This window comes from Haliotis rufescens, unplaced genomic scaffold, assembly GCF_023055435.1.
Source record: "Haliotis rufescens isolate VD_foot unplaced genomic scaffold, xgHalRufe1.0.p SCAF_5, whole genome shotgun sequence".
NCBI classification, from domain to species: domain Eukaryota; kingdom Metazoa; phylum Mollusca; class Gastropoda; order Lepetellida; family Haliotidae; genus Haliotis; species Haliotis rufescens.
The window spans coordinates 23,582,695-23,654,783 of NW_025964223.1; the positions used below are offsets into that span (position 1 = coordinate 23,582,695).

Consider the following 72,089-nt stretch of genomic DNA (forward strand, 5'->3'; position numbering starts at 1 on the left):
AACAACAACAAACAGATGCCGTTATCCCAATCCTTCTCAGTCTCAAAACAGTAAGTCCTTATCATATTCTTAAGCGTCTGATGGAACCTCTCTAAAGCTCCTTGATAATCAGGATGATATGCACCAGACTTTATCTGAGTTATGCCAAACTGACCCATAGCCTGTTGGAAAACACCTGCCAAGAAGTTAGAGCCCTGATCTGACAGAATAGTCCTAGGCAAACCAACCATGGTGAAGAACTTTACCAAAGCCTTGATAAAACCTGAGCTAAACTTTTCAGAATAGCAATGTTGAAGCACATATGTTAGTAAGCATGAACTGATTTCCTGACTTAGCTTTATGCAAAGGACCAACACAATGATTGATGACCCTGCTGAATCTTTCAAAAGCTGGAATGGGTTTCAAAAGTACGGCTGGGATTTTCTTATTAGGTTTACCAACCATTTGACACACATGCCATACAGTTACAGTTGCAATCATTGTCTAACAATAAATTACACTACCATATAACAATAGTCAAGTACAACCAACAAATACGCAAACTAATTAGAAAATGTCTTCGTAAAAGGTGACCGATTGGTATATATTGCAGGAGAACATACACAGACTAAGCAGACGGCAATAAAACCGATCGCTCAAACGCATCCCAGTAACGGCCATGGTAACTCGATGCACGTCAGTTCCGTGTAAATTGAAATGCACATGCGTTCCCCCATTGCTTGCCCTATAAAAATACACCCAGATCGGATAACATTCATTCGTTATTGAATTGCTGCCACATGCCAAGATTGACAAGAAATCAGCGACACCAAGCCCTTGGACGATTGCAAGCTGGACAAACGCCCGGCAAGTAGCCAATGCATTTCAAGTCCACGTAAGCACCATATACAAGCTCCAGCAACGGTACCAGACCACCAACACTACAGATGACCAAGGGCCATCATCCGACGTCAGGATCGTCAGATTGTGCGACAGCATCTTCAAGATCGCTTTGTTACTGCTGTGGAAACAGGCGATGATAACGCCCTCGTCCACACTGCGAGAGCAACAAGAGACTTCCTCCAGCAGAATTGCATCAGAACTGGGCCTACAGTGGCCTGCCCTCAGTCCCGATTTAAATTCCATTGAGCACGTATGGGACGAGATTCAATTGACTCGGGATTCCCCTTTTGCATTTGCATGCACTTTTACCTAAAACCTTATATGGCCATCTGCGTAATATTATACTGTAGTCGACTATCTTCAGTTATTGTTAAACGATTGTTTGTCTCATTCTGAAATGAGAGAGTCTATTCTATGGATATCTGGGCTGCCACCCAAACCGATCAAAGCAGTGATGCCAACGTTAATTGTATGCTATATGTATAGAGGTTATCACGCGAGTGTGTTTGGGGATGGTAAATATCCTGCATTAAGAATAAACATTGTATTTAGCGAGCCTTGGCGAGCTAAATACATAGTGTTTATTCCTAATACAGGATATTTACCATCCCCAAACACACAAGCGTGATAACCTCTTTATCATATAATGTCATGTTATAATTCTGTGCTTTAAAATCGCTATCCCTCGCGCATTAATATTTATTACGTCACAGGGTAAGTGATGTGTCAGTCGGACAGTGACAGTAGCCAATATAGTTCCAACTGAAATCTGTTTCTTATATAGTGGCGAAGCAACATATACGCAAAACAACAGTTGTTTTTAATTGCCTTTCGCGGCAATCCATCGGTCTGTCCGCTAGAGTAACTGCCCTTTGTCAAAGGGAAGCTGCTCTAACCCTAGTCTATGAGACGTCACGGGCACGGTCAGGCGTTGTTGACAGTCGGTCTGTCCTGTCATAACGTTAAGAAGTGTAGTCAGATGTACACACAGCGACAAAACCAAACGAGGTAACAATTCAAACATATTTCGGCCAAATCCAACTATTTTAATTTGTGGAGAAGGTTTCAAGTCGCAGAGGTCTACAAGCACAGATATGGCTACTGATCCCGCTTGGCTAGGCCTCGCGCCCTCGCAAAATTGTTTCGAAATTTATGCCTCCAAAGTAGCCAAAACTTATCAAATGCCTTAGCTACGTCACAGTTAGACACTGATTTTCAGTATATTAGACTGTTCTTTTGATAATGATAGCAATTATCCCTGTTGTTTATCCAGATTCCCGATGGTTAATTTTGACTCGATCGCCGAATGACGAGGACGACGCCATGTTTGTTTATAAACAGTGAAAGTAGTCCTACTTGACCTTTGATATTTGCATCTCTATCCGCATATGACCCCAACGGATATCGTTTTTATCCGTTGGCTTTAACCTGCCGAGAAACCTGCCCATTATATGATAAATGCTATTATATGGTAGTGGCATAGATTGAGTCATCTTCATTTTTAGTGGCTGAGATTATTTCTTCTTCATAAAAGAGAGTTGTGTGGTTTTGTTTTACATCACATTGCAAATTCAACATAAGGACTGAAAGTTACATTTTCTCATTGTTCACCACAGATGTAGGTGATTTTAAACAGGAACAATGAAAACAGCAGTCTAATGAATGATGTATATATACCATTTTTTACAACACCAAGTGTAGCAAAAGTCAAGTGTGCAAGTTTCTTCAGATTGACAGAAAACTGGTCAACTTGATCTGCTTGTCTTCACAACTGCTGGAGGGATGTACTTTTCATTATTAAGGAATTACCGGAATTACTCAGATTGTGGATGATGGACATAAATGACATAACTTTTTAAGTAAACTAACGAAGAAACGTTACCAAACTGATATTTGGACACACTAGTTTTATCAAATGGTTGATTAATCGCCCAAACACAACTATAACAATTTGCTGAGTAATGAACGTACCCAGATGATAGAACTTCAGTTTGAAGTGAAACTTTGGCGGCAGTAACATCATGCCGACCTACAAAGATATCGATATAAAAGGAACGATGTACTGTTCATTTTTACCCAAAACGTTGGACACTAGCATGCAAAGATTAACGCTAAAACCGAGAGACCAACCTGTAAGTATGATGCATCAAATAGCAATGCATGTTTCTGCTGTAGCTGAATGACAGTCACCTGTTTCAGGCAGACTGGGCGAAAGAGAGACAGGCCTAGGAGTGGCAGACCTCCTGTCACCACCACCCAGGTTGGTTGTTGATTGGTTGGTTTGGTGTTTAACGCCACACTCAGCAATATTACAGCTATATGACGGCGGTTTGTAAATAATCGAGTCTGGACCAGACAATCCAGTGATTGACATCATGAGCATCGATCCACGCAATTAGGGATACGATCACAAACATCAACCAAGTCAGCGAGCCTGATCACCCGATCCCGTTAGTCGCCTTTTACGACAAGCATAGTCACCTTTTACGGCAAGCATGGGTTGCTGAAGACCTATTCTATCCCAGGAATCTTCACCACCAAGGAAAACGCTGAATACGTATCATTCATCAGAGGAATGACATTATCACTGCGACGTCAACAGCTGAGAGAGTCATCCTGTCAGTCGCTGGACAGGCTCCAGAAGACTGCATGGTTGTTAGACTCCGAGATGTTATGCTGACACTGCAACGCTGGTAAAAAAAGAATCTGGCAAAGAGTGATGCTCACAGGAGATACCAGATCCAAGCTTTTCAGAGAAGATGGAAGACTTTGTGTCAATTGCCGACGAGGAGAACGTTGTTGCATTCACGATGTCGAACCGTTTGGAGGTGGCAGCATCAATAGTCCTGCAATGTGGCATCATTTGTTCTACAATGCGGCATCATCGAGTTTGGGCGTACTTGGATTCCCGTAGTTGGTACACACAATACTGACTGACAAATGTGACATTCTGAAGGATTAAAGGGCATTCATGTGCTGATTTCAGTCTTGATGGTTGATCGAATACAGAACAACTGACCCCATCCTCCAAACAGTGGACACAATACCTTCATATTTGTTCTCATTCATGGCATAACTTGTAATGATGTTGAAATATAATTCTTTTCACAACACAATTATCTTCCTTGACATTGGTACTGTTTATAGGAAGAAACATTATTGGTTGTTAACATTTCCTCTTTCGTCAGTTTACGTTATTGCATTAAACTACTTTGGTTGACGTTATTGCATTGACACTTCTTTTCCAAGTAAGGGTATATTATCCTTAATGGGTATTTTACATCACAGTCAACAACTGTTTTACACAGCTGGAGTCACTAACATTGTCCAAGGATACGACACAGTGACTTGCATGACATAGCATTTGAAATGATAGTTAACAAGTAAGTGTTACAGGCGTACTGTCTATCTTGCTCATGAACTGATGTAAAAAATCATGACCTTGATCACGAAATACTCTGTATTGATGAGGATGGACACATTGCAGTCGAGAGTTTTTTATGAACACAAACTTATGACCTGTTTTTTTTAATAACAACACCATTAAGACTGTTACTGTTTCGAAGTTATAAGTAAAATTTATGGTAAGGGGACGTGCTTTGGAACCAGGATGAAAATACTCAATATTTATTTAAAAAAAATTTTAAAATATAAAGCCAGGAAAATATATCCGTTTTTATTTTTTTTTTGAATGACTTTATCATAATCACCACATATCCTGTGGTCTTGGACAGACGGGGGTTACAACATATATATTTTTTAATTAGGGTCGTATCAGACGTCGCCAGATGAATCTCTTGCAATAGGTCAAATTACTATTTTCCAGTATGCAGTCGCTGAGGTAATGGCCAAAGAACCCCTAAGATGCATTTGGAATTTGGGGAAACCTTCAACCAGCTTTAGTTTACAGGCTAGGATTCTTTGTCCATTTTTTCCCCTTTGCCTTTTTTGTCTGTATTGAGATTACTATTCACGGTGTGCACTTTCAGCAGATCACATACTGTTAGGGGTTTTCGACATTGGTGTTGAATTATACTCTGCTGAGAAAGAAACGCAAAAGCAGTAAACTCGTAAATAGAGTCTTTCCGATATCCATACAAAATACCAAAAATGAATTGGCCATATCTGTATGGCTAGAGATTGATTTGCACAGTGGACCAGCTAACAAACAAGTGAGTATTCAACAGTAGACTAGACACGTGAAGATCCAGGGTAGAATACGTCTTCAGCAACCCATGCTTGCCGTAAAAGGCGACTATGCATGTCGGTATCAGGTGGTCAGGCTCGCTGACGTCGTTGATGCATGTCATCGTATCTCAATTGCGTGGATCGATGCGCATGATGTTAATCACTGGATTGTCTGGTCCAGACTCGATTATTTACAGACCGCCGTCATATAGCTGTAATTATTAAACAGCGTTAAGTAATAAACAACAATAGACTGCTTCTCCCAAGTGATTTTTAATTTGTGAAATGGCTGCATTGACCCAAGAAGTTTTGTGGGTTCATGCTACCGATGTCCATTTCTTCTAGGTTTATTAATGTATTGTCAAGGCTGGTATGGGATAGATCGCCTTATATGCGGGGATATGAAAATATTGAAATTGTATATATACTCTCGTTTTTTGTTTAAATATACATACTCCATATCCGCCCCTCACCACGATTCATTCTGTATTATCGACCGTGATTCCAAATGGAGTAGGATCCTGTCGTTGATCTAGATACACAGTCAACCACGCACGCTAGAGAGGAAATCGCCCGTGAAGTCATAAAACGTGTCATCCTCCCAGCTGTGTTGAGGATGACAGAAGTCCTATGTAAAGTCTACGTCAATGGGTGAGCTAGAACATACATTTATAGCAGACATTGATTATTATTATGGACATGGAATAATATTTTGTCGCTTGTATTTCATTGCAGTCATTTGAAAACATAATTTGCAAGTCGGATAGTGTACGCTTATAGCTCAACAAATTGTTCTGAAACCTATTTACCGCGTCATTAAAATGCTTCCCACTTGGCTGTATTTGTTGTGACAATACATTCAGCCGTATAACATATGAGCCAATTGCAAGGACACAGCTCGTTTAAGTCACCCACACATGTACATACAGGCTCGCTTGGTATCCAAGCGGGTCAGTGTTTTTACAATCCTCGTGAAGCTTACCTTATCCAGAGAGAAGTTCACCGTTAGGCAGTAAGTAATTAGATACTATTAATCGCCCAAATGGTCCCCACTTTGAAGAGATTTCAACAGAAAATGAGTACTTGTTATGAAAAACCAGCCGGAGAGAAAGGTTGTCCCTTACACGTAAGCAACATGTCTTTACTTCAGACATAATTCACAATTATCATATCGTTTTAGTTTCAACAGTTAGTAAATACGCAGTCGTGTCACTGAATATTCTGTTCCATCGATCCTACGATTGTCTGGTTCGTTGACTTTGACGTCACATGTAGTGTAGCAGCCTGGGATGTGCATGCACTAGTAACTAAGTGATTGTTTAACGTCGCAGTCAACATTACTCCCCATCCCTGTGGCCTGTACATAACACACATACGTGATCACTAATAAAATGAAGGCGAACCGTTTCAGACAATAAGCTCGGCTTAAATAGGTCGCTCTTCTTTTTAAAAAAACTTTACTTTAAGTAAGACAGAGCTATTGTGACAGTGTTGTCCTGCTTCGAGCGAATATTGACACTATGCTGAGGCTTAATTAATACCCACATTGCGGAAATATGCAGAAATGCAGCAAAAGAGCTGGCAGTATAAAACATTTTGGTCGTTATCTCACCAGGCAGGGGAAGATTGTTATCTACAAAAGATTCATGTCACCAACTTATAATTACTGCCCCCTTATTTGTCACTTCTGATACAAAACCAGCACAACAGAATTGGAGACAATTTAGGCGAGAGCCCTTAGATTTGTTTATTTATTAATGTAAATCGCTTAAAAGACATAGCTCGAGAGAAGTATTCAAAATTATCACAAATTACATTGTTCTCCAAGTTACATTCAAAACGACCTGTTCCCTTAGACGACGTGTTGAGGCAACTGGGGGAGTTTGGCCCGTACCAGAAATGGCTGTACCTACTTCTGTGCCTACCAGCAATACCACAGTCTCTCCAGGTCATACAGACAGCAGTGTTTCTGTTTGCAGTTCCTGAACATAGGTATGGATATTCAGCGAAACATCTTAGATCTTGTCGGATTCTTATGGATGTTTCTAGCTTGTCTGTATCCCCTACATATGTCAGTCAGAGAGTAAGTTTATTTATTGAATGACGAAGAACACCTAAATTGTTATATAAGTGCTTCTATGTGTATGATCTGAGGGTACCAACACACATATTTTGCACGATGCTGCTTATACCGCAACCATTTTTAATTAAATTACAAGTGTATATTTTGTCCTGTGTACGTCTGTGAAAAATTCGTTTATGGCTTCACAGTATCATTGAAATCAGTGCTAAGTGTTGCACAATTCTTGATAAAAATATACACAACAGCTAATCATTTTCAATTGGGGACAAAATTACCATATTTTCTTCAAAGGGGCACAGACATAAGACCTGCATTAGTTGGATAAATTGGATATATCGATTGTTATAAACTACACTATAGAGGTATTACAGAACACACATAAAACGTTCTGTTAGCAATAGCACTATAAAACTATACTGATATCTATTCTCACATATTTGTGTACAGTAATGCAATATATACTGAACCGCAAACGAAACGTCTCCATGGATAGATATATGAGAAACCTTATTTGTCCAAACACTATAAACATTCTTTGAGACATATTAAAAAGATGAAACTTGGCAAAACTGATCATCAAGGTTGAAATTAAAGTGTCAAATGTTCTTTAAGTGAAACACAACTCTAGTCTCTGAGAAAATGGCATCACAAGTCAGTATCTCGTGTGTCCGCCTTGTGCATTGATGACTGCCGTGCAACGTCGATACATGGAATGGATGAGGCAGTTGATGAAGGCCATAGGCACTTGAGCCCGCACTCTCAGGAACGCCTGACGCAGTTCAGCTGCAGTTGTCGGCCTTGATCGGACGTCATCCAACGGTCTTTGAATCTCATCCCACAGGTGATCAATGGGATTTAAATCGGGACTGAGGGCAGGCCACTGCATGATTTTGATGCCATTCTGCTGGGGGAAGTCTCTTGTTGCTCTCGCAGTGTGGGCACGGGCGTTATCATGCTGAAACTCGTGGTTGCGGCGACGTGCCAAATGCGATATAACGTGTGGTCTCAAGACTTGATAAATGTACAGAGCTGCTGTGACACCATTGCCTCTCCCTGGACCGATGTTCTGGAAGACCACAGGGCCGACCCTCTGTCTAAGACCAATTCCACCCCACACCATGATGTTCGGACCACCCCACAGTCTCTCTGAACAACACAAGCATCCGAATAGCGTTCCCCACGGCGACGCCAGACACTCTCTCTGCCATCTGCAGTTGAGATACAGTAACGGATCTCTTCTGAGAAGAGGACTCTTCTCCAATGCTGGTGCTGTGTTGCCCGCTGAAGACGGTCCCAGCGATGACGTGGTGTCCTCGGTGTGGCCTGTGACAGCGGATGTGTCTGCTCGTCAATCGTCGACGCACGGTGTCCGCACTAATGTGTCGCTGGTGTGTCTCCATGGTCTGTCGAGCAGTTTCCGCAGCAGTAACAAAGCGATCTTGAAGATGCTGTCGCACAATCTTACGATCCTGACATCGGGTGGTGACCCGTGGTCTTCCACTACGTGGTCGGTCATCTGTTGTGTTTGGGCGATCGGTTTTATTGTCATCTGCTTTGTTTTTTTATCATCCAATTTCATTTTTCCGGAAAATGTAATGTTAAATTTTAGAAAATTTGACAAAAATTACCAGGATATTTAAATGACAACTCTTCGTGCAATGTTACTTGAGGTGACGTTTCTTTTACAGTTCAGTATATATACATGTATATATGCTGGAACGTCTCGTAATCACACTACGAGGTATTATTTTCCGTAACTATATGTTCTTTTGTGTATGCCTTTGCATGTTTAAATGGACACTGACTTCGGCGATTCCATGAAGCGCTGAGCAGTGATGTGAATCAATATGTGTCTGCATCATACTGATCCTAATTGTTACGCGCAATTACATATAGAATTGATGGCTCGACAAGCTGACACATGGTCATATTGCTGCAATATATAGAACAGCTGTTCTCTTTCCTCATCCATGCCCCTGTAAAATTTGCATTTAAAAAAACTTCAAACTTACTCCGTTTATGCTGTCAACTATGTATATGTATGCGCCCAAATTGATTATTACCTTGCCAACTTAATAAAAGTTAGGTAACATGTTGACGGTTACATAACACTCACTATGATGTTTCTAATGACAGGTGTGCTATTCCAGGATTTGCCAATGACACCTACAAAGTTCAGAATGACCTTCACGAACAACTCGTAAACCGCTCCATTCCCATGACATATGGATACTATGGTGACGAAAAGTATTCCCAGTGCCAACTGTATCGACAAACCAATACCTCCAATGTGTGGTCGTCCACAAGAAATATCACAGAACCCTGTAATGCCTGGGTGTACGATCAATCACAGTTTATATCCACAGTTTCAGAGACGGTGAGTTGTAACCAAGCATAGTCGCCTTTTACGGTAAAGCATGGGTTGCTGAATATCTCCTCTACCCCGGATCTTCACGGGTCAATGAGTCAAGTATGTAATTCGTGTATCCGCCATATGGTGAAGTGAAGAGAGATGAAATGGGTTTTAACATTGCATGCAAGATTATTTCACTCATACAGCGACGTCACTGCAAAAAAAATCCATCTATACAAGCTTGTATATGCTTTGGAATGATGATATATACAAAAATATACAAGTTTGTATATATGACATATCCCAAATATACAATTTTGTATATATAATGTATCCAAATTTGTTTTCTTTGTATACATGTATATTGGTAAAGGGAGATAATTGTTATGTTTTCGTGTATAGTTATTATATATGTGCAAAATGAAGTGTTTTAAGTTGAGCATTGTGTTTCTTTGTATATGTTGGTAAAGGGGGATAATTGCTATGTATTGTTCTATAATTGTTTTGTATGTGCAAAATAGTATTAGCAAGTTACAAAAAAACTGATATAGTGGCGTGTAACATTACTGGAATGTTTAATTAGCACTCCACACTGTTAGCGGAAGTACATACTCCCCTTGCAATGATATTGACGGGTAAGCGATTGAGGCATCTGGTACTTTTCCTTGCGCGGTGCTTGGTATGTGAGTAGACTTTATGGTCAAATGCACAGAGAGGATTAGCTGTCGGGGGTGATTGCATTGGCCGTGACTTCTGTATTGAAAGTGTTGAAATCGATTTGTGCTGAGCTTGAATTCGTTTGTACGGGGAGGCCGCGATGTGATTTGTAACATGCTCTCGTGCACATAGCAGATTAGCCAACAGAGTGGATTGCACAGAGGATGAAAACTATTTTATCATTACTTAAAAGTGTTGAATTTGGTTTGTTCTGAGCTGTCGATTTAATTGTAGGGTATACATTGTTATAATGTCAAATCTCGGCGGGGCGCGGAAAATCGCGTTTTTTAAAACGGCAGTCCTTGGAAAAATCCTCTTCAAAATATCATCAACGATTCTTATTAAAATACTCCGAAAATATCGTGTTGCCGGACAACCGTGGCGGATTGTCCTGTTATCGATCAGAGCTTTCAGCATCATAACACAATCATGGGATCTTAGGTACACATTATACGTTTTCTATCATGAATACTTGCACTATAACGGGGGGGGGTGGCGTCACACAGAAATTGTTAATACTCCAATGAAGACCTTTTTTTATGATAAAGTTGTCTTTTATAAGTGAATGAGATGTTTTACAGTTGTTCATGTGAAAAAACTATGAATGTTTATTCAGCGTCCGAAAACCCATAACACGGGGATATATGTTGTATTAATGTCTTATGTTTTACAAAGGTAAGTAAGTACAAAGGTAAACTGCACGTTTGTGGCAGTATTGCTCCCAGGTGGCCGGGTGCGTGGAAGCTATTCCCGATTTTTTTAAAGTACTGATTTAACCTCGAAATTTTACTGCATCTTTGTTTATTTGACTTTTGCCACTGTTACATTTGTTGGTATGAATATTGTCCAAACGGCATGAAATTGTTTAACATGCATATCAAATGTTTAAAACATTTCTGGGGGCTCAGCCTAATATCGTTAGCAAAGTCAACAAACTACAACCGTAAATGTAATGTACAACAGACGCAAGAATATTTTTTAAAAATACAAATGATAAGAAGTCGAATATAAATACTTATACCTCTCCTTTTTAGAACAAGAAATTGACACATTGACGTATTCAGATTAAATTGGTATTTTCTTTAGTTATGTAAATGCAAATGATAAAAAGAATATTCATCAGTGAGATACTCTGTCTATTGCGCAAAGAATCCAGTCCCAATGAAAGTGAACAGCATGCCGATGTTATACAAAGCAATCATATGATATATCGCAACTGATAGTGACGGTCAACATAATGACGTATCAGTGGGCACATCGTGGTACATTGTATTTGAAGATAAAAAAAGGATAACACATGTCAGCAGTCTAGGAAGTTATACACGGCATCTTGACAATGAACAAAAAGAAGAAGAAGAAGAGTTTATTAAAGTGTCACTATTTAAACAACCAACCATTTTGGCTTACGAGACAAAATACACATCACACCCCCATAGAAGTACCACAAACACACACATCCGCAAATTCAGTCACTAACCCACCCACATATATTACGTTCCACACCACACCACACCTTCTTCATGTCAGGGAATGGGTTTTTGGATGGTGGTCAACTGACACGTCTTGCCTTAGGGGAAGCTGCTGTATGTACTGTCCAGCTTCTTCATGTATGTCTCATCTGCGAGCCTCTTCGCCATCTGCAATTTCGTCGACTCGCAGTTCTTTGGAGGACATCAACTGAGCTATCTCTAATGCGTACCTCTGTTTCTTCTGGACGGGAAGGTCGCGATGGCGTATCCCGAGGACTCGGTTACGACTCTTCTGAAGAAAAACAACAACTTTATTAATAATTGCATTTCAAATTTATAATGCATATGCATGCATATCCGTGTACATGCTCATGAGCAAAGGAGGAAAATATGTGAAAATCAAATTTATTCCGATAAGCCTTAAGCAACGTGTCAGTATTATAGCATGATTAGTGTATTAGAACAACACTATTTGTGAATGGTAGGTGCTACCGGTGGTGTTGGGTATGCTTACCCTTTTTGAAGATCCACTCTTTGTAATTCGACATCAAACGGATTACATCACACTCTAAGTAAAGAATCTCATTTAACCCTTAATTAGTTAATGAGTCTGATTAACCTGCAGTATACTGTATCACTTAGTACTGCCTTAACGAGGATTAATCCCCTGTCAGTTGTTGGTGAGTGATCTATCAATGTCTGGAGAAAGGGATTAGCCTTAGTCACAATAAAAATTCCACACTGAGATTATCGATCATTATACCTTTATAAGAAAGTGAGAAAGATACAGATTGAATGATACATAACGGGCCGTGCCTGCATTATATAGCCTTCAAGAATCTACACTTAAATAGCTTGTGAACAAATAGAGAATTAATTTCAATTATACACTATTCAACTGCTAAGTATATGAGAAAGTGTTGAAGTAGCATTAGATATGTTTGAGATTACAGTTTTCAATTAACTGTATAATGTACCTTGCTGTCCTTGTGAGAGTCAGTGTCTGTAGAGCTGGATTGGTCTAACTGGTATTCACTGGGACACAAATATTGGTTACTAGCATTGTATTGTGAGCTGGTATTCACTGGGACACAAATATTGGTTACTAGCATTGTATTGTGAGCTGGTATTCACTGGGACACAAATATTGGTTACTAGCATTGTATTGTGAGCAGCCGGATGCGTAAATAATATGTAATATATTTCCGTATTATATTTTATAGTACTTGTTGTTTTAATATTGTTTATAACAGAGAGAACGAAGATTTTTTTTTAAAAAAACCACAATAGCAGGCATATGTTCTAGCAAAAGGAAACTTGATAAATATTCATTTTGCTTAATTTCTACTTTGGAAAACTTAGTTGGCGCTCTGAAAGCTTGACGCTGTATAATTTGGCACGCGCATGGTTGGATGCAAACCGTATGTTTAATTCTCGCAAATTAAGACACCAGCGGCGGTATTGGAGCATATATCTCATGTCATTCAATATACTATTAGAGTAATACATCAAGATGGCAGTTTCAATGTAAAGATTAGGTATTTCTAAAGATATGGAAAATAAATCTTGATAACTGTTTTTAATCTTTGATCTTTTGGGAAAATAATAGTGGAACTGGTTGAGTGACTGACGTATTCTACATTAAAAGTGACAGGGACGTGATTTACATAATTTAAATATAAAATAATCTACACAGTGATACAATTATAAGTGAGAGTTGTGATTTATTTAGGAACGAAGTCAGTATTTGGGGATTTAACTTGCGCTTTCCGACATTATGCGTATTTCGCACACGATTAAGAAATAAATGTAATTCATTTATTTATACGAAGTACGAATGCATCAATCCTACTTCACAGGACTCAGTGGCCTGTCCTTATTTCGCCTACACCTCATTTCGCCTACACCCTTATCAAAACAAATTTACAGCTGACTGCACATAAGTCAAGTGCTGTGTTACCTCTAAAATAATGAACTGACCCAAAAGAAGGTTAAACAGACAAGACAATCTTGAAGCTTCATACATTGTTTAATAGCTGATATTTGCATTATGCAGTAATAATAATAATGACTCATGATTACTGTAGCTTTAGGGCATATCCAACGGCATCAAGAAATTGCATTACAGTTAAACAGACAAGACAATCTTGAAGCTTCATACATTGTTTAAAAAGCTGATATTTGCATTATGCAGTAATAATAATAATGACTCATGATTACTGTAGCTTTAGTACATATCCAACGGCATCAAGAAATTGCATTTCAGTTTTTCCTCCACTAAGAAGCTGTGTCTTTAGTCTCCCAATTCTTTCGTCCCTTTGTCTGTCAACACGAGCTCGGGGTCTGCATGATCCTCCAAGATCAATTTGTTTCCTGGAGCGTCTGTCTGCCTTTTCAATCTTCTTGATCTCCTTCAAGAACTGATAGATGTTAGGGTGAGATCGGGGCATTCTCTTTTTCAGTCCATAGTGGAACCCTTCCAGATGGTTGTTGGATCGGGGACCGGTGTTGTCGTGCTGGTTCCAAATATGGCAGGGGAATCTAGCGTCGTCATCTACCCATGTGCTGGTGACATAATCGTTGAAATCACCGATCTGTTGATCATCAGGTCCTTGCTCCATCACCTCAACCCATGCATTCTGTACCTGGTCAAGTGGGAGAAGTTGCAGGGCTGCGGCACGTCGAACATGGGACTGAATTGATGGATTGTTCGTGTATTCTCGTACAAGACCTCTCTCAACTACCTGACGCCACAAAGCTTGTGAATAGTGAAACAGACAACCCCTCACATAACTATCAGGAAAAACCTCTGCAATGGCACTTATGACTGCTGACTCGTTATCAGTCTGAAACACCTCTGGAAAAAAATCAGTACCAGTTCTGGTTTCTTCTGTGTCCTTCAACAACCTAAATAGTCTAACATATGTCTGTTTGGTCTTGTTAGGAAGCAACGAAAAAGCAACAGGATACATTTTACCATTTACAAGACAATGAATAATATACACTTGGAGCCACAAGCTAGGACAAACAAAAAAAGTACCATCCATAAACAAACTGTCAGAGTCACTCATGATTTCTAACATCTCAGTGGTAGCAAACACCAGTAGTCTGTCGTCTTTCCCGTCATTGATGCACAGAAAGTCTCTTCCATGTTCTGTCTGTGTCCACGTTCCTTCCAAGTTGACTGCTGCTCTGGTTTCTGGAACTTGTGGAATAGTCTTGGCTCTGCTTCTGTACAGGGAAGCTTGAACACTTGCAAAAGAAGGGGCAGTCGCAGCTACTTCTTCATCAAGTTGATCCAGTTCTGCGTTGTATATCTGCTGTACAGGAGAAATGTCGGTCTGGACACGCTGCTTGAGTCGACCAATGAGACTGATGTGTTCTTCATTCTCTTGGATGTGGCTGTGAGGAGTTGCAGACACGACGTGTTCTGCAATAGTGCTGCATCTACCATAGCCTGCATAAAGTACTTGCTGGCCACGTCTTTGTGATGTTACAAACTCCGCTCTCTGAAGATTTGCCATTTTGATGCTGACTAGTAAGCTGATAGGTCAGGCACATATATACCAATGCAATAATAACAACAATAACAGTTCAACAATTGAGCAGACATCTAATTTCCTTTAATTAAACCAATACTAAGAACTAACCAATTTGTAACAATTACAAACAATGTGAGAAGCGATGATAGGCTTCTTTACACCTTCATTATTAAATAAGATTTATTTACTTAACAAGATTTACTTGCACATTCAAAACAACTAAGGATTAACAGAATGACCAAGTCCCCGATCCAACAACCATCTGGAAGGGTTCCACTATGGACTGAAAAAGAGAATGCCCCGATCTCACCCTAACATCTATCAGTTCTTGAAGGAGATCAAGAAGATTGAAAAGGCAGACAGACGCTCCAGGAAACAGAAAAGCTCCAACGACCTAACTAAGTCAGGCAAACAAATAACCTTCTTGTGGATACCCGCCCACGTAGGAATATACGGTAATGAAAACGCCGATAAAGCAGCTAAACTATCCCTCAAAATCCCAGAAATAAGCTTAAACTTACCCATCTCAAAATCAGAAATTTAAAGTGTAAACAAGCAAAAAATCACAAAAAATGGCGTAACCTATATCTAAACTCAAATAGCCAAATCAAAAAAGTGCTCAGCAAACCACTAACCAAACCAAAAATTCTCCATCCATCCAAAAAAATCGACAGAGTAATCACTAAACTCCAAACAGCACAACAACCTAAATAACCACCTAAAACATTTTTAAAAACACACTACAGGTAACTGCCCACACTGCAAACAACCAGAAACCCCAGAACACGCACTCATCCACTGCACACACTACCTAACACATCGAACCGCATTACAAACCACCCTCAATCTAAACAAGGCTCTAACTCTACAAGCAATACTAAACCCACAAAATAAACTAGAAAACTTCAAGGCCTTAGGCGTATTCTTAATAAAAACGGAACTAATAAAACGCATCTAAAAACACAATAACCTACCAAATCAAAATCACATAAACAAACAAACATCCACCATACCCAGCTCCCTTAGTTCTCCTCCCCAATCCCATCGGCATCTATTCCAAATCTCAAAATTCCCAAATTCTATATAAGCAACCCCTAAAACCCCCCTCTTGGGTTGCACAGACCACCTTCGCCCCTTTCGGAAACACATTAAATGGCCTGGCCGGGCCCGTGTGCGAAATACGCATCAGTCGGAAAGCGCACGTTAAATCTCCAAAGTAAGTAAAAAAGTCCAGGGAAACAAATTGATCTTGGAGGATCATGCAGACCCCGAGCTCGTGTTGACAGACAAAGGGACGAAAGAATTGAAAGACTAAAGACACAGCTTCTTAGTGGAAGAAAAACTGTAATGCAATTTCTTGATGCCGTTGGATATGTACTAAAGCTACAGTAATCATGAGTCATTATTATTATTACTGCATAATGCAAATATCAGCTATTAAACAATGTATGAAGCTTCAAGATTGTCTTGTCTGTTTAACTGTAATGCAATTTCTTGATGCCGTTGGATATGCCCTGAAGCTACAGTAATCATGGGTCATTATTATTATTACTGCATAATGCAAATATCAGCTATTAAACAATGTATGAAGCTTCAAGATTGTCTTGTCTGTTTAACCTTCTTTTGGGTCAGTTCATTATTTTAGAGGTAACACAGCACTTGACTTATGTGCAGTCAGCTGTAAATTTGTTTTGATAAGGGTGTAGACGAAATGAGGTGTAGGCGAAATGAGGACAGGCCAGTCAAACAAGAGTTGTGAGAAGTTGTCACAGGTTGTAGAAACTTCACTTTGAACCTCTATGCCGCTTGGATTAGATTAGAGCTTGGATTAGTTAACAGCCTGAGATGGACAATGCCCATTCATATAATAGGGGTGAGGCAATTAAGCATTTGAATTATTGTAGGCGAAATGAGGTGTAGTCGAAATGAGGGCAAGCCGTCTCAGTACATAGTTTGTTAAATGTTATTTCTCGAATACACAAATTGCGTAACACATTCCCCGAGCACAAACCCAAATGGCCCGTCTCTTTGTGACAGGTGTTAATTAGAGAATGTATTGCCACCACATTATGTCCTTTTATGACATGTAATGAACCTAGTCAGTCCCTGGGTCTGTAACAAAAATATTGGTCTTATAAAATCAAAGTAACATAAATCTTACGAAATTCGTATTCAAAAATTGACAAAAATATAACATGAATATAATTGCCCTTTTGGGGATAATATAATATTGGGAAAATATACTTAAAAGTACATGATTAAAGGATTTCAGAATCAACTGTTTCTTGTATTTATGGCCGACTTCACACAAACTGAAAAATTAAACATATGTTTATATAGCTATAATAACATGCATGCAACCTAAATTAACATGAAATAATAATGTTGGTCATGTTTGTTAATTTGTACATTTCGTTGTTATTGGTATCCTGAGGATGTTGTAATTATACACGTGTTCTTATTTGACGTAGAATACATGAACTGGTTGAGTGACTTTCTTCCATCAGTGTGAAAGGATTGCCCACACATAAACCCTAAATCCTTTTAGTCAAACAGAAAGAAGTCATATAGATATCATATCTAACTGGTACTAAAAGTTCACTATCAATCTCCTCTGATAACAAACTGTTACATTTAATATCCCCAAGCACCAATACCCAATATGCTCATGGAGTAATTATCAGAAACCCGAATAATATCCTGTCTACATGGTCACACCCGGTGATTGTTAAGACATTCAGACAATGTGGCAGTCTGTATTCATTTCTTATACCCCAAAAGTCCCCACCAAGCTTCCTATATACATATTGTATTAAATAATACATATATACATTAAAACAGAACAAAAACGATTGGTCAACAGTTTGGTGCGGTCGATGGAAAGGTGTTCAATTACTAAGAAAAGCTATTTAACTGTTTAATACTTAATACGTGTCTTAAAATATGAATTAATTCTTAAGTTATTACATTAATGCAAATCAACCCCAACGTAGGATGTACATGACTGATTTCAAAATAGCCAAATTGACAAATTGTTTCCCATAAATCATTTAATATAGACTCACCTAACCTTTAGAATAGAGAGGCGAATCGTTTCTTAATATATTGTCTTTTGAGCCGATGGAAGTTTAAATCACTACAACCGAGTCCGAGGTGATAAAGGATTATGTGACAAAATCTGGTATCATGGCTTAACTGTATATAAGTAACACTGTCCAAGTTTAATAATCCTCTATATCAGATGACTATTCCAATTATTAATGGTATCAGGTAGGAATGACTCGGCAAAGCATTCTGTTCAACAACATATAGCCTGTATATTGGTTCGATTTCTTTAAATGTAATCACTAACAGCAAAGATGTTTTCCATCTTGTAAAAAGGTGTAATGGCTGTGTTAGTTTCTCTGTAAATTTTCTCGTGGCCTGTACCCCTTATCGCCCCACAACCCCAATTTAGTTAAGACAGCGGAACCCTTTCGTTATACAAACAGTGCTTTTTCTAACCGCGATCTAGTTAAGACAGCGGTATTATTTATATTATTGATCTGTTTCTAAAATCTGCACAAATGTTCTATTTCTTATGTAAAATGCTGTCAACATAAAGAAATACAAATTATTTCATAACACTCCAAATATAGTTGCCATAATGAAAATAGTATTAACGTATTATTGTCACGTGCAATAATACTGTTCGGTAACATTAGTAATATTTTCAAACCCCAAGAATATCTATTTACGGGTTGAAGTGGTAAAATCTATCCATATATACAAAATTGTATATTTTTGGATATACCAACTATACAAAATTGTATATTTTGGAAATACCAAATATACAAAATTGTATATTTTGTATATATTGGAATTTTCCCTTGTGTGTTCATGCACTTTGTGTGAGGCTGATTTAACTAGTCAGAACTTTTCGATTTGGTTATAGCTAGCTATAGTCCAACGAGATACCTCGTCGCAGTTTAATATTGATAACAGACATATTGTGATGACACAAGATAGCCAGTCCTTGTTTTGTTCCCCCCCTTAATACTGGGCACCAGATGCAGGCAGCGAAACAACAAGTACCATCTTTTAACGTGTTTGTGTATGCGTATGACGTAGGACACCACCTTCATAGTCTCCACAAAAGGATCTTGGTAATACATATATAAAAGGTCTGCACACTGTAATTCCACAAGACCGATTTACATAATGTGTATAGTACTGTTTTTTACATATACTGAACTGCAAAAGAAACGTCACCCAAAGTAACTTTGCATGAAAAGTTGTCATTGAAATATCTGGGTAATTTTTATCAAAGTTTCTAAAATTTAACATTACCTTGTCCGGAAAAATGAAAATTGATGAAACAAAAACAAAGCAGATGACAATAAAACCGTGAACATTATTCGGATGCTTGTGTTGTTGAGAGAGACTCGTGGGGTGGTCCGAGCATCATGGTGTGGGGTGGAATTGGTCTTGCACAGAGGGTCGGCCCTGTGGTCTTCCAGAACATCGGTCCAGGGAGAGGCAATGGTGACAAAGCAGCTCTGTACATTTATCAAGTCTTGAGACCACACGCCATACCTCATTTGGCACGTCGCCGCAACCACGAGTTTTAGCATGATAACGCCCGTGCCCACACTGCGAGAGCAACAAGAGACTTCCCCCAGCAGAATGGCAGCAGAACCATGCAGTGGCCTGCCCTCAGTCCCGATTTATCCCATTGATCACCTGTGGGATGAGATTCAAAGACGGTTGGATGACGTCCGATCAAGGCCGACAACTGAAGCTGAACTGCGTCAGGCGTTCCTGAGATTGCGGGCTCAAGTGCCTATGGCCTTCACCAACCGCCTCATCCATTCCATGTATCGACGTTGCACGGCAATCATCAATACACATGGCGGACACACGAGATACTGACTTGTGATGCCATTTTTCTTAGAGACTAGAGTTGTGTTTCACTTAAAGAACATTTGACACTTTAATTTCAACCTTGATGATCAGTTTTGCTTAGTTGCATCTTTTTAATATGTCTCAAAGTATGTTTATAGTGTTTGGACAAATAAGGTTTCTCATATATCTATCCATGATGACGTTGTTTCTTTTGCCGTTCAGAATATAATAAACTAAAAACATATTGAAGTAATTCTTATAAATATATACGTAGAAAATAATATGTTGAATTCGCCATACCGCAAACAGTTTGTTTGATAGTGGCTTCAAATACTCTCGTTGAATACAAGATTTATTGACAGGGGTGTACACATGTCTGACATGCATTAATGTCAACAGATAAATATCTTCAAACATCAGGGGCAGTTAATTCTGATCATTATTTCCGGCTAACATACATGTATAAGATCAGCTAAAGCATGTAATAGTGCAAATAAAACGTCCATAAAGTATCAATACACAGTAACTTAAGTTTACATTGTGACAATCCCACATAAACTTAAGTAAATATTATCTTGTTTTTGTTTTGTTTAACATGTTATAGGCAATGAACACATATATATACACATATGGTGTTTATTTACAAACACTGCATTTCTCTCCATATTTACAAACACTTTATTTTCATACACGACTCCTACTGATGAGTTTCCTCATCCTGCAACATGACACTGGTTTTGTGAACACATCCGCCACATTGCACCCTGACTCAATGTATTTCAGTTCAATCACATTGTTCTGCACTTCATTTCTGATGAAATGATATTTAATGTCAATGTGTTTTGATCTATGCTGAGTCACTGGATTCTTTGAGAGTGCTATCGCTCCTTCACAGTGACCAGTCATATCGCTCCACAGCTGTCGCAGGAGCTTCCCCTCTTCCCCTCGCACGTTGACAATGCCACAGTCGTCTGCTTCTTGCTTTTCCAGGAAACTAAGGGTCCGTTATCTTTCAGCTGGAATCCGTAGCCTGTGATGCTTCTGTCTGCAGATACCAGTCAGCATCACAGAATCCCACAAGTTGAAGAGGATCACATGATTTTAAAAACGTCAGTCCATGTTCAGCGGTACCTTTGATATACCTCGGAATGTGTTTTGCCATGCCCAAATGGGTCGTTGTTGTCTTAGCCGTATACTGTGACAACTTGGTCACAATATAACACAGGTCTGGTCTCGTAGCAGTCATTATATTGATCAGACTTCCAACAATCACTCTGTCGAGTCTGGGATCGCCCAGTTCAGTTGCAATTGTCTCCCTTTCTATGTCAGCGCCCAGGTCACATGGAGTTGCGTTGGGTTTACAGTCCATCATGTTGAGTGAGTGAGTGAGTTGGGTTTAACGCCGCTTTTAACAGTATTCCAGTTATATCACGGCGTGTCAGCTTAATGTGGGAGGAAAGCCCGAAGTGATGCAGGTCTCGGACGTTCACCACTTCGGTGAAACCCACGAGCACGGGTGCTGTCAAACCTAGAAACAAAATCGGGGCGAACCGGGATTCGAACCCACAATCATAGGTTTCTGGCGTGCCAAAGGAACGCAACTCTGCACAGCGAATCGCGGCGCCTTAGACGACCGGGCCACCCCAGAAGATGCTGTTGAACTTCAGCATCTTCACAATATGTCATTTCAACATTGTCGTTCTTCCACTTGAACTCTATTCCCAGAAACCATGAAAGCTTCCCCAAGTCCTTCATCTTGAACCGCTGACACAAAGAATATTTTATCCCATGAAGTATGGTCGTCTTCTCTGCACAAATGATGATGTCATCAACCCACACTACCATAATTACGAATGAATCTTCAGTCGTCTTGCAGTAGACACAAGGATCAGCAAGTGATTGGTTCAAGTTCAGATCTTCAACCAAGAACGTGTTTGAGGCCGTGCAGGGATGTCTTGAACCACCAAACAAGTTTCTCACAAGTCTGTGGCTTTACTGCAAAACCTTCCAGTTGCTGCACATATATCTCACAGTTTTTGGGTGCGTTCAAATAAGCTGTCTCAACATCCATTTGATGAACCACCATATCTTTCTGAACTGCAATGTTGTAGCAGAGTCCGAATTGACGTCATTTTAGCAGTTTGGGCAAAAGTATCTTTACAGTCGATACCATGGACCTGTGGGAATCCCTTTACAACATACCTTGCCTTGTATTTCTCAGAATCGGGGCAAGATTTCACAGCAAACACCCATCTTCCCCCCAACTGTCGATCTACCTCCTGGTAATGTGGTGATTTCAAATGTATCATTTTCTTTCAGAGCGTCCATCTCTTCACGCATTGCCTTCTTCCACTTGGGTGCATCACATGAAGACAATGCTGCAGGAATACCAGCCACTTTGTTAGTATTCCATAGCATACATTAAACTATCTTCCGTCTCAGATTCTGACATGTCAGACCCTGTGACGTATTCCTGCAGGTACTTGGGTCTGGTTGTCTCTCTCCTGGGATATCTTCTCGTTTCCTGTTCTCTGTTACCATGTTGTTGGACTTTATTCTGCACACATTCTTGCTGTCGTTTATTTTGTTTTTCAGTTTCTTCTCCACTTTCATTCTTCCTGTACACTAAATGTTCTTCATATTCTGGCTGAGATACACTTTCTTCATACTTTATTGTGAACATTACACATCTCACTTTTCTTACTTCATTTCTCTCAGGAAAGTACACAAGATATGCAGGACTTTCTCTGTCGTATCCCACAAAGAAGCCCTTCTCACTCCGTTCGTCCAGTTTCTTTTTGCTTTGGACTAATGCAAAACACGTTGTACCAAACACATGCATATTTGACAGGTTGGGCTTCTCGCCTGTCATTGCTTCAAATGGAGTTATGTTCAGTCTTTGGTTGTTACATCGATTCCTGATGTATGCTGCTGTCATAACAGCATAGGACCACAGCGAATTGGGTAATTTGGCTTCTATCAGCAGACATCTCGCCTTATCAAACAGTGAACGCCAGGCACGCTCAACAGTCCCATTTTGACGTGGTGAATATGGTGAAGACTTTAGATGTCTGATACTGTTCCTTGTAAGGATACTTCTAAACTTCTCACATGTGAACTCTGTACCATTGTCTGACCTTATTGTTCCAACTTTTCCAAAAGGTGATATATCATGATCACCGTTGCTGCGGCAGTATCACGCTTCAAGATCAGGAGATACAAGGTGATTATTCCAGACATCCTCATCAACAAATGACAATACATATCGAAAGTCACCTCCAGCTGGAGTTGTCGCTCTTCTGTCTGGATCTCTATTTCTCCACTGCAACATCTTCCCTTCGATACAGGTGTCACATAGATCAGTATCTTTACCAGCTCTCCATTCCCTTCACAATATTCTCCAGCTTCATCATATCTTTCATGTTACAATGTCCACGGATTTTGTCTTCACACTTGGATGGAGCAGTATTGTGCAAGAAGTACAGTTTCCCATGCTTGTGGATGTCAAACGTTGTACCATCTTGAGCCTTGAATTTTGCACTCTCTGGACTGGAATGAACTGATGCGCCTTTACTTGTAGCTGCTTGCACTGAAAAATGTCATGGTTGAAGGGTGTCACGTACAAAGCATTCTCCAACACAATACGTTGTTGCCGATTGCTTACATCACACAACATGACGTCAGTACTCCCTCTTCCTTGTACAATACCATTCGTTCTGCTTCCATCAGCGAATTCGATGCAGTGATCTTGTGTTTTGTCATCAAATTTCAAGAACTAGGTCTTGTCAGTAATGATATGGGCGGTTGCCCCACAATCCACGAGTAGAGTATTCACACTGTCCGCACTTACACTGGCAACATGTTATTGATCAACACTGACCTTGAATACGTATTACGAATGTTCTTGATCTTACCACAGGCAGAGTCTCGTCTACGACATACCCTGGTGTCATGGGTGGAATTCTTGCAAACATCACATCACCTACCCGATCTCTTCTGTCCACTGTAACTTGATGCAGGTTTCTTCCGTATACTATGATAATCCGTCTTGTTTCTGATGTCCACGGTAACCTTTTTATTCACCACAAGTATAACCCTGATTTGTACTCCTTCACTCCGATGCCCTGTGTCCTGGCTTCCCACATGAGAAACATTTAAGGTTCATGGCACTGTCTTCATATTTGGGTGTAGGTTGATTTTTTCCGTTTATTCATATCTTCTAAGAGCCGTTTGAACTCGACAAACGTCAGTTGCTTCTCCTTCAGCGCGATCACAGTTGAAAACTTCTTGAAAGAGGGAGGCAGTCCTTTAAGAACCATGGCTATCAATACACTGTCACTGATTGTCTCTCCTGCAAGTTTCAACGAAGTCGATGCAGTGTCTGCTCTAATTACGTAGTCCGTAACACATTCATGGTCGTCCATCTTCAACGACGTAAGCTCCATGTATAATGATATTATTCGTGGTTTACCCCATCTAATGTAGTGCTCCCGTAAAATCTCCAACGCCCGTCTCCCATCGTCTTTTGCGTCCCTCATAGTGCAAATAAAACGTCGATAAAATATCAATACACAGTAACCTAAGTTTACATTCTAACATAATAACTGCACAGACTGCTTATTTTCTCATTTGCACAAATACACTCCAGCTGTAGACAGTAGTGGGAAATAAAGGCTCCACCCATTCTATTTTCAGCCAGTCAGGAAAAGTAGTCCGTTTATGGTCGTGGTCTAATTATTTTACGGTGTATGGTATCATCAACGCCAAAATATTGGTTGTTTATGAAATCAAATGCCGCAGCCTTACTTGCAATATATTTGTGAAGCTATAAAGAAAACTGCTGATATGGATTTCTCAGAGACACGTTCATGTTGTTGGTGGGAACGTTACTGGTCAAGATATGACGGCTAATCAGGATTCCCATGTCCAGAGTAGTGGTTGAAAGGACAGGCGGAGTGAAAGAAAAATATTTAAAACTTTTAAACTGCTTCATGACAACTCAGTTTTCCAACTTAATGACAGGAGCGTCGAAAGACCATTGTCACTTTAGTATTCAGATTCTTGCAGGTTATCTGGTACATTAGTTTGTCCGACTAAAAACGATTTACATTTCTAATCCACATGTATGTACAGTGCATTATGTATGACCGATTGTACTGTTTTCTTTCCAGATGGGTTTTGTTTGCGAGAAGAAGTCCTACGTGAGTCATGCCAGAATGCTGGGTATGTTTGGGCATTTGGTTGGAGGTCTCATCAACGGACCATTGGCAGACATGTGAGTTGCCAGGACGGGGAATCTTCGATGTTAGTGAGAGAGAGAATGTTGCTGTACTAATTAAATGATTAGGGTATTCAGCAACCCATGCTTGCCATAAAAGGCGACTATGCTTGTCGTAAGAGGCGGCTAACGGGATTGGGTGGTCAGGCTCTCTGATTTGGCTGATGCATGTCATCGATCCCGATTGTGTGGATCGATGCTCATGGTGTCACTCACTGGATTGTGTGGTCCAGACTCTATTATTTACAGACCGCCGTATAGCTGGAATATTGCTGAGTGTGGCACATTCCAGTTAAATGACGTCGCCCTGTAAATAATCGCGTCTGGACCTCCCAATCCACGATTCACGCCGTCAGGGTAGGATGACAAACAATCAACCGAACCTGACCTCAATAAATCCTTACTAAGGTGTCACTGATTGACTATATTTTTGTTCCCTTATTTATGACATAATGTATTCTGAAAACAGCAATTAATACAAATATACCATTTTATGCATCCGACCGTAAACCTGTGTGCCTTACTTTGAATATTGATAGATTCGTGATTGATGACAAACAGGTATCTATCCACGCAATAAAGTGGCGCATGATTAATGACTTAGTGCTGAAATTGTATGCAACTGAGGTTGACAACATGCTGTGTGGAACCTATCCGGACACTAATTAGTTTGGCAACACCGTCTCGGCAGAAACAACCGACCGTCCACTATGTGCTATCGGGGTTAAATGGTTAATACCTGGCTCTTAATTTGTTAAAAGAGTGTCCTCGCGAAATCATTTATCACTGCTCTTCCTGAAACTACTCTCTGCAGATGTGTATATAACCTGTTGTGATCTAAATGATTGTATCTAACACAACTCTTCGACATGACTGCAGGAAATAAATAAATAAGATTCATTAATTCACTAACTGTGTACATGGTACTGTTTGTGTGCCACAATGGCCCTCTGTTATGTCGTGAAGTGCCTGTATCTCATTATACACTAAGATATGCCTGGTGGAAAAACGACACATTCATTCATAAATTCTGTATACTATTATGCAGAATGTTGCAGATTATCTTGTCTTTTCTGCAGGTTTGGAAGACGACCAAATATAATCTGCAACATGTTCATGCTGGTGCTGCTCAGTATCTGTCTGGTGTGGTCGAACTCAGCCCCTGTGGTCCTCTTCCTTGATTTCGCGATCCACATCTGTTGCATTGGCCAGTATCTCGTGTGCTTCGTATTTGGTATGTCTATGAACTACATATGTATTTGTGGACGTCTCCAGCTTTAATTCACTTTCACAGCCTGGCTGTATTATCAGGACGCAATGTTTCGCGTAATAATACGCAAATAACGTATGAGACAATGACATGCCAAGCGATGCTTTTTGCAGACAATTGCAAAGATTGTTTGTGTTTGTGGACAAATTGAAGCGTATGGAAGAGAATGGGATTCAGCCTCTCAACCCTGACCATGATTTGTTTTAAACTTTTCTGAGCAGTCATATCGACGACATTGAACAGATGCAATAGGTATCGAAATGACACCCGCATCTATTACATGAAGACACTGAAATCTGAAATGTTTTAATATGATCCTAAGAATGGTCTTTATTGAATTTTCTCGAAGAATAAGAGCAATTTAATCTGGGCCTCTAACCTCTTTCAAATACCAGAGAACACATGCATTGTGAAGCCGACCTTTTTCCTTATGCAGTGCAGTCATGTCAACAATATCCTACAGTTAGCAGCGTAGAGTGTACACGCCGGAAAACATCCTTTTGACGATTTTATAGACTCGGTGAGATTCGTAAATTCAGTTACTAAAGACCATTGTCGTCATTATCTAAGAAAATCACTGTCCTGTATAAGAGGTAACACATACTATTTATGACTTTTTTTTATGTCGCGTCCAAGATTATTGCACTTATATAGCGACGTGCATGGACGTGTGTGTGTGGCTGCTTGTACTAGTCCGGACTCATGCCGATTAATAGTGCTAGCACACTGAGATACCATGCCGCAGTTTAACATGAATACCCCACTCAGACACAGTATACTGACTCCGAGCCGACCAGTCCTTGTTTTATCCCCTAATGCCGAGCGCCAGACAGGGTAACAACAAGTACCATATTATAACGACTTTTGGTATAACGCGGCCGGGGATCGAACCCCGGGCCTTCCGCTCTCCGGGCGGACGCTCTACCACTAGACCACGGAGGCGGTCCCTTTTCTTGGTAAAGCATGTAAAACAAGAAAGTTTAAAAACCGCGGAGAACATCAAACAGCAATGATAAATCTTCATCAAGGTTTAATTATTGATTGTAAAGTATTTGCATCAACAATCTAATGTTAAATTACCTTTCCCTAACTACATACATATAGTATTTGCATCACCAATGATTATCTAAAGTTTAATTTCCTTTCCCTGAATACATATATACTATCAACTCCCCGTAAATTATATTAATTCATTAATGCTTTTATTCTCGACTGAATCAATACATGAACTAATTTGCTTTAACGATGACGTCAACTGGAGGCTGCTAACCAAAGTACCGCACCCAATGAGGTCTGTGTGGATGGGTAACTTAGGTTAATGAAAGTACGACGTAACCACGTTAACATGTGTTAACATGGCGTTAAAAATTGAGGTTGGGCCATTGATTGTGCCTCCCACCACCCGTGTTTCAGAATGAACTATTAAACAATGATACGCATCGGGATTGCGGGGAAACATACACGATTCGTTCTGGTTGCATATTCATGGATCAGTCACCAAGTCATATGTCATTAACTGTTTGTGTCTTTGTGTCTGGTATATCCACCATTAACCAGAATGTGTCATATCTACAAAAATGCATACAAGCTAAGTATTTGCCCACTTAATTTCGTGGGTCCAGTTTTATATGATCACCTGCATAACTGTATATATATATATATATATATATATATATATATATATATATATATATATACATATATATATATATATATATATATATATATATATATATATATATATATATATATATATAACAGGGATTATAGACTCCTTTGTATATTACAGACTGACTTTGTAATTAGATGAACATGTTCTTCGGCGACGTACAGGCATCAACCACTCCGTCAGTAGTGATAAACAGTTACAACGAATTATCAGAATTAACCCTATGTACTTGTATTCATGAATACAGTAAAATGTCATTTACAAAATAGAAACCAAACAACTTTATATTATATTGACTCTAAAAGTTGGTTTGTTGGTTTGTTGTTTTACGCCGCACTTAGCAATATTCCAGCTACATGACGACGGTCTGTAAATAATCTGTAATAAAGTCTGGACTAGACAATCCAGTGATTGACATCAGATGGCATTATTCCAGAAGTTAGTTGGTGTAAAGTCATATATCCAGTACTGGTCATTTTAGTAGATGGCACTTACATGTATGTCCCTTGCATGTCTTCTTAAAACGCGTGGTACATTAAGGAAGAGGAATTCTCTCCACAGATAACAGTAGCAGTAGCAGTAGTAGTAGTCTCTCCACATGTAACTACTGGTAGTAGTAGTGGTAGTATTCTCTCCACAGGTAACTAGTAGTAGTAGTAGTAGTAGTAGTAGTAGTAGTAGTAGTATGTACAGCTAAAACAAAATGCAGCAAAGAGGGTATGGGTGATCCTGCAAAAGTCAGACTGGTTAGGCACATCATCGGCTCAGGGCCCTTGCCCCCTCTACACGCAGCCCAGACAGCGAATGGGACTTCTCCAAAGAAGGCGCTGCCTAGTCAAACCCACCCAGAACTTTTCGGAGAATGTGAAGACTCCCCAACACTGCAGACTTCTGCATTACCCAGATTGTCAGAAGGGCTGTATTCCTGGTAGCAAACACGGGTACGCCCCCAATGTCAGTCAGCAGATTTGGAGATACCAAACCTAAGGCACCAAGACCAATGGGGAGTCGGACAACTTGGTACTTGAGATGCAAGTGTGACATTCGAAAGCGAGTATTTGCCATGTTTTTCCTCAGTCTTGTCAAACACATTAGTGTCAAAGGGGACAGAAAATTCAATGATATAAATGATTTCATTGGATTAATCAAAAAGGGCAAGATCAGGTTTGTTGGCCTGGATACGTCTGAGGCTGTAAATGGGCCTATTCCAAAGGATTTTGTATTTATCATTTTCCATGACGCCCTCTGCATATTCTGGGTCGTACCATGGATGGACCTCTGTGTCAAAACCACAAGCATGGCATAAAATGATCGAGCCACCCCATCATTTCGCTTAAGATACAAGCGAAGGACTCTGCGGGATTGCTGATCTTCTCAACACATTATCATTATTATTATTATTATTATTATTATTATTATTATTATTATAAATGACAAGGTATATCTTGAACAATCGTTCTATTTAGCTATTACTATGTGTGTCGTAATGGGCAACTGAACGAATCGGGTTGTCCAGTTTAGTGACTTGTTGATTGTGTGCCATCGTATCACGACTATGTGGATCTCTGCACATAATATTAACCACTGGATTGTCTGATACAGATTCGACTTTATACAGTCCGCTGTCATTACATAGCTGAGTTTGGCATTAAACAACAAAGACTACGATGTGGTACTCTCAACGTGTATATATGTAATCCACATTCCCGTGAGTGTAGTGCTATATGTATCTTGAAACAGGCATGGAGATAGTCGGTCCCTCTAAGCGTATGTGGGCAGGTGTTGCCATGAACCTCTTCTGGAGCGCGGGGAACATGGTCACAGCACTTTCGGCATATCTCTTCAGGGACTGGAGGACTCGACAGCTGATTGTCAGTGTCCCGGCAGTTGTCTTTGCTTATTTATAGTAAGTATTGGAATTTGACGTACTCTATACGTATCACAAATATGAAACTATTTAAGGTACAATCTATGTATAGAAACTTGCAATGAAACAGTAGTATTGCTTTTTTATATTCCCATATCGGAGTAATACATGTACATGCCTGATATCGGAATAATAATAACCTGTCGTGTATCAAAAGTCAATGTAGTCTACTAAATGAGACCATAAATTTTAGCATCTACGTTAAATGCTTCAGTTGGTGAATTACTAACATATGATTGTTCAAGCATAGAAATATTATTTTAAATTACATTCATAAAATTATATATTCAAAGAACAAGTATTTCCTGACATTATAAACATGTGATATGGTTCATTATATCTTTTTGGGATTGACTGGAAAGCTCTCTCAATTTAATCATGATAACCAGGTTTATATTTTTTCATCACAGTTTTATCCCAGAGTCTCCAAGATGGCTTTTGAAACATGGCAAACAAGAAGAAGCTAAAAGGATAGTTGCAAATATTGCGAAGAAGAACAAAGTACAAATAGATCCACAAATACTTGATGAGGTCAATATCGAAAAGGAAGAGGTATTACAAGAACCATTCTGGAATCTTTTGAAGTCTTCTGTGATGAGGCGTCGAATGATGATCATCTGCTATAATTGGTACGAGTTTGTTCCCTACATAAGTTCTGACCAAATTTTAAATAAATAGAAACAAACTAGTAAAAACAATTCAGCTAGTAAATTCTTTCAGCACTATATAATGTGAATCGTGAAGGCCACCTGTTGTTAGTTTATGGAGAGATTGTTAATAGTCGTTAAGTCCTTTCCGAATTGTGCAGATCGATGCTCGTGTCAATCACAGTATTGTCTGGTTCAGACTCGATTATTTACAGACCGCCGTCATAAAGCTGGAATGTTGCTGAGTGCGGCGTTAAACAACAAAAAAAGGAAGAGAATATTCCAGTGAAGAAACGTTTTACATAGGATTCAACATAAACATCTTGGTTTTTTTCAATTTGTACGAGTAAGCGAGGGAACCTTTAAACATACTTAAACATTACTTTCGTTAAAGAGAAGAAAACTTATTGTCATTGGGTTTTTTCAGGTTTGCAGTTGGAATGGGCTTCTATGGCCTTAGTATGAACGTCACCAATCTCTCCGGTAACATCTACATCAACTTCCTCTTGTTCGTTATCGCAGAAGCAGTTGCCTACATTTCCTGTTTTTTCCTGATGGATCGTATTGGCCGCAAGCTGCTGTTGTGTATATCTCTGTTGCTAACAGGGGCAGCTTGCATTTTTCCTTTGATTCCAGTGCTAGCTTCAGATACACGTAAGTGCCATTATCAAAAATCACTAACGTGTTTATAAGTGTTTGTAGAAATACTGGAACAAGGGTTAAGGTGTCATTTTCAAGACTTCACACATTAGCATGTCCATAATAATTATTCGTACAAAATAAAAAAGAAACATATTCATTGCAAACAATCTTTAAATATGATGTACTTTGTATCACGGGGTAAAGGCATATATATTAAAATAGTCTCTTATGGCCACATGCAGGACAAGACAGGGTAAGACCTCAAAGGCACGGCTCAGTACTAGCAACGTCTTGCTTGACACTAAAACCTGAAGACATGTCCATTCCTTTTTCGATGAGAGATATATCGCAGGTACCAGCAAATGTACCACCAAATCCCTGAGATTACCCATAACTCCTAATAATTATCCATTGTTTTACTCCACAAGCGGAGAAATGGGCCATTAACCTCCTCGCCATTATAGGAAACATGTGTGCCTCTGCTGCCATGTGTGCCGTCTACACCTTCACAGCTGAACTCATGCCAACCACATCAAGGACATTTGGCATGTCAATGAGTTCCGTCTGCTGTAGAGTTGGAAGTATACTTTCCCCCTACATTGTTGGCTTGGCAAGTTTTACCAAATCTTTGCTTTTGCAGGTTTTACATGTTTCGTTTTAACTGAGATAACTGAATTAAATGAATTGATAAATGAATTTTGGACTTTATGATCACCTTAAGATTTTATACTTTGATTTCCGTTATCATATGAAATAGATGACATACAAATAACCCCTACATTTCAGACGATGTACATATCAGGACGTTTCGGACAGATTCTCCCCATGCTGGTGTTCGGGGCTATCGCCATCATAGCGGCCCTTCTGGGTCTGCTTCTTCCGGAAACGCTGAACAAAAAGCTACCGGAAACCACCAAGGAAGCTGAGATGCTCGGGACGTAAGTAGTTTTGATAACTATCACTTCAGTCTCAGGTCAATAGCAGACTTATCTGAGGTAAGGGACTTGAGTTTCAATCCAATTTCAGTTCAGGTTTCAATGCTGTTTTATTAGTCCAGCTTCAGTTCAATTTCAGTCAAATTACGGTTTCAGTCGCATGATTGGTTTCTTTTTCGGTAAATCTTTTATTCATCTGGGTCAAATTAAACAAGAACACATTGAATATAGAGTCAAACCTTATCATATTTATATGCATACGTTTCACTAATACAATCTGATAATGATCCCACGAACATTTCCTTTCTAAATGTAATAGTGGAATAGAGACATATTTTAGATTTGTGTGAAGCACCAGATTCGTTGCTTTCAGGAACGTGTACAACGAAGAAGTTGCAGATGCATCTCCTGTACGAGCTGAGCTGCTTCCACTGGAATCTGAGTCCGAGACGAAAGAAGGCAAAGCTGAAGATTCTAACAATGTCCTACTTGTGTGAAACAATTCTCTGGAAATATTCACATGTCATGAATATAAAAAAAAATCCAATTAGGAGATATGTGAAGAGAGTTTCAAGTGTCCAAAATTGCTCATTAAGCGTCAGCGAATTCCTGCAGTTTCCAATTTTATATTATTGATTCTCTCACTATGTTTTGTCAGTTTTACTCATCTTTCTCGTTACATGTATTATAATTCAACCTCAATTCAAGTCATGTTTCTGAAAAAAAATATTCTAGTTGTAAACTAGATCATATTTTCCGCCACACAACTTTCTGGGGTCGGAAGTGGGATGACACAGATGATGTTGGAAATTCCCAGAGGGATCAACCAGAGTGACAGCCTGTGTTTCAGACACTGCAAACACGAAAACGTCGGGTTTTTTCCGTATATGGTCATTGGACGGAAAAACGACGTTATTTGGACGTTTTCAAACGATCGTTTTTCCGTCCAAATAACGTCGTTATTTGACATCGGAATTTACTGGGAGAGAACGATATCATCAAGCTCCTCCCTTTCTTGATTGACATTGTCAATCAAGCAACAGCGTCTACCGGTATTTCTACTTCTCAGATTTCATTGGTCAGTTCTCGCGTGTTAGATTACAGGCCCGCGTTTGACGCTGCACTCGAAGCGCTTAGCGGAAGTATTGAAATCAATCGTTCTGCGCATGCGGATTACTTAATGCCTTGTCCAAATTTTCCGTTTTGTGCATGTGCGATTTCGCGTATTGTTTCCGAGATTTCATGTCACCACTATTTGACAATGATTCATAAACACAGTCTCGTGAAAGTTCGGAATCGTACAATTCCAAACTGGTGATGCCTATTCAGTGATGTGGGAGATTCCGAGATGAACCTATTCTATGGCTATAGGCTGCCACCCAAACCGATCCAAACTGTATCGTGTTGTCTTCAGAAATACAAATTTCTTTCAATATTTATACTACGAGATAGTAAGGGTAAGGCTTACTCACCGGTGGAACGTAGACAATATCACTAATACAGATATAACGTATTTGAATGTTAATACTAAAGACAAACACTCATTATTTTTGCAGTATAACGATATAACTCTAATACACGTTTATTGGTAACTTTCGTCAGTTTTGCTCTTCATTTTAATAACTTTGTTTTCACATATACATGTAGCAATACCCGACAAGCCTGTCATACATAATTATTGGGCAGTTTTCAATCTTGTACTGACTTACTCTGGTGTTCCTGAGCGAAGCTTATTGGCTTGGGTGTCACACCCCGTTTTTCTGGTAATCCTATTATTACTTTATTGTTTATGTAATGACACCCTGTACACTGGATCACGGCTCCGTGACTATCCATAACAACCAAGATGAACATTCAGTTCAAGTAAAATAATGAGTTTGTTTTGACGCCACAGTCAGTCAAAAAACAATGCTGTGGGGTTTGATTACACACTTCTAGCAGGTCGAACATCGTGGATCCTCATTTTGAGAATCAAAGTTCATATGCTAATCCATCGGCGAATACCGACCCGCTCAAGGTAACCTTACTTGTTGCTAAAACTATCATCTATACCCCACTCTCACCCCCCTCCCCCACCCCCACCCTTGTTAAGCAAGCCTAAAAGAAAAAGAAGTTTGCTTGCTGGTATTATGCTGTTTTTTCATACCCAAATGAAATTTCAATATGGTTTAAAAGAGTTTATACATTATCAAGGAATTATTTTATCAAATATACAATTATTTTTTAATTAGGTTAGATAATTCTGTTTGGATTTACATTTCAACTGTTTTTCTCGAAAGTAAATGGTAACTGTTGTGTATGTTATCATTTCTCTATACATATACATCTCTAAATAAATATATATTTACAGAAGTCACAAAGAATAACTTAAAACATTACTCACCTAACTTCATGATGTATCCAGGTTCATAAATATAGCACTTTGCGTGATGAATATATTAACTTCACTGATAAAATATATTCTCTCACAAGATATTTCTATGTCCACTTGTGTACACAGCTTGTTGAGGAGAGAAAACAAGTCGAAGTGGGAGAACCATGGAATATGAACTGTAGCTAAAAATGAGATTGTTTATCTTTATTCAAGTTAGCAAGAAATCCTAAACCATCCAGATGACGGAGAATGTCTTCCGCACCTCACCCCAACCCCCCAGTGTGTTAATTAATTGTCCATCAGAAAATTGGTGTTGACAGCAACAGAGATCTTAGATGTGCTCGGATCGAGCACTGCTAAGGGGGTTTGTACGTAGGACTGTAGTCTGTCTTACAGACCCTGATACATTTATATCAACTACAGCCCATGCAATCTATAATGCTTGGCAAGTCTAGATTACTGCAGTATCACTGGGCTCCCTTTTTATTAGATTTTTATTAAGATAACTGAACAACTGTTTTTTTCTGTACGATATGTTCATTTCAGAGACTATATGTTAGTCTAGTAGGACTGGTCAACTCCGCGCTACCGCAGAATGTTCTTCCAACTCTGCAGGGGGCATTCGTCTATCATACTATCTTACCGCATATCACCATGCTTCTCATGCTAAAGACGTGTCCTTTTTTGCCGTAACTGTATTGATATACACGACACTATGTTCCTACAACAGCTGCTGAAAAGACTACTGTTATAAACTGCAACCAGCAAGACACAATGCGTATATTATTTTTGAAGTCAGATCAACTTTCGACGTTTCAAATCTTCCAACACGTATAAATTGTCCCGTGTTGATAGTTGTACAATGGTCTCTGTTGTTTGCACACTGTTTGTTTGTTATTGCGCGCTGTAAACAACGGTAACATGTTCGCGAGTAAATTGCACCATAAAGAAAGCGTTAGCCCCTTACTGCACGAACTCAAACAAGGGAAGATAGTGTTTCCATTTGTTTTTCTTGTGTCGACCAGTGTCATTTCTCGGTCATTTCTATGGTTTTGAATGCTTTCTTCAATGATACCGTTACACCAAGGTGTGCGCGAGGTATTCATGCTCGAATACAAAGGAGGGGGCAAGGATGCAACCCCTTACACCCTATTTGAAACAATCATGTTTATGTATACTAGTATATATTGCTGAATCTTTACCTGGCGTGTTTCAATTTAACAGTAAAAAAGGACTAATTTTTGGCTTCCAAATACATAATTATTGTTTCCCTTATGATTTGTTTGCATTATGTATCTAGCATTATATTTATTGAACACGCTGAAATGTTTTCGCCTTGCATCCAAGATGGTGGACAAGTGAAATCGTATGAAATTTGGGTATTATAGGTCGCTGTCTCTTTTTTGATTACCTAATAAAGTCACTTCAACTTTCAATTCCCGATACATGTAAATGAATAAGTGTGTTTTATGCCACAATTAGTCAAAGACCAACGTTGTCTTGTTTGATGACACACAATCTACCAGGTAGCACATTGTGTACACCCTATCCCCATTTAAGTCTTCACTGTGCGTATTCCTGGTGACGAAAAGGCACAATGTACCTAGGAATCTCATTAATACATTCATGCGCGGCATTCTCTACCTCTAGAAGATTATATAGTTAACATGCTTATCCAACTCGAACTATCATGCCGCTCAAAAATCCAGCAGGCCCACATTCACACACACACACACACACACACACACACAACGGACAGGAAATACTGCTGATAGCCTCAACTCAGCCGCGCTACCGCAGGATTCCGTTCAACTCTGCAGGGGGCATTCTCAGTGGCTTCAAACGCCCTGAAAAGTTTTCGCCTTGCATCCAAGATGGCGGACAAGTGAAATCGTATGATATTTGGGCTATTTTAGGTCACGATCTCTTTTTTGATTACCCAATAAAGTCAATTCAAAGTATACGGTTGTGAATGAGCTTACAACTTTATAACACTTATTCATCTCATTCCAATAGAGCTACTCGTGCTCACATAAAGTTGTAGTTATTATGTCACTGTTTTATTTCTTTAAAAATAGATTACGTGTTCATGAATAACAATTAAGATGAACATTCAATTTCCGATACAAGTAAATGAATAAGTGTGCTTAACGCCACAATCAGTCAAAGACCAACGTTGTCTGGTTTGATGACATTGTGTACACCCTATCCCCATTTAAGTCTCCACTGTGCGTATACCTGGTGACGAAAAGGCCCCATGTGCATGTACCTGGGAATCTCATTGATACATTCATGCGCGACATTCTTTACCTTAAGAAGATCATAGTTAACATGCTTATCCAACTCGAACTACCATCCCGCCGAAGATGAATTTTGATTTACCAATCCCTGAATTGAGAAGACGTGCGTTACGAAGCTCCTCCAAGTCGTCATCAATATCCGTAAATGTCTGTGATAGTATTACCCATCAAAAGCCGAATATATTTGTTGTGCTTTCTTGACGACAAATGTCGTAATTGGGATAACACTTTCTTAGTAAAGTACAGATTCTCGTACTTTTTTTGGTTGACTCCTGTCCGGGATTTGAGACCACGCTGTGAGTGAGGCACCCAATCGCCAGCACACAAGTCAACGATCTAACCCATTCTCAGTAAACTACATATTCTCGTAATTCTTAGGGTTGAGATAATAGACGTTGATGGACAAATTAAAGCCAAACCTTAACTTATGAATGATTGGTAATGGACAATGGACAATGGGCAAACGGGAGGCCGGGGTAATCAGCGCTAATTATCTGTTGGCTTCCCTTGTTACGTTTCCTTCTTTGCTATCTTTTTACTGTTGTTCTTACAGGTACATATATATGTTCTCTGCCTCATAGCATTTTTTCACCCGATGAAGGAGTGAGTATATACTCCGAAACGTTGTGTTCCTCTTAATAAAGACGTTGACATTCATATTTTTTTCCTTATGTGTATCACTTCTTAATGCCCTTCAAAGACTCAATCTAGCTTTGTTTTTAAATGTGGAGATATTTGCTTAGAATATAATATGGTCATGCCTATAAACATTAGGGTCTTTGTCTACATAAGCATTTAGACATACATTTTATAGCTGATGACATTGCTAAATCTGCAGGAATGCAGTACACGTCATAGCAAGCTGTGATCTTTATTCACACTTTAGATATTCGAAATGGAGATCTGTAAGTTTATCGTAATCTCCCGCAACTCTCACCTCCTGACCATTTGAACTTCTTAGTGCATTCTGATGCCATCGGAAAATTCCAGGCTGCCCTTCTTTCTGTGATGTTTTGACGAATGAAATCTATTGCGTTATGATAATCTCTGTTTGCTGATATTTAATATGTACATATTGTAAAATATTTACGATATTGTAAACGTGTAATTCGATGCATAGAATGCAATGTAAACATAAGTGCGGATGCACGAAGACGGTTATAGTCATAGTTATAGTGCGATGGATATAGGGGAATGGTAGGAGGGTGAACGTATGTAAGCACGAATACCGATACATGAGGGCGGATATAGTTATTGTTCGATGGATGTTGGGGAATGGTGGGAGGATGGATAATGTATGTAAGCATGCGCATGGATCCATGATGGCTGACGTAGACATAATGGTGGGAAAAGAAGAATGCGATGTGTGCGCGTGTGTGCGTGTGTGTGTGTGTGTGTGTGTGTGCGTGCGTGCGTGCATGCGTTGTGATACGAGGGTTGGCGAACATGTTGTGAGATGATTGTGTAAGTAAGTTAAGTGGGTGAGGATGTGGCAGGTATGAGTATTGATACATGCAGACTTGGGGTTGGGGGACATGGTGTGACTGTTCTGATGTCTTTTGTTTCACTCACTTGTAGTGTTTTCTTTAACTCAATAAAATGTGTTACGGACTTTAATGACTGAAAATGTAGTGTCTCAAAGGTCATACTTACCGGGCATTCTACATATCTATTCGAACTACGTAGCCATTTTTATGCTGTACAATTCTTCTACTTCTTCTTCTTCTTCACACACACAAACACACACACACACACACACACACACACACACACACACACACACACACACACACACACACTCACATTAATTGTTTCATTAAATGTATCATCGAGTATCAGTAAGAAACTAGAAATATCTGCCTTTGTTCTGTAAATCTCACCAAGTTTCAGCTTTCGCCTCTTCCTTTGTGGAATGAGGTTTCACATTTGTAAAATGATCTCTCTTATCTGTCTGTACCATCAACTGTGCCCTCAACCTCTGCAGTTTTCCCGTCCCATATTGCCAAGCAGGTCACCCACAAGGAGGAATACGGCCCTCCCTCATTCCAGTTGTACCGTGCCTAGCACAATATGTTGTGGTGCCTTGCTATGCCCAAACATTTTGTAACAATTTGGCAAACTTTGATATGTAAACAGCAAATATAATTCAGTTTTATTTCAACAAAAACGGAAAAAAATCCTACTTTTTTTGTGGATACTATAACAATAAATCAAACCAATAGATCGCTTGAGCTAGCATGAATATCAAAAATATTTAGCAAGTCGATAGTCATAATTCCCACTGTTGGTCCAAAGTAAAATGTTCTTCACTTATGATATTTGTGTATGCCATTGCTACATGATTGGCTATGACACGGATACGTCATGATAAAGCAATGAGAAATTGATATTTGATGATATAAGATAGCTACGCAAAAATCGCAAAGAACAAAGAATGAGGCGATATTTATTTCACGATAAAACATTGTTCTATCATGACGTCATTTATGGAGATTTGAACATGCACTTGCAACTTGAAAACGTCGTAAATTTGACCTTATTTTTGAAAGGTATGTGTCTAATGTGTTGTTTCCAATAGATGTAGCTGGGGAAGGTAGATAAAGGCAGTGCCCGAACAATCGCATCCGAAAGTGAGAGCGAAATGTCAATTGGTAATGGGAGAAAAGGTACAGATAATCGACGAGAAAATTGTGAGAATGTGACCAAAGACCAAAAGAAAGACCAAATTCAAACCCTCCTGTTCATAAAATGGATTTATCTGGCATGGCCGCGGTCGGATTATATTCAAGGAGTCATCATTATTTAAGTACGGGAAAATATTTTAAAACGTGTACTTTTTCCTAATTTAACACCCTTAAAAGAGGCTGTAAATAATGTGGATATCTCATATAGAAATAAACGAGTCGTGGTCGTTGCTTATCGTACAATAAAAAACTCCCACTCGTTGATTGTTTCTTAATTATATGACCATATACACTAACATTATATCTTTTCATGTTTATCAGTCAACAAAAGCGACATAAGCCTTTCCATTTTCACAAGAAACCCTTGCCAAAAGTAGCGCCAACTGCACGATTACGACAAGACCAGGAGCATGTTTCATGATTCACCATAAAAATGATGACACTGGGTGCTCGCAAAAACGCGAGCTCATTCCGATCCACTAATGGCACCCGCAAAGGCAAGCAAATTGTTCACCCGAAAAGGCAGAGAATTGCATCAGACATCATTTTGGTCATTGATACGTCAAACCTGGAAATGTTGTCTACACGTCCAACACAAAGCCCAAGCAAGGACCCTAATCCTTTAAACCCGCCCAAAGTTCTGTTAATTACATAGTTTTTCCATTTTCCCCTAACCTTAAGTAATATACACTAGTTCTGAAGTAAATCGTATTTACCCGTATGAATCGTCTTATGTACTTTATTGCCGATAAACAGAATATGCACACTTTCTGAAAGTAATGTGTGATAAGTCACTCACCAAACCTATACTCTCGATATACATGCTGCGCTTACTTAAAAAAACTATTGGGTTAACAAGATACGTATATTAAAGAGCCATGCTTTCCTGATGTGTTATCATTCTAATTTGAAATAATGACATTAATAGTTACCACTCATTTTTCAATATTTTTCAAGGTTGGGTTATCACGAACATATTTGAATATATACAACAGCTGTACTTGCTTATCTTTATACTTAAAAGCATCAGGTTTGTCTGTCATACAGACCCCGAAACAAATATGTCCAATACAGCCCAATATTTGGCAAAATGAAGAAGGTCTCTCGGCTCCTTTATATTATATTTTATAACTATTGTTTAATAACTGTTTTTTCTGTCAAATATGTTCCTTTCAGAGATTAGATGTTATTCTAGCATCAGGTCTGTGGTACGTTCACTACATCAGCGTTGACATTAAAACGATATTTACATATATAAATACATAACATACAGAGGAAATGCTTAGCATTTAGCTTTTAAGGAAGAGTGCAGGACGACTTCTTTTATACATATATATATGGACATATTTCAGCCATAATGTGAAATTACTTGAACGAGTTGGACAATATTAATAAAAAACTGTCGACGAAGGACAGTATAATAACTAGCAATATATCACAGATTGACTTAAAACTAGTTGTAGAACATTAAAACTATTTAATCAGTTGGATAGGACACAATATAAAAATGGGGCTATAGATCACCAGCAACAAGGTTAAGGTCACCATACTAGGAACCAAGGGGACTTACGTTACCTCTGCCACCTGCATGGTTCCCCAGCAGGATTTACACCTTTACCCAAGTTACTGGTGATTGTTGCGAGTTTAGCCAGAGATTAAAATCAACAAATATTCTGCAGTTAAAATAGAGGTAGATATAAATATACTTTGAAAGAGGTGGTCTTACATACCATCTCAGGGGGACAATAATTTTATGCTACTTCAACCCCCGTCGAGGGCATAGCCACGAACAATCTCTGTTAATAATCATACACTACCGATTCATAAAATACATATCAAAATTTGAGAACTAGTTCAATATCTTTTAAAAAGTTAAGGATTAAATATGAATTAACATTGTTAAAAAGGTCCTTAACTGTTTTGACACTGAAATATTGATCCCTTGTGATGGGAAAATCGATACAGTCAAGCAGGACATGCTTGACTGTGATTCTTTTTGACCATATATGTATGGACATTTGGATGAATATAGATATACCTCCTTATAGATAGTGTTCGTAGATGATTGTAGAACGTGCATGAAGAAAATGAAATAACGTTTAACAATATTCAGCCATATTGCGATATTTGTTTCCAACATACAAGACGGACCATGAAATTATGACTTGAATTTGGAACTGGCTTTCTGGTGTGATGTAACACCCCATAATCTCCTGTAGAAAAAGAGCTTAAAGCACGAATAAAGATCACGAGATGATACTGATGTACATACATCTGGATATATATTTGCGTCATTAGTCATTAGTTTTGTTGTTCAAGAAAAGAAGACTAATTGCAGTATTCGTTTCGCGTGATTGCAGAGGCTAGGTACAGTGATGAAATTATGTGGACTGAGGCGGTGAAAATGGTTTCAACGGATGTATTATCTGTTAAAAGATTTAAATGGCATCAATATGAATTGATGTTTAGTCGCGGGAGCAAGGTCTTGCCTCGGCTATGGCGTGACAAAAAAGTCTTAGAAAATATAAGTATTTAGCATATAACTTTAAATATATCTGGCGACACATGTATTTATTGAGTTAGATCTTCAAGCCCTGGCATCATGGTCCGCCAAATTCTCGACGCAGTAGTCCCCAGTATCAACCCTGAAGATGTGGCCCGTTTGGAGAAGAAGCTTAACAGGATGAGGATCCAGTTGCACGAACAACAGCAATTCTTGGCTAATCGGCCTTCAAAACCACTGGACGCGATCTAACCATCGAGCAGGGCAAGCCAATGAAGACTGGAGATGTTATTCTGGAAAACAAACGGCTGCTCGATGTAAGGTGTAGGTTGGATACCAGGAAACAAAGTGAAGAGGAACGTGCTCTTCTCCACTCTCAGCATCTCGGAGCGAGAGCCAGACAAGGGATTTTAGCTAAGGAAACGACTGTAAAGTAATCACCGACAGAAGTCGTCGAGGTGCTACGGAAAGTAGTTTGAGGTGGCAGCGATTTGCCAACAGCCCACCATCATTTCTATTCTCACTGGCAAAAGGCTTGACAAGACCTCATCACCCTCTCGCTGGACCTAATCAACTTATTCGCCACATCCATCCTTCTCCAGCCAAAGGAAAAGTGCTTGAAGAGCCAGTTTGCCGAGGAAGCAGTTAACGACACAATCAAAAAAGGAATATGACGTCTAACCAGAGACAGCCTGACACTGAGTTCCGGGATCTGCTAGACAGTAGGATGGAATGGAGTGGGTCCATTACTTCTGCGGCGAAGTACAAAGATCCAATGGAAGAAACATCATGTGAAGATGGATGCCATCATGAGGCGTCAAGCAGAGATGATTGACAAGCAGCAGCAGAAGATCAATAACCTAATGAGGAACAACAGTCCACGGGGAGGCACGTGCTGGACATGTGGACAGCAAAGCCTCGTGCACCACAACTTCAGTGTAAGGAACAACCAGGCATCAAACTAAACGATCCTGCCGTGGAGGACCCCACGGTGGGAGTGGAACAAGTCCATACGCATGATATCAACCACTGGATTGTCTGGTCCAGCCTCGATTATTTACATAGACCGCCGTGATATATCAGGAACATTGCTAAGTGCGGCATTAAACAACAAACAAACCTACAAACCTATCATCATCCCTGGGACATCCCTCCAGGCGGTAGAATGCCGAGTCAAATACCTTATACAGCCTAAAACTTATTCAGACCTTATCATAGGAAAATCTGTAGTAACTGTGGATCACACTAATTTTGTCACCTTACCAGTCGGATTAGAAAAGGTCTTCAGCAACCCATGCTAGTCGTGAGAGGCAACTGTGCTTGCCGTAAGAGCTGACTAACGGGATCGTGTGATCAGGCTCGCTGACTTGTTGATGCATGTGATCGTATCCCTATTGCTTGGGTCGATGTTCATGATATCAATTACTGGATTGTCTGGTCCAGCATCGATTATTTACATAGACCGCCGCCATATAGCTGGAATACTGTTGAGGGTGGCGTTGTTAAACAACAAACAAACTTCAGCGACGCAGATATGTTCCTCCAAGGAGGCCTTGTGAGTGAGGCCAATGTCGCACCAACTTGGTGGAGGTCATCTGTGGAGAAATCCTAATCACCGAAGACAGTCCATCTGAACTGAACGTAAAGCTTGTTGACAATCTATTACAGAGAACCGTGTCAAAAGCACCTTGCCATCATACTGCCAACGGAAGCTTCAAGAACTCCCACATTGAGCAAAGATGACGATATTTGGTTCTGTGATTCCATAAAACATCGGATCGTTCCTACAGTTGATGCCCCTATTCGAATCTCTAACATACGAATATACCCCCTGTCACTGGGTGGTTATTGTGCTTGTGTCACGGTCCAGTGAGCTCACTGCTCCCCGGCTTTATTTCCGACACCCCTCGGCAAAGTCCGGCGGCCGTCGTTGTACCCGTGTCATTACATTCTGTGTTAAGGAAGTAGTGGCCTGACTATATCATTCTCTTGTGATTTAATGGCACATTCTTACCATGTATTCACTTGATATATGTTATCTTTTATATGTTCGCTACCTTATTCTTTGTTTGAACATTTTTTGTAACATTAGGGGAATTTGTATGTACACTCAGATAATTCTCATGTAATAATGATAATTGTTGTTTCATCAATAATTGTACTTAACTTGTTGCAAATATCTAATGATACCGTTGGATAGCTTGTGTTCAACACTTTTTTTTGATACTTACATCTTCAATATGGATGTAGGGATTAGTTGGCTATTCGTGTTTTCCTGTGTTTAGAAACACACGTTGACTAAGCGCCTCATAGTTAGACTATTGCATTCCCGGCTGTCCAGGATAGATTGTTTCTCTCTGAGGCCCGCGCGCAGTATAGTATGTACTTCTGTCAGACCTTGCTTTTATGTCTTTACCCACCAGGTGTCCTTTGGCCGTTCGTACGGGTAGTTGTGCTTCGGGATGGTCACGCTCGAAACTCGGGTTTCGTAAGTAAGTGGGTACGGGACACCTTTGTACGTCTACTGACTTACTCTGTTGTATCGAGCTACACTTAGTAGCTAGGGTTTGTGTAGCTAGGGTCTAGTTATCCGTGGATAACCAACATCCCGTGATTGTCTAGCTACTTTGTGACCAGAAGTTCCAATACTCAGTTTTAATAGTAATACGTGGATTGTCTAGCTCTTTGGTAATTATATTATTTCCTTGCTCAAAGTGACCGTGTCGATTCGACCAGTTTGATATTCAGACATACTCGTCTATTTTATAGTCCAAGTGTCATATGTGTGTTTATTGCACGTTATTTAACCCATTTATTTATTTTTTCACTTATTATTGTGTTGAGTTAATTGACCCAGGTGTTAATTGGTCGGTATCTTGTCAAAGTGTTGTTTTAGCTGCTCTCGTTTTATTTCTGTCATACAGTTACTTAGCTTAGCTTAGCCACTTGTGTATTTGCTCTGCTTTAATTAATCAGTGATCTTTGTCAGCGCAGGTTGGGTTAATGTGATCCCTTTATTGTCATCTATAATACAATAAGCTGTAATTAATAAACCTGTGAACCTATTAACCACGTTTTCACGATTATTATATAGTTATACCAAGGTTCTGTCCGTCCGTCCGAAAACTTTGTCCGCGCGATTTCTCTTAAACTTATTAGTGGATTCATCTCAAACTTAGTACATATAATCTGTGTCATATCGAGGGGTGCAGTCAAAACAAAAAAAATGTTTTTATTAATTTTCCATTTCTTTATGAATTTTTCAAACCCTTACCCTATCCTAGCTATTTAATTTGAAACTACTGACACCCTAGGCGGGTCGGGGGTATTAGCGAGCCACGCTCACTTTTTCTCTTGTTTTATTCTTGTTTAATGATACCCCTGATCATTGGAGCACAGCTCCCGGTTAGATGAAATGTTATCGTGATTGTTAAGTTATGTCATAAGGCAGTTTGGGTTGTATACCCCTTATGGAGATGAGAAAGAAATTCGAGTAGACGCTGATACTGTGACCGGGTTAAGAATGTAGATCTTTATGGCGTGGATTTGACACAGTCCACGTGTACACCTTATTATTGGGTACAAAGTGTGAAGGCCGCTTGAAATTCATAATTATTTTGCTTTCCTTAAAAACAGTCGCTGTCACTGACAACGCTGTATAGATCTTGATACCGCTTTTCGACTTGCATTTACTGTTGCCACACTGGATAACACGCGAAGTGTTCTTGAACATCCTTCGATCGAAACTTTAACACTTTCAACTTTGACAGCTGTTTCCAACATTCATAAACCCGAGAACGCGTATTTGATTGATATCCGCAGAAGGGTGGTGAAGTAGACGTCGTTAAACACAGATGACATTCATCGTAAAGTGGAAAATCCCATAATCTATAAACTGTCGCATCCTGTAGTATTTCATGTCCCTAGGCTTGTTATATTTAGACGTCTACGCGTATATAACAGTCATCACGTCTGAGCCCTGGTGTTAGTAGAGAGTTGAGGTTAATAAGTAAGTGAGTGAGTGAGTATGGTTAAACGCCGCTTTTAGCAATATTCCAGCAATATCACGGCGGGGGACACCAGAAATGGGCTCCAAACATTGTACCCATGTCGGGAATCGAACCCGGGTCTTCGACGTGACATGGCTACCCGACCGCCCCAGGTGAGGTTAATAACGTCGCGTTCAAGATGATTGCACTTATATAACGACGTGCATGCACGTGTGTGTATGGGTGCGTGCGTGCATGCGTGCGTGTGTGTGTGTGCGTGCGTATACTAAACCGGACCGATGCAGTTTTTATAGTGCTAGCCCACTGAGATACCATACCACAGTTTGAACATGAATACCCCATCCAGATACAGTATACTGACCCCGAGCCGACCGGTCCTTGTTTTAGCCTCTTAATGGCGCTTTTCCGCCAGGCAGGGTAACAACAAGTACCATCTTTATCACATCTTTCGTATGACGCGGCCGGGATCGAACTCCTGACCTTCCGCACTCCGGGAGACGCTCTATCACGAGGCCACGAAGTGGTTAATTAACTATACATGACTTTGTAGTTCTTTGTTCGGTGTTCACATTGATCTCAGCAATATCGCAGCTACATGGTGGCGGTGTGTTTTTAATCGAGTCTGGACCAGACATTCAAATGATCGATATTTTGAGCAACGACCCACGATCCACAAAGTGTGGCCTCACAATGTGAGGGAGGTTGTTGGAGGTCCCGCCTTGTTAATGTTACTACCAAACCTACTCCAGGGGGCATATTCTTTCTGGGAACCTCACAGGAACACGCTTATGGTTGGGAATACTGTCTTTAGGGCTGGGGTGGTGGGGTTCCCTATTTTTAAGGCGTTGGCTAGTTACGCCGAATATCATGGTTCGATGCTCACAAAGTGTATAATATGCGAAAGGCATTTCTGGTGATTTCCCGTTGTAGTATTGCTGTAAATACTTCCAATTTGGCGTAAAACCACACTCACTCACTCTCAAGGAGCATGACATGGCTTACATATATGGTAGGGAACCTTTAAGGCGTCTTCTGAACATAGAAATTTCTTGCGTTATATTGTATACAGTTTACCTGTACTGAACACACGGTGCAGGTTATGCGCTGTCTTGCGCTGATTGGACATATGCCTAATGAGTGGAACGCAGTGGTGGAAAGACACTGCTTGGAATTCGATTCTACAATACTTTTGTCCTGTGGACAATAGACGAAAGCCTTGATAACAAAGATAAGTGATGATGATGAACATCATATGCACGAACGTTTATGTTTGTAAAACGTAACACCAAACGACATCCTATAGTTTGTACCTGCATCGTGCAGTAGCGCCACACACGTGCGTAGGGTGTCATTCCTGATTTGGATCTCTTTTGGCCGTTTTTTCTGTCAATCTTATTGATTCTGCTTATCATACAGTTGTGATTTACTTGATATCATTCATCGTTTGTGTTTGAACTAGTGATACGGTGTCTGCAACACGCAGAGCGTCTACGAGTTTTTAGTATGCTGTGTTTAGACGTCTATGGAACTGGTAACCACAAACCCATAATGTTGACGATCGCCCCGTTCAGGGCGTCCCAGGTCAACGACAAGAGTACAGGATCGATTGATTCAAACTCAGGCTCTACAAAATAGAGCTCAAACGGCGAATCAATTTGCTGCAAACTTTCATTAGGCTACTGGAGTTATGGGTCAGACGATTGTACATCGTCTACATGCAACTCATCACCGTGCTCGACGGCCGCCGAGTTGTGCCGCCCCTTACAAATCGTGATATTGCCAATTGATGTCACTGGTGTACACAACGTCGAGTAATTACGTGTCATCTTTTCAGATTCACTTTGCACTTCCTTGATAGGCGTGGTCGAAATGAACGTCAAGCCAATGTCATCCTGGATCCTGATTCCCCCACTGAACACGCCTGGGCATGATAGTCTGAATTGGCCAGCGTTGCAAGAGGAGTGGGCCAGACTCCCTCATATCGCCATTAGGAGACTCATACGCAATAAGCCTCATCGAGTGAAAGAAAGTTTGACAAATCGGGGCAGTACCACGCACTACTGATCGAACAACGTCAACTTTGAAATTTGTAACTCGCTGTTGTTCGCCTGCAAGGCTGCGTCCCTCAAGTGTTCCCGGAGACAACATGTATATCTTTTAACATAATGTTTGGAAGAAGAACATTAACATACATAAAATGCCTATATGAACACATTATACTTGTACATACACATAAATACAAAAAATACAAAAGCACAAATACACAAGAAAGTCTACATAAATAATTACACATACACATGTATATAGATACATATAAACACATACTTTATATATATATATACTACACTATATACATACATACATACATACATACATACATACATACATACATACATACATACATACATACATACATACATACATACATACATACATACATACATACACACATACATACATATAAACACATACTTTATATATATATATAATACACTATAAACATACATACATACATACATACATACATACATACATACATACATACATACATACATACATACATACATTGTACATACATACATACATACATACATACATACATACATACATACATACATACATACATACATACATTACATACATACATACATACATACATACATACATACATACATACATACAGAGGTTATCACGCGAGTGTGTTTGGGGATGGTAAATATCCTACATTAGGAATAAACATTGTATTTAGCGAGCCATGGCGAGCTAAATACATAGTGTTTATTCTTATACAACATATTTATTTAAAACTTATAAAATGCCTTAGCTACGTCACAGTTAGACACGGCTTTTCAGTATGTTAGACTGTCCTTTTGATAATGATAGTAATTATCCCTGTAGTTTATCCAGGTTCCCGATGGTTAATTCGTCACCGAATGACGAGGGCGACGCCATGTTTGTTTGTTTATAAACAGTGAAAGTAGTCCCTACTTGACCTTTGACATTTGCATCTCTATCCGCATATGACCCCAACGGATATCGTTTTTATCCGTTGGCTTTATCCTGCCGAGAAACCTACCCATTATATGATAAATACACATACATACACACATACACAAACATATACAGACATACACATACTCGTATATATTATGCTTACAGACAGAGGCAGACATACGACTATATTCATATCAATGCATGCAGTTTAATGACTAATGTCGTAATTAATAGGAAGTGGTCGCAGAGCGATATTATAGGTTTACCCCCACTGTGCCCACTTTTGAATTTGGATCTTTTAACAACAAATGGTTAAGGGATTAGGCCGCATCACTATCAGGGTCCGGGTTCGATTCCCGACATGGGTACAATGTGTGAAGCCCATTTCTGGTATCCCCCGCCGTGATATTGCTGGAATATTGCTAAAAGCGGCGTAAAACCATACTCACTCACTCACTATCAGGGTCGCAGTGCCCACTATGCCACAGTGCATGTATAGACCCATGAATATACTAGTATATTGAAATAAGCATACACAAGAATCTAAATAATGATTTATTATTGGCAAAATAAAAACATATTGTACAACAATCCAAGCACAATTATGTGTACAAAACCATTCTACATGTACAATTATGTGTACAAAATCATGATACATATACATGTTGTTTCCTTAATTTCATGATATGCACAGAATCAGCAAACTGTTGAATGGTCTTGGTGCCATTCTGCAGGTGGTGCTTCTCTATCTGCAGTCATCAAGTTTTCTGTACTTTCGATTTCTTGGACGAATTTTCCGACCCAACTTCTGCACATTTCGCCAAATGCACTGTCCAAAGTGGAAATAACAGCCCTTGCATCGTCAGCAACGTGGTTATGGATGTTCTTATAAGCTGTGATCACGCCGTTGTAGGTGTTGAGTGTGGCGTGACAGGTTTTCCTACAGCATCGCCAGTAGGAATGTAACTTAATGCTACTTGTGCGTTTGCCATGACTGCACTGCCAAATTAGGGGATTCATCACGTATATATATATATGTAACTGGTTGACACCAATAACTCATAACTAAATATTTTCAATCAAATCAATTATGGAAGCAAATTTCATATAATTATAAATTAGTGAACAAATTTCACAGACAGACATAAAGACAGTTTATTATAGTCTCACCTCATTACAATGATTTATACATACTTTTAAAATACAAAACTTTATATCTCAAATACATATCATATGTAAAAGTATACAAGTATAAAATGTAACGAGCCACCCTATACAGGGTTACGAGAGACTTTTCATTAAAAGAGCATATTAACATATAAATAAAAGGTACATAAACTACAACGCATATAAAAGTAAAACCGTGAATTAAGAATAAAGGCAATCATATCTTTTAGGTAAAATGTTACAGCAGGTTTTGGCACTTAAATATATCACATCTTGGGAAGACAGGATATAAAACTGGCTTATCTCGGATCATCGAAATTCTTAAAATCATCTTCAACATCGCAACATTTTCTTAACAGTTCTTATCTTTCGGTTTCATAGTTAGGACATCTTAGTAATACGTGCTCTTCGTCTTCTATACCATCAGCACAAAATGGACATATTCTTTCATCTGGGGGCGTGTTTGTGTAGCGTCCAGTCTCTACTTTGAGGGGCGCCACCCCACTCCTGAACTTGGCTAAAGCCGACCTGTATCTCCTCGGCATAGGGGTTCGAACATAATACTCCGTTTCGTAACCTTCCTTGAAACTGTTGTATGTTCTTAGCTTATTTCCGCCGATTCCTCTCTATCCTTCCCGTTGTGAAACCTCGTTCCTCCAATTTTCTTTAAATTGCTGCACAAATTGCTGCTTTCACTTATCACCGCAGTGCCCACTGTACAGGTGAGAACATTTTAGATGATACGGTCCCCCACTTAATCCCTAATCCCCCCATTGTCTTCCCCATGTTGTTTTAGGACCAAAAACCAAAAGTGGGCACAGTGGGGGGACACCGTATTATATACCTATGGCAAAGAGTTGTCCGAATCTATTAGTCGACAAAATGTGTTTTTGAACGCTGTTGAATATGTGACTAAAAATGAGAATGAATGTCTGACCTCACTGTGTGCGTGGTCGTGCTTTCAGTCACAAGGTTTCCTGGTCCAGACTTCTTATTCACAAGCCACTTCATTTACGTCGCTGGAACCATTCATTCATTCACTCACACACACACTTTCAGCACTGAATCCGATGTGTCAACATATTAACCTTATTTCAGATGCGATTTTCATCCCAGGTTAAGCTGACCCGTCGATGCTCTTTTTTCAATCGGGTGACACTCCGATATATATAATTGAACCCAATATATTGTAAGACACATTCTCCTTTTTATATAGCTCGAATCCCTTTGCCAGATACTTTTCCGATGATGAAACACTGCAAAAAAACAACATACGGTCGTGTACGTGTGTAACTATTCACATTTTGTCTTCCTGAACAAACTGCTGTAGATACTGTTATTGTTGTCTGTCGTGTTTTCTTTATTGTTTCATAGCCAGATGGTGTGCTCTCACCAGCTGCCGTAATGGCTTGTCAACCACGTATGAATTGACTGAACAATTGACACCTCAACATGTACTTGTCGTGGCAGTCCTAGCCACACTAAAGACACACAACATCCGTCGAAAGGTAGGTAAAACTTCAGCAGAGATCGCTACGTTGGAAGGAAGGAATGTAATTCTATTTTTGCGTACTTATTATAATCAAACTTTCATTTTGTTATTTGTTGCGGTTTAAATATGGCGACTTATCTTATATTTACCTCGCTGAATACAAATGGATATTATTCATTGTAAACATAACATCAAATCATTAAAATGTATGATAACTTTAAACTTTCTTACCGTGTGTATTGCTGTTGTTTATGCCTAAATACCATTTCGATGAATTGGAACACATTTCCCTTTATTAATGTTGGTTATTCAGGTATATCTCCAACAAAACTATTATCAGTCTCTCTACTCTCAAGCTTTTTCAAGTTTTACAAACAAAATCGTTCTCAGGACAAGTTGGATGTTCTGAAAACCATATTGTGTTGAGGGTTAAAAAAAGGTTGACAAGCGCAAAAACGCGTTTTTACAGAATCGCATTTTATGAAAATACTTTTATATATTCTTCAAATTAAACTTTAGGGCCTCTTGGATAGAAGGAATATCAGTCTTGCTTGACAACGGTATAAGGATCTATACCGAAACGTCGCTTTTTACAGTATTAAAGAAGTTGTTATCCATAAAATTGTGTCTATCTTGTCATCCGCCAACTTCTAAGTAATGCCTATCAAACAAGTTAGAAGGAATATTGATAAGAAATGTAAGGCATGCTAATGCAGCCGGTACTTCATAAATATCTTACAACCCATTGGGGCTTTCGGATCTGACTAGGCGTGTCGCCATTGCGGAATAAACTGGAGATCGGTTGTTACAAAGAGACATGGCTGATTGTGTCAACGTACTCCCATGACGTGTATGCTGATCTGGATCCCGTTCCAGGCTCGATCCTTTAACGCTTGACCAAAACATCACAAACGTTATCATAACGTTTCTGACGCCATTACCCTTGAGAATAAATAAAAAAAGGCGCCCAACTCAAGTATTGAATGATTTGGCAAGTACAAGTTGCCTCAACTCTAGGAAGGGCTCCACTTGGATTATTTTTTTCATATTTACTTGATTTCGCTTTTTAAATAAGAGTATTTTATTTCTGTATTTAACTGTCAGTCTAAGGTTCAGAACAAACCAAGGTATCCTTATCAAATACATCATCATCGAATAACCATTTCTTGTTTGTTTCATTTCTTGCCACCGTGAATGTATCCTTCCTTTTTAACGGCAGTTTAATAGAATTGCACAATTTAGCATTCTATCAAAATATAAATATTTAGAGAATAAGCAACGAACTACTAGGAATTCTGTCCCGAGTGAATTAAGTTTGTACAACTTACGAGGGACCGATAATCAGAAATTCAGAGTTGCGAGTATGCTATTCTTTATATTGTCCATATTTTTCTCTCGAGGAAATGTAGAGCAGTGTGGGTTTCTGATTTCAGGTTGAGATATCATAGCAATTATTCTATTATTGGAACCCGTGAAGATTCCGGGGTAGAAGTGGTCTTCAGCAACCCATACTTGCCGTAAAAGGCGACTATGCTTGTCGTAAAAGGCGACTAACGGGATCGGGTGGTCAGGCTTGCTGACTTGGTTGATACATGTCATCGATCCCAAATGCGTGGATCGATGCTCATGCTGTCAATCACTGGATTGTCTGGTCCAGACTCGATTATTTACAGACCGCCGTCATATAGCTGGAATATTGCTGAGTGCGGCGTTAAACAACAAACAAACAAACAAAATCTATTATTGGAATGGCGTCATCTTTAATCTGTGACGTCATGAACACTTATTTGTGACAGCGCATTCATATGACGTCACGTTGGTATGGGTCTCTTCGCAAACAATGAAAGAAATGACGTTAGTTGGTTGGTTTGTTGTTTTACGCCGCACTGTAAATAATCGAGTCTGGACCAGACAATCCAGTGATTGATATCACTAGCATCGATCCACGCAATTGGGATACGATGACATACTTCAACCAAGTCAGCGAGCCTGACCACCCGATCCCGTTAGTCGCCTTTTACGGCAAGCATGGGTTGCTGAAGACCTATTCTACCCCGGATCTTCACGGGTCAGTAATGAAGTAATTAGAATGAACGAACCAATCAGCAATAAATTGAGAATTTAGTCTGAAGTTTGACGTTCGTGATTCCAAGCCTGCCACTTTGTATTTAGAATATTGAGGTTAATTTTGCTGTGAAGGGATAATCACAGAAAAAACTTTAAAAAGTAATTGGTTTGTTGAACTGACATTTTAAGTACGCGCGGACCAATTAGTAGGCGAGTTAAGTGGCCCAGCTCTGCACGTCATGTGTTGTATTTCCTGGTTAACTTCGCCGGACAACAACACGTTATCTTACCTCACGCGTGCGTGTCAAACCCTGCCTCTATCCACATACTCCCTCTGCTAAATATAGCCATTAACTGCTCCTTAGATATTTGGTTGGGGAGGCTGTGGTTTAGATCCTTTCGCGGGGCATGTTTTATGTCCTGTTCAAATATATGCTGTGAAATACATAACAGTGTTAGGACACTTCTTACAAAATTCTGTCTGTAACAAGGGGGCACGGGTGGCCAAGTCGTCTGAGGCGCCGCAATTCGCTGTGCAGAGTTGCGTCCCTTGGGCACGCCAGAAACCTATAATTGGGGTTCGAATCCCGGTTCGCCCCGATTTTCTTTTGTAGGTTTGTCAGCACCATACCCGTGCTCGTGGGTTTCACCGAAGTGGTAAACGTCTGAGACCTGCATCACTTCGGGCTTTCCTCCCATGCTAAATGCTACAGTTATCTCCAATCATAATTTTAATATTGATATTTCACTTGAGTGAAATAGCATGTAACGTGCTAAGTTGACATGATCTTAATGGTTGTGTTCGTCTTTGATATTTGATATTTTGAAAGAGAAATTAATTTATAACAAATAATTAGGCTACAATTAAATTGGTGGAATAATATACACAAGTCATATAAAGAGTGAGTGTGAGTGAGTATGGCTTTATCACGGCGGACGACACCAGAAATGGGCTTCACAGAGTCACTCAGGAGTTAGAAATATTATTTTGAGAGAAAGACAAATATCCTGTATGTATTGTCTCACAGATTTATTTAGTTGGTTTGTTGTTTAACGCCGCACTCAGCAATATTCCAGATATATGACGGCGGTCTGTAAATAATCGAGTCTGGACCAGACAATCCAGTGATTGACATCATGAGCATCGATCCACGCAATTGGGATCGATGACATGTATCAACCAAGTCAGCGAGCCTGACCACCCGATCCCGTTAGTCGCCTTTTACGACAAGCATAGTCGCGATTTACGGCAAACATGGGTTGCTGAAGACCTATTCCACCCCGGAATCTTCACGGGTCCTCACAGATTTAAGGACGGTGGGTAGCCTAGTGGTTACAGCGTTCGCACGTCACGCAGAAGGCCCGATTTCCATTCCCCACATGGGTACAATGTGTGGAGCCCATTTCATTACTTTTAAAAAGCACCGTAAACCTATACCTACTCACTTATATATTTTAAGTATCATGCACTCAGTGACATGTATGGTGTTTATAAGGCCGAGAGAAGATAGTTGTTTTACATACATGAAACATCGATTTTATACGTCAGAAAATATACATGTACCTCATCACTCAAATACACAATACATTTAAGAAATAAAATATATCTAGACATCATATGTTATCTGATTTATGATAGTTAGGCCCCGAATTGTTTTAGTTAGATCACGAGAACGATGCCTGGCATATTTCTATTTTAGCCCGTATTTGATTTTAATTGATTTTATAAGATTTTATCACTATTGCATATCCACAAACAGGGCCGTTTAGCATTTTTGAGGAATGTTGAGATGATTCTGCCGCTGCGGATGCTCGCACGGTGGGGCGGGATGGTTCACGCGACAGCGCACGGTACTATCTGTTGTCTCGTAGATGATGGGAGACGCCTTTGATCTCACCCCAACCATGAGTGTCATCTGATAAATCACCGAGTGTTTGAATTATAAATAGGACATGATGCTTTCAGGAACAATTTCACAACAACAAACTATCCGGATTCTCTGGTCAACGTCTGTGATTGAGTAATTACAGTGAAACCTCGTTAAATCGGACGACTTCGTTCTCTGTTAAAGCGTGCGGATTATCGACTCATGGATTATCATTTATATCCCTTTTCTATACAAAGACGCCCCAATAGTAAGTGTACGGAATACGCGGTTTCCGTATCCGGATTAACGAGGTTCTAGAATTTTGCCGCTAATCGCGGCTAGGTCAACGTCAGCGTATCCAAAGTAAGTCGTGATTGCTTTTTTTATCACATCTTTCTAATATACATGTCAGTCACGGTGTGAAAGCTTAATGAGAAACGACGGACGTGGACGTTAACGTTTAGATAATACTTGCGAGCTCTGGTAGCATCATGATAGATCAAGAATCAATATATGAGGTTGCAAATATTTTAAGTTTATGCAGTATATGGTATGGGAATATATTTCATGAAGAGCCTTGTCAATGTTTAGATTGTGAAGTCTGTTGTGTTTATGACTAAATCATTGCGTTATCGATGTATTCGTTTACACTACCTCCACAACTGTTCATTGCAGGCATCCTGCTGCCTCTTTATAACGCCAATAGGCCCTGTACATCGTCTACTGGTTTTAGCGTTATAAGTTTGGAGGGAAGCGTGAGTTATATAGATCACGAGCACGAGCATATGATGATAATCGGCGTGAATTCAGGACTCGAACATTCCTCATACACAAATACCAGCAAAACAAATTGACGATGGTCAGATAGGTACACAGGCACAGCTGTGATGAACATGTGGATTTTGCAGTGTGTTTTGAGTAGAAATAGCTTATTCCATAATTAATTATGTCCTGTTGGACACATTGACAATTGATTTCCCGATGAAACTTTAAAACATTAATTTTGGTCTAAATACCACATTTTTATTAGATTTTGTTTTTCCGACTGACTCTCAAAGAAATCAGATATCAGGTCAGAGAGGTCCCCACTGCATACAACCTGCTGTCAAAGGAGTCGACAAACATGATGAACGATCTGTCTCGCAGATCGTGTGTTATTGGACCACGCTGGTGTGGTTCGTTGCACATGTTATATTTTGACTGGACTATTTGAGTTGAGTGATTTTGTGATAAAGTTGGAATATTGCTGACTGCAGTGTAACACATACCCCCTCCCGTATGAGTTCCCCCAAACAGCTATCTTACATGTTATGATCTTGATCCAACAAAGTATCACTGATTAGGCTAACGTCTCAACTTCACACAAGGTATTGTCTACTATGCCTTAACAACGACTTGAATGACCATCAGACCGAGGAGAGCCGTGCAGGATTTAAGCTTTCTCAGTCACGCTAAAGACATGGAGTGCATTTATTAAGCCTACATAGCGTTTCGGTGCTTCAGCGTGATATTACTGTAATATTTAGGCTGTAAATGTACTGTTTTCAGTGTAAAGACCGTCTCACTGTAAATTGGACCACAAATCGAACCGAAAGCGAAGGAAGCCTTGCAATATTTAGTTCTAAACAGCTCTTTACTATTATGACGTCACACAGCTCAAAGTGGCGCAAAAGGTGTCGGTGAATGTTGGTTGGTTGGTTTGTTGTTTAACGCCGCACTCAACAATATTCCAGCTATATGACGGCGGTCTATAGATAATCAAGTCTGCACCAGACAATCCAGTGATTGATATCATGAGCATCGATCCACGCAATTGGATCCCATACAAATCATCATAACGTCATGGCATTCCAAAGTGACGTCATTGGTTTCTGGCGTGCCCAAGGGACGCAACTCTGCACAGCGAATCGCGGTGCCTTAGACAACTGGGCCACCCGTGCCCCTCATTCTCCGAAAGGAAAAAGATGCAATTGGTGATAGTACTCATGTCTTCCTCAAAGTTACATGCCACTCCATAATATATTTGTATTCACGACCAACCTACATGTAACTCCCCAATACTCCAATCCCTGTCACGTCACTGACGTTAGAGACTACACGTTTCAATAACCTATTTAAGTGATATATGTATATGGAAGAAGATAACATATAGACACTGGCGATAACTATCAATGTATGATACAAAATACCCACTCACGCTAAACATCTCAAACAGATATAAGATCGTATGTCATTGGGTAGGGAAGGGGTGAGTATTGTTGAACACGTGTCACATATGACTTTTGAAATATATCATTTTGTATATGTTATCAAAGTATTCCCCATATATATATTCTGTAACATTACTTAATATTTCCATCAACTTAGGAGATATATCTAAGTATGCTCTATTGATTTCCTTTCACCTGTGCGTGTGAAAGCCCATCCTGTACATGCAAACATATTCAACAATACATATCATGCCTTTCAACATACAAGAAAAGTGTCATAGGAACGTCTCGATATCCGTCGTCGAGACCAGCAAGCCACGTTAACGTTCTACAGCCACACGTATTTAGCAGTTGTGGACATGCCAGGTAGGTCCTTATACACTATTGTGTAATAGAACAATTTAGAGTGATCTTCTCAAATACACATTCATAAAACTTCACGTTGGTTCTTAACAATGGCTGTAATTTAGTTTCCAGATAAGGAAATCGGAGATTAACTTCTGTGATATGAGATTGTGTACAGCGATTTACATTTTAAGGAATGTGAAAAACAACAGTTTTTTTCAGGTTTTATTATTACACGTAGATGCCACGATTTCATAATTAGACCTTACATGCCTGCATGGCTGGAGGTTACTATGACTTTGTTAGATAGTAACAACCTGGTTTTTTATATAAAGGGAGTGGAAAGCAGAATAGTAGAAATGACGGAAGAGAAAAGGGGAAGGAAAGGGATAGTGGTAGACGGGGAGGTGATAAGTTTGATCAAACATGTTACTGAACGAGAGGGGTGTCGCAAAACAGCGTATCCCATTTGGACAGACAAAAATGATCTGCACCAAATACTATTCTGAGTTCAATGGATAAATCACTATCAAAGAGTGATGATACCAGGTATTCGTGAAAATGTGACCGTATTATGCTCTACCAGTGGCACCCGTCACAAACAAAGCAAAGGCAAGTCAATCGTTTATCTGAATAATATGGAAACATATAGAACAAATCAAAATAGGGAATTGCATCGGACATCTTTCACTGTTGCGTCAAATTTGGAAATATCCTCCACATGTCAACAATAAACGTTTTGAAAGCTTCACTGAGGCCTTGAATGTTGGAATCTTGTTCAAAAACCTTTGAGCAAGAGTCGTATTATGCTCTTTGAATGTTTTGTCGAAAGAGCACGCTTGATTGTACCGCAACAGTTGTGAGTGCAGACACCTAAGGCTTGATCTGCTGGAATATTGCTCGACATAAAGGGAAAGCTATTAGAAACTCGAACCCATCCCTCCTGTCATACAGCCTTGTGGATAGTTTTGTGTTACTCTGAATCTTTATGCCTAGATCTAAACATGAAACAGACGAGGCAGTATCACTTTCCCTCAAATGTGGACTAATTTTCGCCTGAAGTTTGAGGCATGGTTAAATCTGGCCTTAGGTTAAATATGGTATTTCCATCTCTCATTCTCTCGTTCATGCCCTTGCTCAGGGAATATAATAAATATTGGCGCCCGCGTCAAGATCAGACATTTTAAATGTACGATACTGATGATATGGTCTGTTTGTTATCTTGGATCTGAAAGGTTTCGTTTCTTCTTACTCACGATCATTTGCGGAGCGAACATGGTGTATTGATTTTCAACTTCACAACCCCGAAAATCTCTCTAAATGATTTATGATCTTCACCTTCAACATCATTATGCAATCCTACGTTCAAGTATTTATTACATCTCGCAGCAGAACCAAAGTCAATACGCTGTCCGTTACATATTGATCTTTCCATTTGCCTACTCCAATCAAGTCAATTTAATGTGAATTCAATGCAGCATTAAAGACAGATGTGTTAGTTTCCATAGGCATATCTTCGTGAAACTGTGTAAACTTAATATACCTGTAGGCACAGCTTGACTTCTCAACAGAGACACCATACAGCCATGCCAGGTCAGTCTGTCATGATTAGATGTGGAGTTGATTTCTCATTTATGGTAATGTAATCTATCGTCTTATGTTGGGTTGTCTCCTTCTTTCTTCTGGTACTTACATTTTGCAAGATGACAATGTCCCAAACATATCTTTTCAAGGAGGTTCCAGTCGTCTAAGAGACCTATTTCAAAGTGTTGCGTCCTTTGGGTGTGCCAGAAGCCTATGATCGTGGGTTCAAATCGCAGATTCACCCCAATTAAGATATTTATTCAATTACACCCACGCTCGTGGGTTTCACCTAAAAGGTACAAGTCTACAACTCACTTTCCTCCCACTTCAAGCTGACACACCGTGACAGAACTGAAATAATGTTAAATCCAAGCAACTCATTCATTCTATATATACATAGGGACTGTATTTTACCTTTTGTAGAATCAAAGATCTCAGGGCTTGCAGGAATGACCCTGAAGAAGAAGACACTGGTTCTAGCGGTTTTCAGCACGGTGGCAATGGTTGTGTTTTTGCTGATATCAAATCAAAGGCAGATGCAAAATGTGTCACAGCGAATCTTGGCACAAGTTTCACAAAACATAGCTCCAGTTATCATTGCCACGTCTAGATCTGATACCAAGGATGGATACGTGTTTGAATCGAAATGGACATATGAATATACATCGTCGTTATGTAAAGGAGCGTCCATCCCCCTCATGTCAGAGGATCTCCTTTGCAAGGTAAGCTGCATTTTTTAGCACATGCATAATACTTTAAAATCATTTAGGCTGCAATATATTTTCTACAGAAGTATCATGATGGATGAACTCCATGGTGACTATTTACTTAGATTATTGTGTACTATGTATCCAAAATACTTTGAGGTGGTATTTTCGAACATCAAAATGATAAATCTAAGAAAAGAAATTGAACTGTTAATGACGGTTATGTAAGTTGTCAACATCCCTCGTTCTTGGGTTGCAATTATAAGGGTCAAACAGTATCAAACTGGTATTCTCTTGACACTTTTTGTTACAGAAAAGACCTGAGTTTCTGTCTGGCTACAAGAACCCATGCTGGAAGGAGACTACAAAGGAAGGCAAAGAGACTGTCAGGTGTATGCCATACTTTCATCTTTTAGGAGCTGATAAATGTGGCTCCACGGATCTCTTTGACAGGATCTTGCAACATCCAGAAATGGAGCCGGCTGGATGTGGATTATTCAAGGAATGTTACTACTGGTGTTGGACGAGATATGGTAAGAACGTGATAATTTGTGAGAGTGCTGAATAAATGTTGCAGACATATTTTTAATCAAGAAGATGTGCACTTAAACCACTCGCCTAATCATGCTCAAAAAGTAAAAGTAATTTCAGAGCAGAATAACAGCCACAGACGCAAATATACAATTCCTGTGTTGAGAAAGTACTTTTTAGTTGTTGAGGACATGCTATATAAGTACCATTGTTTTTAGTGAATTTTAGGGTATTCAATAAAGCCTGTGAAAGAAAACCGTTTCAAATCAGGATTATATTTGTATATCTGGCCTACTTCCAAAATGAATGGATGATCTTTTGATATTAAATATTTTATCACTGGTCCTTAAAAGTCATAAAATGTTATTCATTTATCAATGAGTGCTAATAAATTGTATGTCAAAAGACAGGGGGTGGTCCAATTTTATGTCCAATATCGTTCAGGATGATGATTTAATTATGATTGTTTTTATTATAAATTAACGTTTTGAAGCTATAAAAATACGACGGAGTATTAGAGAATCTCACCCTCGTATCAAATAAATCAACACGAGTCGATTATTGTTTTAAACTTTTATTGACGAGTGTTGATATGTTTGATATCAAAAAGACTTTCGTTTATAACCCAACATCATTCTTCCAAAAAAGATTCAGTCTGTAAAGCGTAATAAGCAATGTCTTGAGTGTAAGAGTACTTTACATTAGCTTCATTAGCCGAGAGATTAGTGATGGCGTGGTAACCGATGACGTCTGTAAAGCATTTTGATGCAATTTCATGGAAATTCAGCTAGGAGATATCTTTTTGAGGCCAATTTTGGATGATAAATAATACTATATATGCGTGCATAAAAATTACAAAGACAAGTTGCATTTGGATATATAATGCATAATATGCAAAATAATAATTGTATTTCCTTTTAAAAGTTTTAATATGTCTATTGATAAATTTACCACCGCAACAAGAGAGTTTTTGGTTTGTTGATTTATTTTGTTTATTTTTTTAAGTGGGGCGTTGGTAGGAGACACAACACATTTAATTGACCTGTAATTGTGATTTGTAACACGTTTAAAGAAATATGGTGAACATTTTGTTTTACTAGATGTATATACAAGATATAGGGCTGTTGTCCTTTCGTTTGCATAATTAAGTTCACAATTAACAAACGACACGATATGTTCAGAAAATGTCATTGATCCGTGCACCCTATACGATTCGGAAGACCCGTGGTGATCATTTTGATTTAGCAGCTATTTTTGGTATTCTTGAAAGAGATGTATTTCTATGTCAATTACAGGTGTGTGGATGAAAAATAACTCGGTGCCTACAAGGAAAACGTTTGAAGCGTATCTGGCACATTTCAAACAAGCCTCGAGCAGTATACATTTGCGTGAGGTTGACGGATATCATTCTCACATTACAGGTAAGGCATTACACTAAAGAATGCGTCGCACACACGTTGGAGAGCGTGATGAGAGAGAGTAATTATGATGTGATAATACTCATTTATATGCGATGTAATCAGTTGCTTTGTGATTTGTTCTCTTTATTAATTTATTACACACAAACCAAAGAAGTATGGGTATCATAAGTGTCAAGTTTTGAATTTGACATGGCATGTGCGATAGAAATACCAAATAGTGTAAACTTTTCGGCAGAATAATTTCGTTGTGGTATCTTTAGTTGCCGTATTAGTAATATTGGGTAAGCAGAAACATATGGCACAGCACTCGGCAACTCAAGACACCATAACTAGTAATATCTTGATGCAGTGACGGAATACACTGTCTCTAAAACCCCAGAATAGTTAATAGTCGGCTCCTTTGTCAACTCCTTCAGCCCTCCTGGCGAAACATGCTTTCCGACAAAATTCGATAAAATTCACTTGAGTGTCAAAGCAAAAAAGTAGTTTCGTCCTTCCCGGCAGCTTGACTCCTGAGAGTTCTAGGGCGTCGGTCCAGCCCCACACTGACAAAAAAAAGAACATGTGTTTCTGTAGCCAAGTGACTTTGTTCGAAAGGTGCCTCTGTTCACTTAGCAGTGAATGGGTACCCTGTGGGCTGTTCACCTTCTTGTGCCTCACAGGCAGCTTTGTTTGTATACTCCCAAGGGAGCAGAGAAAGAAAACAATGAAGTACACACTGATCCACTAGCCGGGGTAATAATGTTAGCGTTTCGAGCATACACCTTGTGTAGGGAGTTTAGCGCAATATAAGTACACACATGAGTATTATCTATGTACATCGAATAAGGGTTCTGGGTAACGTAGATGTCCATTCGTGACAAATAATGGATCGTTTAAGCAATATAGTTACGTCACAGATTTATTTTAACTCAAGAAAAAAAACTTCGTCGAAAGTTAAAGACAACCAACAAAACATCTCTTGAAACAGAAAGCTAAAACGAACATATTGATGTTAATGTAGGTATCGGTTAGCCTCGGCGATAACGTGAATGATAATGTTAATGTTATCTGATCAGCCCGATAACATCGTGCTGTTGCCGCATAATATATAATGCACAGCAAGTCGATGAAGTAATTGAATACTGTGTTTGATCGAACGTGTGTATATATATTTCACATCTGGTTTAAGGAACAGATGGTGTTCCTCGTGACAACTGTATGAAAAGGAAATCAATACCACTGGCCTTTATGGTCTGTTACAGCGCCGCGCTTAATACACATCGTCTCATTGTATGCAATGACAGTCTTTAAGAATAGGTTTAACGTCGCGTCCAAGATTATTGCACTTATATAGCGACGTGCCTGCACACGTGTGTGTGTGTGTGTGTGTGTGTGTGTGTGTGTGTGTGTGTGTGTGTGGCTGCTTGTACTGGTCGGACTGATGCAGATTTATAGTGCTAGCCCACTGAGATACCATGCCGCAGTTTAACACGAATACCCCACTCAGACACAGTAAACTGACTCGAGCCGACTAGTCCTTATTTTAGCCCCTTAATGCCGAGCGCCAAACAGGGTAACAACAAGTGCCATCTTTTAACGTCTTTTGGTATGACGCGGCCGGGGATCGAACCCGGACCTTCCGCTCTCCGGGCGGACGCTCTACCGCAAGACCACGGAAGCGGTCCTTTAAGAATACAAAGTTAACACTGACATACTTTTATTTTGTTGTTCGAACATACCTGTATGCAGTGGTGTTGCTGATAGTCGTCAAATGATTTATTTATCAAAAATACTTATGCAAAAAACACGGGTGTGGCCAACATCCACGCAGTTATGAAATGTGAATTTTCAAGCGTTTACTTTCTTTTACCCTTGAAGCAGCCTCAAATCAATGCCTTTAAAACTTCACTCTTTAGTGATTTGAGCCCAGGATCAGGTCACTCCCTCTACAAGGCCGAAAACACTCACTCAAAACTCAGGCCACACAGGGCTCAAATCAATCCCCTACATTTTTCATAGTATTCTACTTCCTCTGTTCAGTTTTAGCATACATTGCTGAAGCTTTCATGATCAGATGTTCAAGCCACCTTACCCGAAAAGGTCGTACCTTTTTGTTCAATTATCAACTTACATTCTAATTTGTGAAATTATACAGTCCTCTTTAGTTATTTTTCTTCTGATCATAATAATTATATCAGGGTTAAAGTTCGAGGTATGAACAAAATCAGATGCGTCTATGCAACTGTATATACCCATACAGAATATATGTAAGTTATATTTCTCCTAGTCCTTTTTTAGAATGAATTATATGATTTTGAGTTCATAATACTAAAAGTCAGAGGATATTATAATTGAACACTGTATCCTCTTTACTTAACATGTACATGTTAAATCAACATACTTCGGTCGCGCTTTCCCATTACCTAGTACCATCTGTACTTTCGATCTTCTGCTTCTTGGGCCGGGGATTGAGTTGGGCATACTGCATCGCCAGTATCATACAGAATGACAACCTTCACACTTCACACAATCACTCATTAGTAAAGTGATGTTTTTGCAGGTACTTCTGAATCAATTTCATGGTGATAAAATAACGGTTTTATCACAGATTTAACTGATGAAAATATTTGGCGAGCTGTAGCTATATCACATATGTATTTAGCGAAAAAAATGCAGTTGCACAGAATATTGTTTCTTTATCTAAGAAGTGCCGGAGTAAGGTTTCGATTTCGGAATCTTCTGTTAAGGATAAATTGATAGTGTTATTGATTTATCCATGCACATCCGCACATAATCATGTATACACCTAGTCAACACTGCTGTTCTGCATGGCTATTGATTACAACAAGTCAAGACATTCTGTTGCTTCTCTATTAAGTTGTTCTCACAATTAATTATCTTTTGAAAATCGCCCGATACTCGCTTTCTGTCTTGGCCCCTGCGACTGTATGCTGAACCAAGCAGTTTGGCATCGCGTATATTTTTTTTTTTTTTTTTTTTTTGGGGGGGGGGGGGGGGGGGGGGGCGTGGGGGGTGGACTTTTCATGAAATTTCATGTTCAATCTTCACAAGAAAAACGATTTCCTCAAAAACATTCATGGTCCCTGACCTTTTTCTTCAATATATAATGAATATTCTCAGCAAGTATGTTTAAGTCAGATGTTTGTTCTTACACGTAGTCAAGATCAATGGGAATATATTGTTAGGTCTGTTTTTGATGTTGTTACACCCGATAATCCGGACCTCGACAGTCAGAAAACCCGCCTTCTGTTTGCTTCTCGTCAGCATAAATGTAAACAGGCAATATTCCGTGAACATTGTTCGATAAACCGACATTTCATTATCTGGACGATTTCACTGGGCACAGTACCGTCCGGGTTAATGTTGAGGTGATGAGAGGTGAAATGTGGTTTAACGTTGTGTTCAAGATTAATGCACTTATATACTGCGACGCGCCCGTGTGTGTGTGTGGGTGCGTGTTTGTGTTTGTGGTTGCTTGTACAAGTCCGGACTAATGGCTGCTTTGTAGTGTTAGCCAAATGATCCAGAGTCGAACAGTGCTAGTTTTATCCTTTTAAGGCCGAGCGCCAGGTAGGCTAGCAACAAGTACCATCCGAATTTACCTCTATAACAAAACGCCATTTCAACTTGTTTAACAAGTTTATGTACATACACGTAATTTATAATTTAATTAAGTCTGTAATAATCAAGTTATTTGAAAAAGACAAAACTGTTTTAATGATCGACTGGCATCAAAATGCCAAACTTCTGCTAACACACGAAGCACGCTGAATTAAACGTTTCTTAACCTGGTGTCATCACAAATTTTCAATTCAATTCTTTATTTATGTACGGGAGGCTAGAGGTCCATATACAATACTTATCTAGTATATAAACAATAAGATATGAGGCTGTGACATGCAGAGAATATTAATAAATTAAATCATTATATTGATCACTTTCACTGAGGATAGCGTGTTGTAGTTTATGACATTATTTCATTATTTAGACAGGAGTTGTTGCCTCATATTTAGGGCTTTAGAGACAAATAAATGTAACTTTCAATAGTAGTCTTCTTTTGTGAAGAAAAAGATTTTACAAAAGACAGCAAGAACCATTGTGCAATCTTCTTCCCGAGGCAACGGAGTTAAATGACTATAAACGTCCAGTTTCCACCCTTGCCGAACCAGGCTAGACTTATAGAGTTATGTTTTGGCTGGCCTAACGAACCTATGCACAGTCCAATACAAATCGCGTCATATTCGGTTGGTAAATAACATGCCATGCCATTTCAGTCGATTTGCAGAGCATGTGTACTGGGAGTCTACAGATACTTTCTAAATCTGTTCATGTTGTATTAACTTGCTGAAGTGATTTGATTACAATATAGATCTTAGTCATCGATCATATTGTCTTGACTGGGTGCCGCCATTATTTTTAAAACAAACCCAAGAGATATGAGAGTTAACTTACGATAATCGTCCAGTTTCCACTATTGCCGAAGTAGTCAGGAATTATGGAGTTATATTTTGACTGGCCTAACGGGTGATATGAGTGATACGAGCCGTGTAATCTGTTGGTCAATAGGAGGGACATAGAAGGGCCATAAGACGTAATAGCCACTGGTGTCGCTACAATCGAGCCTGCTTTAACAGTTATCCAGTTATATCACAGCGTGTCAACTTGATATGGGAGGAAAGCCCGAAGTAGATGCAGGTATTTGACGTTTGCTACTTTGGTAAAACCTACGAGTATGGGTATGGTGCTGACAAGCGAAGAAACGTAATGAAGGTGCATATGGGATTCGAACCCACAGTCATACTCGGTTAATAACACGCCTAAGGGACACAACTTTGCACAGCGAGTGTTAGTGCCTTCAGCGACAAGCACTAACACGATGGAAGGTAAAGAAAATGACACCATGAAAGATTGCTAATCGTCTGAACCTTTCAAGGTCAGAAAAGGACTCACATTCACGGTTGACAACGCAGCAATGAAATAGTAGAATCTTACTTCATTTACAAGTCCTTTGTGTTAATTCCTGCTACAGTAAATATCCAAATCCATATAATATTTACGCTGCAAAAAAAGAAATGCAAAAGTGATTTTTGAGGTATATTTTATATTTCATATAAATGATCAACAGATTGTCGGTTTAGAGTCAAGCCCCACTCAGTGACTCACTCATTTCAGAGTCAAATATACAGGTAATAATGGAATTGTCCATATAAATGAATAAATCGGACCGAAGATAGATACTCAGCAAAAGGAAATGGAACAGTGAGTTATATGTATAATATATATATCATATAAATAATCAAGAGATGGTTATGGATTGTTCAAAATTTGCACATATCATTGTCAGTGACCCAGGTTCCATATGGCACAAATGGAACAGTATATTTTCAAGATGAAGTCAACCAAGTTGCACCAAGTCTGTTCTACAAGCGTAGGAGATGGCTGCCCACATCATCACACTGCCACCACCAAACCTGTCAACTTCGCAACCCGAAGCATAAATCGTGACTCATCACTAAACCAAACTTGTCTCCATCCCTGTTGTGGCCATACTCTGTGACCTTAACAACACTGACGTCACACCCGACGATGCAGGTCTGTCAAAATGACACCTCGAACTGGTTGTCTAGCACGAATACCTTCAGCACGTGAAGGGTTCCTCAATATCTATGTTGATATCCTAGGCAGTTCTGTAGTAGTTGTAGAGGTAGTTGTTGAGGTGGCCATGGAGGTTCTTTCACGTAAGTGACGTAGCTGTATGAATCTGTCCTGTGCTCTAGTAGTGATAAGTGGTTGACCGGATCTGGTCGACCGTATGTCTGTTGTAACTGCGCTAGGGCTTTAAGGGACCCTACCCTGTGACGTCATTCTATTGTTTGAACGCTCCATTATTTTTCAGGAATGGAGAGTTGCTTGTCAACTGTACATTATCTTGAAGCAGCATTTGAATTTTTCAAATATTTTCAACTACAGTATATTTTGTCAAAGTGTAAAAGTAGGGATGAGTTTTAAGTAGGGGAATATCCTCGTAACTCTCCATTCCTTAAAAATAATGGGCCTCTGCTCCATTATTTTTAAGGAATGGCGAGTTACTCGGACATTCCCCTCTACGTATTGCCGTTCCGTATCGCCATAGTCAATGTAAGCCATGACTTTACAACTCGCCTGGTCAGGAATGGGTCACCTAAGTCAAGGACTGATTGGTCTATCGGCTGTTACACGGAACTGTCCTCAAATGCATTCATGTACCAGGCCCCAAACACAAGAATTAACACAACACCAGGTTTACACTCACATAAGTTTGAGTCCATTGCTCAAAATAACTTCTAAACAAGACAGGGTAGGCTCGTCACAGAGTGGGAAAACGGAGTGATGGCAATGTGCCTCGGTCAACTGCAAAGCCCGCACTACTCTGCTTGTGTTTGGGGGCACGGGTGGCCCAGTCGTATAAAAGCGCCTCGAGTGGTGTGCAGAGTTGCGTCCCTTGGGCACGCCAGAAACCTATGATTGTGTGTTCAAATCCCGGTTCGCCCCGATTATGTTTCTAGGTTTTCCTAGGGTTCGTGGATTTCACCGAAGTGGTAAACGTCTGAGACCTGCATCACTTCGGGCTTTCCTCCCACATTAAGCTTACAAGCCGTGATATAACTGGAATACTGCTAAAAGCGGCGTTAAACCAAACTCATTCACTCACTCACTCTGCTTATGTTAAAGGTATATTTTTAAAGTGTTCGAGCCCGACCTGTCTTTATCACATGTCCTAATACATCATTCGTTAAGACAACATGCCAGACCATCAATACGCTATTGTGTCGTAATGGCAAATGTCTGAGACTTGCTAACCGATTCGCCGTTTACTGATTCCCTTAATGATCTTATGCATTCTATATATCTATTACTTCTGTCTTTCATATCTCATAAGTCCTCCTAATTTATATATTCTGTATCTACTGATTTATCAACACGCAACTACAGCATCGAAGCAAGCCCACACTAATGTGTTCTAGATCTGACCCCCCTGATTAATTGAATGACAACGACAACTTCAAAACAATCATAATGGTAAATGGGAAATGCCTTTTCACTATTTATTCCCTTTTATGTTTGTGTTACTCCGAGCCTTTCTGTCACAATGTCTCTTTACCCAACCATGACATTGATAAAGTTATCGCGACTGTAATGATCATATCCTTCTTATATTTTTTTAATGGTTTGGGGATGCATTTTAACCTATAACTTGTCTGATAACAGTTTCACATTATTGTAATGGTGCTTGGTGCTACGTGGAAAAAAACTGGCTACAGCTGAAGATGATTCTCCTGTGTCCAGTCGGTTGCATGCGTTGTTGCGTTGGGCTTCCATCAGTCGTGGCATGTTTTCACTGTTCACTTGTAAGATTGTGATGGCATGCAAATGAAAACCCAACATTTTTATTTCCCATCAACTGATGTTGCACATTCATGTCGTCATGATGGTGTGTTTCGGCGCCAAGCTCTCACGTGGTTGTGTTTTCGATCTTTTCACTAAATTCCTGTAGTACCTCATTCTTTCCACACAAACCAATCCCTATCCATGCAGAAATGACCAATTCATTTTTTATGTTACTGCTTTTGCGGGCTTTTTTGCAGAATATATAGATGTAGATCTTTCTACTGCTGATAGAAACGGAAGTTAATGATTCCCTGGTACTCGTTCATACGAGGCACAGGCATTTGAAACATGGAACTGTAAATAGTGTTTACACGTTTTTCCAAATGAAAATCTTTAACAGTAGCTGCCTCAGAAATTGGCACACCTTGAGCATGTCATGTTACTTTCGCTCAAAAAGTCAGTCAGTTCATTATCTCAAGGTATAGGCTGTTCGATATCAGTGTGTTTAACGCTGTACTCAGAAAAATTCAGGCTAAAATAACTGTAAATAAACACGTAGATGTATGGACTAGAAAAGCCAGTGATTGTCATCATGAGCATCGATCTACGCATTTGGACACATTGACATCAACCAAGTCACCTAATCTCACCACCCTTTTAGTCACCTCTTACGGCAAGAATGGGTTGCTGAAGATCAGTTCCAACCAAGATCTTCACGCGTGTCAAAACAGTATTTCATCACATAATCTGAAATTAAAAGACGGTTTTAGCATGATATTTTCACAAATCTTACTTGCCACTGTCCCCATGCAAACACGTTGACTTTCATCAGAAGGACGGATTCATATTTATTCAAGTCTTTATTCAAACGAAAGTTGTTCTTTAGACGTCAGAAGCTTCAAATGTAATATTATGCATGCCGCTAGTAACCTGTCTAAAAGTCCATGTCAAAGGGTTTTGTATTGGTAGCGTCCGACGATTCTTGTCAGTTTTAGTTGCACTGATATAGTGATAGTAGGAGTGAGTTATTTATTATAGATCATCCACAAGTGTTTGATTATTGTATGGTCAAACAGAAGTATTCACAGTTCTGTGTGTTTTCTTATTTGCGATAATTTGTATTTTGAGTACTATAAGAAGTTATTCGCGCATATGAAATGATTATTTACACGTGGAAGGATACTTGTAATGGCTAAAAGGTCGTCTCTCTTACAGTTAACACAAATTGATATGAATTGTTAGAGATGATGACACAGAGTATATTTGGGAAATATAAATAAACCACTCAACACATGGGATGTATGTCTGGGCTGTTATTGTTAATTTCATTTGGGACATAAGGTCCGTTGTGTAGTAATTAAGCATATCCTAATATGTAAGTATGCTACCTCTTCTCAATTATTGACTATCATCATTTATGTGTTCTTTCAAGTTATTGATGCCGCTCTGTTAGCTATTTCTGTAAATCATCATTCTTACCAGGTGAGGGAACGCCAATGGATCTTTGGGACTTTCGAGGATGGCCCCGTATACCACAAAACGAACATCTAGCAGAGCCTCTTATTATGACTCCACACCTCATGAAGCACATGTATCCGCATCCAAAGCTGCTTGTCATCCTCAGGAGCCCTGCTGACAGGTAGGTGTCGGGTGAAGACCCATGAACACCTCTGCCGTTTAGGTGTTACATTAAATCAGGAACACATCTGACAGGTACGTATAACGTAAATTCTCATGACCACTGCTGCCATGTAGGTGTTCCGTTAAGTCAGGAACAATTTTGACAGGTAGGTATCAGGTAAAATCTCACGAACTCTGCTGTCGTTTAGGTGTTACCTTAAATCAGGAACACTGCTGACAGGTAGGTATTGGGTAAACTCTTATGAACCCTGCTGCCGTGTAGGTGCTAGGTTAAATAAGGATCCCCGCTGACAGGTATGCATCAAGTGACGTCAGAACCTTTGCTGACAGTTGA

General features: G+C 39.5%; 2 protein-coding genes across 3 annotated transcripts in view; both read left to right on the forward strand.

Moving 5' to 3' along the window:
* Positions 1-3,641: 3,641 nt before the first annotated feature.
* LOC124112490 (organic cation transporter protein-like) lies at positions 3,642-33,366 on the forward strand. The gene is made up of 10 exons (XM_048384238.1): positions 3,642-3,702; positions 6,927-7,062; positions 9,290-9,530; positions 25,290-25,393; positions 26,476-26,630; positions 30,076-30,241; positions 30,673-30,891; positions 31,337-31,563; positions 31,980-32,489; positions 32,860-33,366. Exons 1-9 carry the CDS (start codon positions 3,642-3,644, stop codon positions 32,210-32,212), a joined length of 1,542 nt encoding a protein of 513 aa, XP_048240195.1. The 3' UTR covers positions 32,213-32,489; positions 32,860-33,366.
* Positions 33,367-50,557: 17,191 nt separating this feature from the next.
* The window catches only part of LOC124111692 (carbohydrate sulfotransferase 15-like), a 27,295-nt gene continuing 5,763 nt past the window's right edge, over positions 50,558-72,089 (forward strand). Inside the window, exons 1-5 of one of the 2 annotated variants that reach the window (XM_046471461.2) lie at positions 50,558-52,026; positions 60,508-60,806; positions 61,105-61,324; positions 62,618-62,743; positions 71,597-71,753. In XM_046471461.2, the coding sequence (XP_046327417.2) occupies positions 60,534-60,806; positions 61,105-61,324; positions 62,618-62,743; positions 71,597-71,753 (776 nt within the window). In that variant the 5' untranslated portion in view covers positions 50,558-52,026; positions 60,508-60,533. Of the gene's footprint in view, positions 52,027-60,017; positions 60,094-60,507; positions 60,807-61,104; positions 61,325-62,617; positions 62,744-71,596; positions 71,754-72,089 lie in introns of those variants that run through there. The other variant, XM_046471452.2, reaches the window with a different exon arrangement.

Coding starts and splice junctions, on each gene's coding strand:
- LOC124112490 (XM_048384238.1), top strand. CDS start 3,642: ATGGAAGACTTTGTGTCAATTGCCGACGAGGAGAACGTTGTTGCATTC. Junction 9,531..25,289: donor TATCCACAGTTTCAGAGACG/GTGAGTTGTAAC, acceptor TTTTCTTTCCAG/ATGGGTTTTGTTTGCGAGAA. Junction 25,394..26,475: donor AACGGACCATTGGCAGACAT/GTGAGTTGCCAG, acceptor TCTTTTCTGCAG/GTTTGGAAGACGACCAAATA.